This window comes from Pristis pectinata, chromosome 2, assembly GCF_009764475.1.
Source record: "Pristis pectinata isolate sPriPec2 chromosome 2, sPriPec2.1.pri, whole genome shotgun sequence".
Classification (NCBI taxonomy): domain Eukaryota; kingdom Metazoa; phylum Chordata; class Chondrichthyes; order Rhinopristiformes; family Pristidae; genus Pristis; species Pristis pectinata.
In genome coordinates this window covers 91,197,168-91,269,256 of record NC_067406.1, presented here as the reverse complement: position 1 = coordinate 91,269,256, position 72,089 = coordinate 91,197,168, and positions in this window count along the sequence as shown.

Sequence of the window (72,089 nt, the reverse complement as noted above, 5' to 3'; positions counted from 1 at the left end):
CATCAGAAAAAGTGACGTACTTGAGTGAGCTGTTCCTCAGGCAGGATCCACTATAATTATTCCATTTATTTCACCCAGGTCCACCAACACCTCTGTAAATTGAATGCTAAACTAGCAGAAATCCAGATTCACTCTTTTCACAAATCTCTGGCCGTATCATAAGCTAGAACTTGTTGAATTTGTTGAATTCTGTTGCCAACATTCAAAATTTTTGTTTGCTACCACATTGGGCCATGTGCTAAATCAAAGCTGTAAGTTGGAGAAAAGCTGTGCTCTGTTTATGATAGCAGATTGCTTTTCTGTTTTTTTTCTTTACACTAAATACTAATAATAAAGCTTTATTTGTGACATGCACCACAATTTGTTATATATATTTATTAAAGACATTTTATACTGTTATGGCGATGATTATTTGGATTTTTTCCACTTGGCTGCAAATAATTGTAGGCCAAAGCCCTAAAGCAGAGGGCATTCCTAGTTGGACATGAACTGGGAATCTTGCCAAAGTCTTGTCCTGGTGAGCTGCATTGTTTTAGTTGGTTAAACTACAGCAAGATCTTTGTGCATTTGACAAACTGCCAACGTCTGGCTAAGCTGTTTTGGTATAGATAAATGGGCTGTGTCTTTGTCATTGCAGAGTGTCAGGTCTATGCTAGACAAACAAAAACCTAAACTATGTGTCTACTTTTCTCAGAGCCTTGAATTTGAAATGTTTTAATATGTTAATAATTTCCACGTGTTGACACCCAGATGATTAGGAAAATGGGAAAGGGGTTGGAAAATTGAAGACTGATTTTCATCTGTTGATGCTGATGTATTTGAATCCACAGACAATATCGGGAGGAAACGAAAAACGACCAAAATCTTGGCCTTCATTTTCTATGAAGCATGATGAATTGACTACTAATTCATACAAAATATGAAATATATGCCAAGGAAAGCACATGTTAAGGGTTGATATAATGTTGTGCAATGTTAATATTTCTGTTAAGTGGTATAAAATCTATTCAACGTTTAACCGATATAGCTGCAGTAAATCAACAGAGTGAAGTAACATATGAAAATGAGAGGGAGAACATTAAGTTTGCACAGAAGTAAAACTTCAGAGTATCAGGAGATAATGGTATTCTCTTTTTGTTTTGTTGGAGATGCTTTCTGTTCTTAATCTTCTCTCATGTCCCATTTTTTGGTATAATTTCCCTAGTTTCCAGAATATATTTTAACTCAAATTATCTTTCGACCACCATCACACTGTCATCAACAGCACCAAATAAATTAAATGCTCTTACAATACTTGTTTTTCTTAAAATACGAGCAATTACCATGGAGATTAGTTTACCCTGGAAATTAGTTTACCACTTTGGCAAAAAATAGCAGAGTGGAGAATGCTAATATATTGTATTCTGCAGGTGATCATCATTACTGAGAAAGACATTATGTTATGTGACATACAGATTTGTTTCTTCTGCAAGGTTGTCACAAACCAGCAACAAAAGAAACACACTGAGCATGATTCAGTGTTAAAAACTATTTTATTAATCACTACTTATGATAATACGTAAAATAAAAGTAAAAAATGTTAGTATGTTAGAATTCAAGAATGTTAAACCTCGAACGTTAACCCCAAAACTAAACTCTTCGTGTGTGTGTGTGACAAAGTCCAAAACTCCCAGTTCCGGAATGGTTCTTAAAGTTCAGTTCCGCAAGCCATAAGGTGAAACATGAGCAAGGGCTTCTTCAACAACCACCGTTGTCTGAAGATAAGATGTAGATGTAGAAAAACATAGAGAGAGTACATACGAAATCCAAATGTTCCACGATGGAACCCAAACGACACTTCAGTGTTTACTCGGTAGTGACTTCCTCACCCCGAAAAGCATCCGAACCGTGGTCGTCCACATACAAATACCTGTTTCTTTCTACAGGTCAGCAACAAAGTGAACTCCACCGGATTACTTCCAACTTCCATACATGGATTTCAGTGGCAAACACAATTATTGTTTCTCATCCATCGATAGAGAAAAACAAGCAGGCTGGTGTCTCTCTCCCTTCTCTCTCTCTCTTCTTCTTCTTCTTCAACGTCATTACGTCCTTTATCTTCTATTGACGTAAGCACGCCCCACACACACATACACACACACTCTCTATCTTAAAGGGACTTTCACTGAGTCCGTAACAAGGTAATGAAGCTTAGCTTTGGAATCTAGCCCACCACATTCATAAAATCACTGATAGTACAGTTATTTACCAATTGCGTTCGAAGAACAGAGTACTCTGTTGAATTCTGAACTCACTTCACCCATTTTACACAATGGTAGCAATATCAAAAAGAGTAAAAAATATAACTAATATTCACAGCACTTCCAGTCATTTATCAACATCTCTGCTCCTTTCAAGTCTCTTACCTCCTCCCTTGGCCATTTTCGTGGCTCCAGTCTATTACTTTGATAATGAGCCATTACCAACCCAGATGTGTTGGAAGTTCCCTTGGTGGTGGTGTGGGAACCTCTGATGGTATCAAAGCCCAAAGAGCAACATCAACAAATTCACATCTTCAAACACAGATTCTTCACAGTCAATGCTTTGATAAAGCTGACACGAGGCAATCACAGAGATTAAAAGTTACCCATGGAATTTTCAGCATGAGCTTGTTATTGCAGAGATTCTGGCAAAGAAACAGTTTTTTTTTTCTCTTCTGGACTTCCAGAGAAAACAAGCATTTCAGAGTATGATGATATTTAAAGAGAAGCAGATTGGATTTCACAGCACAGAGATTTAACAATTACAGTATAACATGATCTTAATGTTTAGCTCATTACTATTTAATAACTGTTAAAATAATTTTGACTGGTCCTTGGTACAGAATCATTTTTTGATGACTGAACATGGGAAAACATTGTTTTAGTTGAAACAGTATTTAACACCAAAGACAAATATACTGTTCTTCCAACGCCTATATAATGACAGCAGGAAGTTAAACCTGTAACTATTGCATCAAGCCATATGCATGTTGTGAACCAAGATTCCTTGTACAAGAACCAGACATGATGTCATGATCCACTCTTGCTTTTAAGGCCAAGGTCTCATCGTTATGAATTACTTTCTAGGCTGATCATGGCATTGTGTTTGAAAGCTTCCCCTGAGTTAGACATTTAATACTTAAGAAAGGACATTTTTTGGACTTATTCCTCTTCTTGTAAGTTTTCTTTATGTAAATTATTTCTTTTTATCCTGTCAATTTATAGATTAAAGCTGCAAGACATTGCACCACTGTATACATTACATCTGTCTGTGTATGTCAATCATGTGGGACAAGTGTTCCAGATCATTTTGAATTCAGATATATCTTAAAAATTGTTTCAACTGCATTGTTTTCTGGTGACATACACAATGCAAATGTGACTGCCTAACACCCAAGTTGTGCCTTTGGACATGGATGTTACTCTATTCATTGTCATTTATCAGCATCTGGTGTTTATCATCTCACCATAGAAACAAAGGTCAATGATATGTGCTAAAGGATCAGAAGCATGAATAAATGGTTCCATCATAAACAGCAAAATGTTTGATCTTCAAATATTAGGAAGGCCACATTCTTTATCCCTTCCTTCCAGTAATGATGCTGCACAAATTATGTTAGGTGAGCAATTCCAGCATCAATGAAAATTTGACATTGTATATCACAGTTAGGATGGTGTATAAATTGGAGGACCACCGTCACTTTCTTTGACTGATGTTCAGTTAGATGGATTAAACTTGTTCTGTTTTCTGTGGACAGAACATCCTTGGACATTTTTCCATATTGTTGTGGAGAGGTCAGTATTGTGATTGTTCTGGATAAGCTTGGCTAGAGGTATCACTAATATTGCATCGTATCTCTTTAGCACTACAGCTGGGATGTTGTCATGCACCTTAGGTTTTCTTTTAATTAATTTTTTGGAGTGTGAATTTTGTTAGAAAAGTCAGCTTTTATTGTCTATTCCTAACTGCCCTTGAGAAAGTTATGGTTTTTGACTGCTATAGACAGTGGTGAATGTTCCTCCACTCTGCAAATGGTAGAACATTCCAGGACTTAGACCCCAGGAAAATAAAGGAATTGATAAATTTCTAAGTCAGGATGGTGTACAACTTGGAAGAGAATCTGCAGGAGGTAATGTTCCATGTGCTTGCTGCCCTTGATGCAGTAAAGGTTGCAGATTTGGGAGGTATCATTGGGGAGTACTGTCAGTACATTTTCTAGCTGATACAAACAGTGCACATGTGGTGGAGAGAATGAATGTTTAGGCTCGTCTTTGGGCTACCTGTCCTGGTACTGAACCTTTTGGGTGTTGTTGGAGCTGCATTCACCTATGCTTCTGGAAAGCCTCGTGGATGGTAGAAAGGCTTTAGGGTATCAGGAAGTGAGTCACTAACTGCAGAATACGCAGCCTCTGATTTGCTCTTGTAGCCACAGTATTGATGAGTTTCTGTTGATGTTGGGCCTCAGGATGTAAAAGGTGGTGATGTCAGTGATTGAACATTAAGGGTAGGGTGTTGGACACTCTTTCGTTGGAGATGGTCAATCCCTTGTACTTTTGTAGCACAGAAGTTACCTGCCCATACTTGAAAGTTGTCTAGGTCTTGCTGCATGGAGGTATGGGTTGCAAAATTGTTGTGAATGGAGTTGAACAATATTCAATGATCAGCGACGAAGCTGTTAAGGATGGATGGGTCTAGGTACTGTCCTGATAAAATCCAGCTGTGATGTCCTGGGCTAGGATGATTGATCTCTGATAAGTATAACTTTTGTGTGAGGCATGATTCCAAATATTAGAGTGCTTTTCTCTTGATATCCATTGACTTCAGATTTATCAGGACGTTTTGATGTCCTTCTCAGTCAGATGCTGCCTTGAGGTCAAGGGCAGTCATTTTCTCCTTGCCTCCAGAATACATCTCATTACCTACATTTGGATCAAGGCTGTGATGATGTCTAGAATTGAAAGGTCCAGGTGAAACCCAAACTGGGCATCACTGAGCAGTTTATTGGAGAGCAAGTACCACTTGCAGCAGCATTGAAGACATCTCACTGTACTTGGCTGATGATTGTGTGTAGTAATTAACCAGAATGGATTTTCCCACTTTGTGTGATCAGGTTGCACCTGGGCAACATTGGTAGATGTCAATGTTGTAACTGTAATGTAAATGCTTGGCAAGAGACTCAGCTGATTATGGAGTGCAAGTCTTCAGTAATACAGCCAAGATGGTGTCCTTTGTTGCATCCAATGCTCTCAGCTATATCTTGATTTCACTTAGAGTGAACCAAATTGGTTGAAGACTATCTTCTGTGATGGTGGGAATCTCAGAGGAAGGTGAAGTGGACCATCCACTTGATATTTCTGTAACTGTTTCGGCTTTGCCTTTGTGTGTAGGGTCCTACCATCATGAAGGATGCACCTCCTCCCATTGTCTGCCTAAATGTCCATCACCATTCATGATTAGATGTAGCAGGAGTGCAGAGGTTTAATCCGATCTATTGGCTCCGGGAACACTTGAGTCTCCCTATTCTGTGCTGTTTTTGATGTTTATCATACATGTAGCTCTGCATTGCATCTTTACCAGGGTGACACTTCATTTTTAGATTGACCTGGTATATCTAATTTACTATATGCAGTGCCCTCAGCCAACTTTTGATATCATGTGGAAGGAATCAAAATAGCTGAAGATCGGCTTCTGCAAAGAAAGCTGTCCTCAGGAGGAGGCCAAGATGTCACTTTTGACTGAAGACAGTTGCAAATGTTTCAAAAATGTCTTTGACATTCATGTGCTGGACTTCACCTCTGTTAAGCATATGAGGTTTATCGACCACCCTCCTTCTGTTAGCCATTTAATTGTCCATCACAATTTACAACAGGCTACAGCAAGGCTTCAGAGCTGTAATCTGATCTGTTGCTTAGTTCTGCATGTTGCTTCTACTGTTTAGCACCAATGTAGTCCTGTGTTGTAGGTGCTCCAGCTTAGCATGTCATTTTAAAATATGTCTGGTACTTATCCTCAAAGAAAAAGAGTTGACAGAGGAATTATGTGGCATTCGGGGGCTAATTGAGCCATTTAAACATTTTATATATACTTGATGATTATTTAGTTAGAAAATTGGTCTATGTAAGTCCAAATAAAAGGAGTATTCTATCTCTGAACGCAGGAACAGTTTTTATTTCAAAAAATATGCAAACAGTCCCTAATAACTGCCAGGTGAATAAATAAGGGAAAAAATGTCCCATGCAGTCCATGCAAGGGGCCCAAGCAGATTGAACCTCCCAAAAGACATACAGTATGAAAATAGTAGAGTCGGCTGAATTTGTTACTAATCCTTTTTGATAGCTTTGTCACCTAAGCAAGGTTGAATGCAAACCCAGGAGATGGAAAATCTCATAAATTCACTGAAGATTAAGGAGCTGTAATGTTGTCTGGAATATCTGAAAAGGCACTGGAAGAATGAAAGAGACAAGTCTTCTGTTGTTTCATTCTTGTTTAACCCAATGCTATCAAGATATTTCCATCTGCAAGGTAAGGCAGGCACAACAGTTGGCAAAGATTGAAGCAACAGTACATATAATGAGTCTTGAAGTACAATATTATGGCACCCTAGACTAAAGCAGGAAAGGAGCTGGCATAATGTCACTTACTGAAAGAAGGAAATACTACTGTAACTGGCACACTGGGATTTTTTAATACTTCTTATCTGATTGGATTAATGCACAAGAGGATTTCTTATGCACATTTATAGATTCTTATCAGTGAGATGAATTAATATAAAATAACTTTCAGGAGGTATCACTGAAAGAAGCAGTGGAACATTTTTCTAGGAATATAACAGAGCTACGAAATGTAAGGGCATTTATAACATTCACAAAAAATAATGGGGAAAAATATGCCAATATTGTAAATGAACATCGGAGAAAGCAAGATTGCTAAAAGGATAAATTAATACTTCCTGTGTAGAACTGGCTTGCCTTTTATTTTTCCAGATATTGACTGACCTGCAACATGTTCTATGTTTATCCTGCAGAGAAGCTCGAGCTCAAGAGGAACAGTGTAATCAACCATCAACTTCTTTCATTTGTTTGGGAGCTAAGATTGAAATAGTATTATCTATAAATACTATCTACCCACCCCACCCCCCACCGTAGCAGTTAGCATGATGCTATTACAGCACCAGTGAGCCAGTGATCAGGGTTCAATTCCCATCGCTGTCTGTAAGGAGTTTGTACGTTCTCCCCGTGACTGTGTGGGTTTCCTCCGGGTGCTCAGGTTTCCTCCAACATTCCATAGACTTACGGGTAGGTTAACATGGGCTTAAATGGGCAGCCCAGACTTGTTGGGCCAGAAGGGCCTCTTACCGTGCTGTATAAATAAAGTTTTAAAGTTTTTTAAAGTTTTTATAAACTTGAGCCAAACCAATCAGAAGCCAAATCATAAAGTTTTTTACTCAAAGTGTGGCAGTAAAATTGAATTAAGTCAGAAAATGCTGGAAATACTCAGGAGGTCATACAGCATCTGTGGAGAGAAAAACAGAAGTACATTTCAGATCAATCATCAGAACACCTGTTAAGAAGTTAAAAAAAAGTTGCAGAGCCTTTCCATGTGAGTAACCGCATTGGGTGGAGTCTACACACGAGCAACTCTTTTGTGAAGATTTTGGTGGAATCTGGTGTGGAGCACAATGTGTTTGATTTACATTCTTCAGTCAATTAATTTAATAACCAGGAAATCGGGGGATATGAAGTGGTGCTTTTGTCCAAATGTCCAATCTGCCTTCCCACTGAGTGAGGCTCAGTGCCAGGAGTATTAAAGCATAAAATCTATGACAGGGTTTGTAGAAGGAACAGACCTGATCGGTGCAGGTCTTTTCTTTGCTTCATGCTTTTTTCTATTTCTGAACCATAGGAATTTTATGGTACCTTCACAAATACCTCACGAGAATAATATCTCATCAATCCAACAAAAGGACTTAGAATAAAGACACAAAATGTTACAATCTATCATCCTGGAAATTGTCAATTTAAGTTGAACAAAAACACACATAAAATTGGAAAATCAATGATTTTAGTGTTTCCATTGCAAAAGCTGTAGGAAAGAAACAATCATTACTCCACAGTAGAGTGATAAGTTTTCAACACAGACAAGTTGTGTAATTTTGATGTATTCTGATCATTCTGAATGAATATAATAATGACAAATGCCTGAAGTGATCTGAGGTTTATCTTACTGTGGATGTATTGCAACATATTTTGAGTCATAGCATAGGTATGTGCTGCACAATTATCTATATTAGATTACAATTTTGTGTTTGAATTGGTCATAGTCCCTTAATTTATATACAAATGGAAACAAGTGGAGATGTTTTGGAGAACATTCATATTACCAGGGAGGAGGTATTTGCAGCCTTACAGTGCATTAAGGTGGATAAATCCCCTGGGCCTGACCATGCACATCCTTGAAATTTGTGGCAGGCTAGAGAAGAAATTGCAGAGGCCGTTGCGGAGATATTTGCTTCATCGTTAACCACTAGTGAAGTTCCCGAAGACTGGAAGGTGGCTAATGTTGTTCCGATATTTAAGAAGGGTAGCAAGGACAAGCCAGGGTACTACAGGCCGGTCAGCCTGACATCAGTGGTGGGGAAGTTACTGGAGGGAATTCTGAGGGTTAGGAGGAGTCAGTATGGCTTTGTGCGTGGGAAGTCATGTTTGACAAATCTTTTAGTGTTCTTTGAAGTGGTAACCAGAAGGGTAGATGAGGGTAGGTCGGTGGATTTTCTCTATATAGACTTTAGAAAAGCCTTCGACAAGGTCCCACATGGCAGGCTGGTCTGGAAGGTTAGGCCCAATGGAATCCAGGGAGAGCTAGTTAGGTGGATTCAAAATTTGCTCGGAGGTAGGAAGCAGAGGGTAGTGGTTGAAGGTTGTTTCTCAGAATGGAGGCTGGTGACTAATGGTATGCCGCAGGGGTTGGTGTTGGTACCCTTGTTATTCGTTACTTATATAAATGATTTGGATGCGAATGCACAAGGCTTGATCAGTAAGTTAGGAGGTGTTGTTGATAGCGAAGAAGGTTACTGTAAATTACAGAGGGATCTTGATCGGTTGTGGAAGTGGGCTGAGGAGTGACAAATGGATTTCAATACAGATAGGTGTGAGGTGATGGATTTTGGAAAGTCAAACCAGCATAGGATTTATACCATGAATGGTAGGGCACTAGGGAGTGCAATGGAACAGAGGGATCTAGGAGTACAAGTGCACATTTCATTGAAAGCGGCATCACAGGTAGACAGGATGGTGAAAAGAGCATTTAGCACGCTGGCCTTCATCAGTCAGGACATTGAGTATAGGTGTTGAGACATTACGTTGCAGTTGTATAAGTCATTGTTGAGGCCACATTTGGAGTACTGTGTACAGTTTTGGTCACCCTGTTATAGGAAAGACGTGGTTAAACTGGAAAGAGTACAGAAAAGATTTACGAGGATGTTGCCAGGACTGGAGGGCCTGAATTATAGGGAGAGGTTGGCCAGGCTAGGTCTTTATTCCTTGAAATGTAGAAGAATGAGAGGCAACCTTATAGAAATGTTTAAGATTACATGAGGCATAGAAAAGGTGGATGTTAAGAGTGTTTTTCCCCAGGGTAGGGAAGTCTAAAACTAGGGGGCATAGATTCAGGGTGAGAGGGGAAAGATTTAAAAAGGACCTGAAGGGCAACTTTTTCACGCAGAGGGTGGCGAGTATATGGCACAAGCTTCCAGAGGAAGTGGTTGAGGCGGGTACAATAGTATCATTTAGGAAGCACTTGGATAGGGCTTAGAGGGATATGGGCCAAAGGCAGGGAATTGGGACTAGATGGGTGGACACGGTGGTCGGCATGGACTCATTGGGCTAAAGGACCTGTATCTGTGCTGTGTTGCTCTATGACTCTGTGACTCTATCCATTTGCTAGTGGTATGTATTTTGCTCTCTTGAAGCTCTGTAGATAAAGTCCACTAATAATTCTCACTCTCTTCAGTACAGTAGAAATTTGAAACCCAAGCACAGCTCATATCAATTCATTAATGGGGACAAATATGAATGTGGGTTGCCAAGGCTGGAAACTTCTTAATTTTTTACCCTTCTTCCCTCCAAATGAGGTTATGGATAGGAACTCAAAAGATTCGTGATATGGACAATCTTTCCAATTAATCTGCACCAATTGGCTCGACAATTTTTTGAGTTCCTGGTGGCCCTTCCACAGGACACAGTGGTCTATGAGAGGAGACAAAGCCACAGGTAGCAGGAACTAAGGCCACCTATGTTGTCAGAAGGCTTTCTCACTGCTCCCAAATGTTTCTGATGTTTGGAATCATATGGAAGTTGAGAAAAAGATAATAAATTTTAAAATGAGAAAAATTAGTTTAAAAAGATGAAAAGTTTAACAAATGATAAATTTATTTAAAAGCATATAAAATGCACATAAATTCATTCAGGTATACAGTGAAATAAAGACAAACATACATTGAAATAACAACTAATAAATAAAAAATCCTTATCTAAGCTTACCTTTTAAATGAAGATCAGCAGCTCCATTCATATGAATTGGGCCACAATATCCAACCCTCTGGCTCAGGACCGCAGGGAACACTGGTGGACCCAATGGCAAGTTCAAGGGGAGAGCCAGACTTCAGATATGTTGTACCTAGGTGGACCTTGCCACAACACCTGTCCTTTGTGGAAACATTTCTGCAGAAGACCATCTTTGACCACAAGTCCAACAGAATGTGCTGGAGAACCTACAGGAGAAGGAGACAGTGAGGCCTATGGAATGGTTCCCCAAGCAAACTGTCAAAGTAATATCACCAGAACTTTTTTTTACCAAAATAAACTTTATTCGTCATAAAAAAACAAACTATATACAACAATAAAACAGTGCAAACCTTTACATTCGTGTACAGATCCATCATTAGTGTTACCCTTTTATATAAAAAAACACAGCACCGATGCCACTAGTGTGGCTCCCTGAGGGACTACCCCAATCCCGTATTTACAATACTTAAGGGGCTTCCTCGCCTGACCCCACCTCCCCTTCTCCAGTGGCAGAAGAACCCTAAACTGTAGTCCTTCCCCACCGAGCCCTTGCATTGGCTGCACCCAGCTTCAGTGCGTCCCTCAGCACGTACTCCTGCAGCCTGGAATGTGCCAGTCGGCAGCATTCCCCTACGGACATCTCGCAGTGCTGGGAGACCAACAAGTTTCGGGCAGGCCAAAGGGCGTCTTTCACCGAGTTGATGACCTTCCAGCAGGAGTTGATGTCCGTCTCTGTGTGTGTCCCCGGGAACAGCCCATAGATCAGAGAATCCTCTGTTACACAGCCGCAGGGGACGAAGCATGACAAGGACCCTTGCATCTTTCGCCACACCATCCTCGCAAACCCACAGCCCGCAAAGAGGTGGGCAATCGTCTCGTCCCCAGCGCAGTCCTCCCGGGGGCAGCGCACACTTGGACTGATGTTTCAACCATGCAGGAAGGATTTGAATGGGAGGGCCCTTCTCACCACCAGACAAGCGAAGTCTTGGTGCTTGTTGGTGAGTTCTGGCAATGAGGCATTCTGCCAGATGGTCTGGACAGTCTGCTCAGGGAACCACCCCACAGTATCCATCGAGTCCTTCTCCTGCAGTGTCTGCAGGATGTTCCATGCTGACCACTGCCTAATTGACTAGTGGTCAAAGGCGTTGGTCTGGAAGAACTTTTCCATGGACAGGTAGTGCGGCAACATCCAGTGGACTGGGGCATTGTGCGGCAATGGGGCCAGGCCCATCCTTTGCAACACTGGGGACAGGTAGAACCTCGGCATGTAGTGACACTTGGAGCCTACGTACTTTGGTTCCACGCACAGCCTGATGCAGCCACAGATGAAGGTGGTCACCAGGATGAGGGCGACATTGGGGACACTTTTGCCCCCATTGTCCAGGGACTTGGGCATGGCAACCTGTCGGCCCCTCTCCATCTTGGATCCCCATATGAACTGGAAGACGGCACGGGTGATTTTCAAGCCAGAGGAGCGAGGAACAGGCCACACCTGCACCAAGTATAGCAGCCCTGAGAGCACCTCACACCTGATGACCAAGTTCTTCCCAGTTATTGAGAGGGAGCACTGTTCCCACTGTCCCAGTCACTGCTTCACCTTCCCAATCTTCTCCCGCCAATTTTTGTTGCATGCCCCAGCTCCTCCGAACCAGATCCCTAGCACCTTCAGGTAGTCAGGCCTGACGGTAAAGTGGATGTTGGATCAGTCGGGCCAGTTGCCGAAGAGCATGGCCTTGCTCTTCGTGTGGTTAATTCTGGCCCCTGATGCCAACTCAAACTGGTCGCAGATGCTGATCAATCTGCGAACTGACCTTGGGTCCGAGCAGAAGATGGTGATGTCATCCATGTACAGGGAGGTTTTCACGTGGGTGCCCTCACTGCCTGGCAATGTCACCCCTCTGATGCTCTCATTCTTCCTGATGGATTCATTAAAGGGTTCTATGCAGCACATGAACAAGACAGGAGAGAGAGGGCAGCCCTGCCTGACTCCAGACTTAATGGGGAAGCTGTCTGTTTCCCACCTATTGATTTGGACTGCGCTACAGATGTCTGTGTAGAGCAGTTGGATCCAATTCCTGATTCCCTCCCCAAAGTCCATTTTGGAGAGAACGTCCAACATGTACGTGTGTGATATCTTGTTGAAGGCCTTCTCCTGGTCCAAGCTGACCAGGCAGGTGTCCACCCCTCTGTCCTGCATGTAGGTGATGGTGTCCCTGAGCAGCATGAGGCTGTCAAAGGTCTTCCTGCCAGGTATAGCACAGGTTTGGTCCGGGTGGATCACCTGTCCCAGAGCAGACTTGACCCTGTTGGCGATGGCCTTGGACAGGATCTTATAATCCATATTCAATGGTGAGATGGGTCTCCAATTTCTGATGTCCACCATCTCCCCCTTCTGCTTGTAGATGAGAGTAATGGTACCCTTCCTCATGGATTCTGACATGCTGCCAGACAGGAGCATGGCATTGCACACTTCCAGCAGGTCTGGGCCCATCGAGCCCCACTGAGCCGAGTACAACTCTGCCAGTAAGCCGTTGTGTCTGGGAGTTTTATTCGAATCAAAGGAATGGACAGAAGCAGTCAGCTCTTCCAGGGTCAGTGTTTGGTCCAGACTCTCCCACTTGCTGTCATCTAAGACCTCCGTGATAGAGGACAGGAAGTTCTGGGTGGCGGTACTGTCTGTGGCCTTTTTGTCGTACAGACTGGCATAGAAGGATCTGCAGATCCTTAATATGTCCGTCTGCGAGGATGTTACTGAGCCGTCCTCTTCCTTAAGGCTGTGGATCAAAGAGCTCCCACTGTGCACCCTTTGGAAGAAGAAACGTGAGCACGTCTCATCCTGCTCCACTGAGTGAACCCTGGATTGGAAGATAATCTTGGTGGATTCGGAGGCGTGGAGCTGGTCTTGCTGGCTCTTTGCCTCTCGGAATTCCTTCCTCACATCCACCCCCCTCGACTGCAGAAGGAGAAGTTGCTGCAGGTCTGTCTGGAGTTGGCACAGTTCCGTCTGACTCTGTCTTGCTTTCTGGACCCCTCTGTGGATGAAGAACCTCTTGATGTTCTCCTTTGTCGCTTCCCACCAGTGCACAGGGGAGTCAAAGAGGGGTTTCACAGTTCTCCAACCTGCATAATTCCTCTTTAGTTCCTCAATGCTCTCTGGGGTCAGCAGCTTAATATTCAACTTCCATGTCCCCCTGCCTGCCCTCTGGTCCTCCTATAGGTGACAGGAGGCCCTAAGGAACTTACAGAAAAGCACCAAGACTTCTTTTGACTGGTGTACCTCCCTCTGCAACTGGGTCTTCAACTTCCTCACTGGTAGACCTCAATCAGTGAGGATTTGTAACAACATCTCCTCCTCGCTGACCGTCAACACAGGTGCACCTCGAGGATGCATGCTTAGCCTCCTGCTCTACTCCCTATGCACACATGACTGTGTGGCTAAGCACAGCTCAATGCCATATACAAATTCACTGATGACACCACTGTTGTTGGACGAATCACAGGTGGCGATGAATCAGTTTACTGGAGTGAGATGGGACACCTGGTTAAGTGGTGCCGCAACAACAACCTCTTGCTCAATGTTACTAAAACTATAGAATTATTGTTGACTTCAGGAAGGGGAAGGAAGGCGAACATGCCCCAGTCTACATTGGTGGATTGGTGATGGAGAGGGTCAGTAGCTTTAAATTCCTTGGCGTTAACATATCGGATGTCTTGCCCTGGGCCCAGCACATAGGAAGGCGCACCAGCGCCTTTACTTTCTTAGGAGGTTAAGGAGATTCGGTTTGTCACTGAACACCCTAACAAACTTCTACAGACGTCCTATTGAAGGTGACTGGTGGCATCATGGTCTGGAATGGCAATTCCAACCTGCAGGAATGTAAGAAGCTGCAGAGAGTAGTGGACTCAGCCCAATACATCATGGGCACATCCCTTCCCACCATCAAGGAGGCAGCATCTATCATCAAAGATTCCCACCATCTGCACCATGCCATGATCTCGCAGCTACCACTAGGCAGGAGGTACAGAAGCCTGAAGTCCCACATCACCAGGTACAAGAACAGCTACTTCCCTTCAACCATTTGGTTCTTGAACCAACCTGCACAACCCTAATCACTCCTTCAGTATAGCAGCACTATGACCACGTTGACCACTTTACACTATAATGGACTATAATATAATTGTGTTCTTTCTCATAAAAGTTTGTATAATTAATGTTGTTAATTTATGTTTTTCTTGTGAATGTTGTATATCTGATGCTATGTGACTGTGATGCTGTGCATATGTGTCCTTGTGCATATGACAATAAACTCGACTTTGACTTGAGAAGAGCATCTCTGTCAGATCCTTCACGCACAGCTGGAGTCTCAGTCCCACCATATGCTGCCCTGAGGTCACTGTGATGTGGATGAGGCACTCATCTATGTCCTTGTGGACTGTGTGTTTGCCAAGAAGGTTTGGAAAGGGGTACAGTGGTCTTAGACAAGGTTCATCCTGGGTAGCTGTAGATGTATGCAAGCAAATGCTGCCAACTGTCACATTCCAAGATGCCGAAGTACATGCTCAGGGATGCACTGAGGCTTTGTGGGGAAAGACAAAAGTCTAGGTCTCTGCTGCCACTGATCACAGGGGCTGAAACTGGTGTAACAGTCTCTCTAATGCTTCACTGATGCAATGTTTAAGGAGGTAAAGTAGTGATGTGGGGTCATTGTAAGGGAATGTATTGAATTATTGGTGCAATAAATGTTGATAATGGCATGCCCTGACGGGATTAACTGTATATATTATGAATAAAGTACACTTTTGGAAACAGAACATGTTCACCTGACCTCTAACACAGTTTCTGACTTTTGAACTGCTCTCAGCGCATTCAGTAGCAACCTTACCTGCTCAGGAAATGCCGATAGTCACATAGCAGCCTCAGAAATTTCATTATAAACTTAGAGAAATCCATGTAGTTATCAACAGGACAATGGTTCAGTGCAAAGTTGTTCTTTCTCAGTTTCAATTCAGCGCGTCAAGTTGATGGTGTCTTCTTGGACTCATCCAATGCCTCAGCAAGTCCAATGAGAAGACTTCAGCTAAATATTCCAATTTGAGACTTGGGCTGAAAACACAGAAATGGTCTTTTCCAAAGGAGGAATTTCATGTGATTTATTTCATGAATAACAATAATGATTTTGTGCAGAACCAGTTTACTTTTAATGAGAATGTTGTAAATGATAGTCCAAAACTCTGGAACTTGATCCCAGCATAAATGTTGGATATTCCCATTGGGAAACTCAGCCACTGACCCTACCAAAATATCTGGGGTCAAGAGAGCCTCTTTAATTTTAATAATGTTCCCATGCCACAGCAAATTCATCTCTTCTCCCAGGCAAACTTCCACTCCAAGGTTGATGGATTAAGGATTATTGAAAATGTATCTTGGCTAATTATACACTTGTGGTTTGTTATTGTTTTATGAACATGAGGTTGAAACAAATCATCTGTATGAATTTGCACATAAGTTTGGGCACAGTATGTGTGTAATTGGTGCATTGTTCCCCCATGTTCATATGTGTGCCAATGTGTGCATGGTTGCATGTGTGCATATATATATACCCACACTGATTGACCCAGGTGTACGTGGTGCATTTATGAAACTTCAAAAATAACATCAGCTCATTAATTTTATTCATTATTTGTTTAATAACAGCAGTCAACTTATGAACTATGATTCTGCAACAATTACTCTAAGCTCTTGCCAATATTTAGTTGTGGGTTAAAATGAATCACAGTCATCTAGTATAACTAATCACAAAGCATGCTCATTTTGATTATGAATCATTTTTTCAAAATATATCTACTGATTTTTGAGCATGTGGGTATCCATTTCAAAGTCGGTCCTTAATTGTACTTGAGAAGATAATGGTTAGCTGCCTTTTTGAATCACTGAAGTCCTGGTGAGGCCACTCCCACGATGCTGTTGGGTAGGGAGTTACAGGATTTAGACCCAGTGATGATATAAGGATGGTGATATATTTCCAAGTCAGACAGGTATGCGACTTAGAGAGGAACTCGCAGGCGATAGAGTTCCAATGTGCCAGCATATTTGTTATTTCTCTGGGATTTCCTTTCCACTGGTTTTATGGTACATCAGAAGAACTTTGCAGATTGTCTACTCCATAAGAGAATAAACTGCAAGATGTAAGAATGCTGCCCAGCTTTTCAATGTGGGACATTTGTCTTATTAACCCTTTCCTTCCAAATTGGAGTACAGGAATCATTCAGGAAAGCAGCAATTGACAACTCCTGATTCAAGAAGCCAATTGGACCCATTTTCTGCATCTATTTCTCAAAATATGTGTTGAACAAATGTTAATCCCCAGCATGCTCTAGTGACTATTAACCTCACCAGTTTCTCCCAAGTTCTCAATATTTGCTGACAGGAACTTCATCCAACTTTGGACCCTGTAGAAAAATCGTGACCGTCACACAAAATTTCTCATCTGTAATCAGATTATTGACCTCATATCAGCATATTACATTTGTACAGTATTGTCATTGACATGTTCTTAATAAAAGAAAATGGCTCAGGTGTGAAGTGATTCACTATTCTCACATTTTTCTTCACGCCCAACATTGGAGAACCGTCTGCTAACATTGCTATGTGAATATGGCACTTTTCCTAAGGTCTCCAGCCTTGCAGTTTTGCTGAATTAGTGCCAATTTGTCTGGCATTCACAGCAGTTTTTCTGCTTAGCTCCACTGGGAATTGCATTGAGACTATCGAAATGCAGTTCACTTAGTATCCATCACAGCTGTCATTCCTTCAATCTGGGTTTCACCTGACTATAAGCAGGAAATGAAGTCACTGTAGTGATTGACACTTGAACTTAAACATTCATTCCATTCATGCCATCATATGAGGAAGTTGAAATGGTTTTTGTGGGTCAAGAGTAAGAATGCTAAGGATCTTGTGAGTAAACAGGTGCTCAGTTTCTATTCTATGCATCAGAGCTTGACTCAGACTCTGATGTTGCAAATGGAGCAATTATCAAATAATGTGATGGGTTCCTCCAGGTTTCAGCTACTTGGTTGTTTGCCAAATATTGGGGCAACCGTATTTGATCTGTGCGTTTAGCTCATGTTATTGCACAGACATCATATGAAGCCGCAAGTGATAAAACCATGGTTATTCCAATGGACTGCTGCAGATATTACTAGCATAACTTGTGTCACTGTTTAATGTTTATAGAACGATACAGCCCACAATGTCTGCGCTGAACACAATGTCAAATTAAACTAAATCTCTTCTGCCTGTCCATGACCCATATCTCTCCATTCCCTGCAATATTCACATTTCTCTCTAAAAGACCTATAAATGCCACTATCATATTCGCTTCCACCACGACCCCTGGCAACCCGTTCCAGGCAACTACCACACTCTGTGTAAAAAACTTAGCCTGCACGTCTTCTTTAAATTTTCCCCCTCTCACCTTAAATGTATGTTTAAACATTCTCCTTCTCAGTCCTGTCTCCTACATACTAATTGTTGCAGGACACATCATTTGGAAAGTTTAAATTGTACATTAAAAGTAACGTCTCTTGGTTCATTTTATCACACTGCTGTTCTACTTTGAATTAATTTAAAAAATCTCTGCTAATTTATGTTAGGCTTAAAAGCTAATTATCATGCCTTGGTATGTTGGATCTCCTGGGCTCAGCATCAAAAAGGAAATGCTTTATCCATTTTCACAATCTGTAACACCAAATCAAAGAGTTAGGCAATTCCTCACTTCTGTATCTATTTTAAAGGAATGCCTTACTTTTTCAGGATGTTTCCAAACCTTCTGGAAAACTCATTTCATAAAGTGCTTTAAAACTATGTGTTAGCCTTGAGTTTTCTTTTAGAAGAGACGTTAATCCAGGATTAGACAATTATTTTGGTCCAATAGAAATTCTTGGCTTAGCCCAATAAAGGACAGCACCCTGGAAAGCCTGGTATCCTACATACATATGGTACAAGGTTTCAAATGTACTAGGCCAAGACTTTCCTTTGCAGTATCAGAACACTGCAGATGTTGTGAAAGAAGTGAGTTGGGAGAATGATGTCCATGGTGGGTGGAGGGGGTCATGGTAAAGAAAGCTAGAGGGAGGAGGATGGGTTTCAGGGAGGATGCACCATCTGCCTTTGATTAAGATCTGCAGAAGATACAAGGGTACATATCAGTTATATTGCTTTGGGCAGCCTTGACATGTATCACCTTGTGGTATTCAATATTTGTTGTATGGAGTACATAAACTTATGTGTTATGGCCTCTTATATATATTTCCCAGTTTTCACTTCTTCTGACTTTAGCATAAATTTAAATAGGGGGAGATATAAAATAGCTTGCTTATCTGATATTGTCTATTTGATGATCATTCAAAATCAAATCTACTCCTATTGATTGAATAGTGCTGGGAGCTTGTGGATTTCACGTACACTCCCAGGAAATATTTAACAATATTTTCAGAGAATACACTTAAAAAAATATCAAGTATTCATAGCCCAGAAATTTTATTTTCTATAAGCCTATTGTCATTTTTTAAAAAATGTGACCATTCCAAATCAAGCCAAACAAGTGTCTCTGAACACTGGAATTTTGGCCCAGTTTCAGGATATGATGTAATCAATATTTCTTTGCAACTTTAGGTATCATTGTGTGCTTTGTAATATTCATCTGTGCAATTTTACAGTTAGTACTTCAGCATACTTACTATGCAATTTTTCTTTTGGTAATTTTAAATGTTGTAAAGGGATGTTCTTCTTGAGGAATTAAAGGTGTTCATCATTGTCAGTGCACTGCTCTTAGCTTTGAAAATGAACCTCCAGCTTTGCTATCCTTTCCATACCATTTACATTCTAGTTGCAGACAACATGCAGAAATGAATGAGAAATGAGGAGAAAATGATGCACTTTGGACAATACTAATCCATAACTATATAACATGGTTTGGCAGTTGAAAACAAAGAATACTTTGAGTCAAGCAAACCTCTTCTTTGGCAGCCTTTTTTTAGATCTCTCCATCAAAAATAAATCACATACAATTTCTATCAGACAAAGAAACTGAGGAAGTATAAACGGGACTGGGCCAATCAGCCCTTTGAGCGTGCTCTGCCATTCAATACGATCATGACTAACCATCTGTTTCAACATCATATTTACCATACTCATTGATGCTTGTTGTATCTATTGCCCTCTGTGGTAGTAATTTCTGTAGATTTATCTCTATCTGAGTGAAGAAATTTCTCCTCATCTCATTCCTAGCTGTCTTACCCTGTATTCTGAAGACTAATTTGTTCTATTTTGTTTTATTGCATTACCCTTATTCTAGATACACCCATCAGGGAAAAAATCTTTCTCACATCCAGTCTAGCTAATCTTGTCAGAATTATCAGAATTTGGTAAATTTCAGTTAGATCCCTTCTTATTCCTTTAAATTCCAGGGAATGCAAACCCAGTCAACTTAACATCTCCTCAGATGGCAGTCCCGTTATCACAAGGATCAGTCTGATGAATCTTTGCTGCACTCCCTCTGTAGTAAATATAACTTTTCCTAGATAAGGACGTCTAAACTACACACAATAGGCCCTGTATAACTCTAGTAAAACATCTTTGCTCCTGAACTCAAACCATCTTGTGATGAAGGCCAATATATTATTTGTCTTCTTCCTGTTGTACTTGTGATAAAATCTTGAAATAAACACAAGTTCTGTGCAAGTACCTAATGAGAGTCATAGATTGGAAACATTTACTCTGTTTCTCTCTCCATAGATGTTGCCTGATCTGCTGAATAATCCCATCATTTTCTGCTTTTATTTCAGAACTCCAAAATCTGCAGTTCTTTGCTTTTTGTTTACTAAGAACCTATCGAACCTACCGCCTACATTGTTGTAAATAAATCAAAAATTACTCATATATCAAAGGTGAACAAATAAATAAAAATTTCTGCCTTACAGTGTTCGGTGACTGTATCATTTCATTTACTGCAGTGTGTGTTTAACCATAGAACCATAGAACCATACAGCACAAAACAGGCCCTTCGGCCCACCATGTTGTGCCATCCATCAGACCACCCTCACACTACCTAACCCCTTCCTCCCGCATATCCCTCTATCTCACATTCCTCCATATGCCTATCCAACAAGCTCTTGAACCTGTTCAATGTATCTGCCTCCACCACCACCCCAGGCAGTGCATTCCATGCACCAACCACTCTCTGGGTGAAAAACCTCCCTCTGACATCTCCCCTGAACCTTCCACCCATAACCTTAAAGCCATGACCTCTCGTCTTGAGCATTGGTGCCCTGGGAAGGAGGCGCTGACTGTCTACTCTATCTATTCCTCTCAATATTTTATATACCTCTATCATGTCTCCTCTCATCCTCCTCCTTTCCAGTGAATAAAGCCCTAGCACCTTAAGCCTCTCCTCATATTCAATACTCTCCAATCCAGGCAGCATCCTGGTAAATCTCCTCTGCACCCTCTCCAATGTCTCCACATCCTTCCTATAATGAGGCGACCAGAACTAAACACAGTACTCTAAGTGTGGCCTAACTAGAGTTTTGTAAAGCTGCATCATAACCTCGCGGCTCTTAAACTCAATCCCGCGACTTATGAAAGCCAACATCCCATTAGCCTTCTTAACTGCTCTTTCCACCTGTGAGGCAACTTTCAATGAACTGTGAATATGAACCCCCAGATCCCTCTGCTCCTCCACACTGCCAAGTACCTTGCCATTCACCCAGTACTCTGCCCTGGAGTTTGTCCTTCCAAAGTGTACCACCTCACACTTCTCCGGATTGAACTCCATCTGCCACTTGTCAGCCCAGCTCTGCATCCTATCAATATCCCTCTGTAAGCTCCGACAGCCCTCCATACTATCCACAACACCGCCGATCTTAGTGTCATCCACAAACTTACTAACCCAGCCCTCCACCCCCTCATTTAAGTCATCTATAAATATCACAAAAAGTAGAGGTCCCAGAACCGATCCCTGCGGGACACCACTAGTCACTGCCTTCCAATCCGAGGGCACTCCTTCCACCACAACCCTCTGCTTTCTACATGCAAGCCAATTCCTAATCCACACAGCCAAGCTTCCTTGGATCCCTTGGCCTCTGACCTTCTGAAGAAGCCTACCATGAGGAACCTTATCAAACGCCTTACTAAAATCCATGTAAACCACATCCACCGCACTGCCCTCATCAACATTCTTGGTCACCTCCTCAAAGAACTCTATCAGGCTTGTGAGGCAAGATCTTCCCTTCACAAAGCCATGCTGGCTGTCCCTAATCAGTCCATGATTCTCTAGGTGTTCATAAATCCTATCCCTTAGAATCCTTTCTAACAGCTTACCCACCACAGATGTGAGACTCACCGGTCTATAATTCCTTGGCCTATCCCTATTGCCTTTTTTGAACAAGGGGACAACATTCGCAACCCTCCAATCCTCTGGCACCACCCCAGTAGACAACGAGGACTCAAAGATCCTTACCAGCGGTTCAGCAATCTCCTCCCTAGCCTCTCGAAGCAGCCTGGGGAAAATCCCGTCAGGCCCCGGAAATTTATCTGTCTTAATATTATTTAACAACTTCAACACATCCTCCCTCTTGATATCAACAACCTCAAGAACATTACCCGTACCAGCATTCCCTTCCGCATCATCAAGACCCCTCTCCCTGGTGAATGCCGAAGAGAAGTGCTCATTGAGAACTTCTCCCACTTCCGCCGCCTCCAGGCAAATTCTCCCACCTTTGTCCTTAATCGGACCTACCTTCACCCTAGCCATCCTCCTACCCTTCACGTACTTGAAAAAGGCCTTGGGATTTTCCTTAACCCTACTAGCCAACGCCTTTTCATGTCCCCTTCTAGCTCTCCTTAGCCCTTTCTTAAGTTCCTTCCTCGCTACCCTATATTCCTCATGGGCCCTGTCTGAACCTTGCTGCTTATACCTCACGTATGCTACCTTCTTCTCCTTAACAAGTCATTCCACCTCTCTCGTCACCCACGGTTCCTTCACCCTGCCATTCCTTCTCTGCCTCACCGGGACATATTTATCCCTAACATCCTGCATAAGATCCCTGAACATCGACCACATCTCCATGGTACATTTTCCTTCAAAAAGGACATCCCAATTTACACTCCCAAGTTCTCTCCTTATAGCCTCGTAGTTAGCCCTTCCTCAATTGAAAAACCTCTTGTCCTCTCTGCACCTGTTCCTGTCCATGACAATTTTAAAGGTTATGGAGTAATGGTCACTGTCCCCCAAATGCTCACCCACCAATAGATCCTTCACCTGTCCCGGTTCATTTCCTAAAACTAGATCTAACGTGGCATTCCCTCTAGTTGGCCTGTCAACATACTGCGTCAGGAATCCCTCCTGGACACACTTAACAAATTCCGTCCCACCTAAACCTTTGGCACTAAGCAGGTTCCAGTCTATATTTGGGAAGTTGAAGTCTCCCATTATAACAACCCTGCTATTTCTGCTTCTCTCCAAACACTGCCTGCCAATCTGCTCCTCTATATCTCTACTGCTACCGGGGGGCCTATAGAATACTCCTAGTAGAGTAACTGCTCCTTTCTTGTTCCTTAATTCCACCCATACGGACTCTAGAGATGATCCTTCTACAACATCCATCTTTTCCACAGCCGTAACAGTGTCCCTGACCAGTATTGCCACCCCTCCCCCTCTTCTCCCCCCTTCCCTATCCCTCTTAAAACACCGAAAACCAGGAATATTCAATATCCACTCCTCTCCTGACGTCAGCCACGTCTCAGTAATAGCCACGATATCATAGTCCCCCATACTTATCCAAGCCCTCAGTTCATCCCCCTTATTCCTGACTCTTCTTGCATTTAAGTAAACACACTTCAGTCCATCTACCTTACTACTTTTATAGCCTGTATTCTGCTTCTCCTTCCCCAAAGCATCTCTACCTGTTTGATCTAACTTTTCCCCATTCCTTTCTTCCTCTGACCTACTCCTTCGGTTCCCTTCCGTTTAGCAGAGAACATGGGCTTCGTACTTGTATAGTTTGATAAAAATGCAAAGATTCAAAAGATTTTAAAGAAACATCACCAATCTAATTCATGTGTGAAAGTTTATAAGCTTTTCATTTTGAGTTTAGCTTCGCTTACTTATTACAACACAGACAGAGGCCATTCAGCCTACCAGGTCCATGCCAGCCCCAGCAGAGGAATCCCATTAGTCCCATTTATTGTCTCCTTATTTACCTGTACCCCAGCAACTTATTTGCATTAACTTTCCTTTAATTATTCTTCCAATTACCCAGAGATAATTTAAAGCAGCACCTCTCTGGAATGTGCTAGTTAACCAGAGTACCCAGTGGAAACAGGGAGAATGTGCAAACTCCACACAGAAAACACCCGGGGTTGCTGGAGCTGTGAGGCAGCAGCACCACTATGCCATCCTTTAGATTTTATAATTTCTTTATATTGTTTAACAGCCTACAATTCCTATAATTTATTATTTGAAACAAGAGGTAAACATTTGTTGACGTGTTGCCTATAAAAGTATAAGTGCCAAGTATCTCCACGATCCACGTTCCAGCTGGAGTGTACGTGTGTCCAAGCTTGTTAAGAATCACACTGGGTTCTAGCTTTCCACCTTGTAAGACAATCCACTTGTTATTTTTCCTGTGCTTAGTCATACAGTTCACAGCTGGTGCAGCTCAGTAGAATGTGAAAGAGGTCACTTTGCAGAACAGAAATGCATCCGCAGCATTGTGTGCAACTCCCTTGCCTTCTCTGGTGTCAACTTTGTTCATGGGAAAGAGTCATTTAGGAACAGGAGCCCAGAGAGGCATGAAAGGTACATTAGTTTTCATTAGTTACATGAACGTGATTAATTGCTTCAAACTCTTTATCGGCTGTTAGCCATGAATGGTATTCAGGAAAGGGTCAGGACTGAGGTGGATAGAAAGGGGCAGGAAGATTTTGCAAGCCACCATAACACCATTCCAAAGAAGTGAATTGTGGGAAGTCAGCATTTGGTGTTGAGTTTCCATTGAGGGGATCCTTTCCAGACCAGATGAGTTCTTTGATGAATGAATAGTGACATAGTGTCACAGGGCCAGCTGCAAAAATTGGGAATGAAGTAATGAAGGGAAGAACGTTTTTCAAGTGAAAATGTGTGATTTGAGGACCGCTTTGTAAGTGTTTGATTGCCCAACCGACTGTTGTTGCAGACTTTATGGTGGAACAAGCCAATATCTCCCATTGTGATGACAGGAAGCTTTCAGAAGCTATCCACTGTAAATTGCAGCTTAATGTAATTCTATTGTCCATGATGGATTGCAGAGATGGTTCAGGGTGATTTGGCAATGTGACAGCAGTCATCATCCTGCATTGTTTGGTGTACTTATGGATAATCTCATGGAGACAAATACATTTTTACTCGAAGCCTCCTTAATTTCTTTTACTAGCTAAAACTAAGCCCTGGAGGTAAAGCTATGGATTAGAGAGGGAACCACTGGCAGCCTCCAGAATATTGCCGCAGGCCCAGTAATTAACTGCCTTATTGATGTCATCTTTGTTTAAAAAGAGATCCCAACTATGTTATTCTGTGGAGGAATGGGCAATAGTCATGCCATTAAGTGTGAAATGGAAATGGCATGACTCTGACTTAATAGCGATTAGATCATCAGGTATTGATATAGTGTGAAAGCTGGCCACTATTACAAAGTCCAAGTCCACATTTGGCAAAGTCTTGTTGTACTAGCTAAAAGACTGCTTCTCTGATTGTAGGAGGAATGTGAAGTGAGTTTGCAAGAGAACATGAGTGCCTTACAATATGTGCCTTGACAGAACATCCAGAGATGTCTTTACCGCTATCTACCACCAGACCATCTTTCTCTGTCATCTACCATCTACCATCTTTCTCTTCCTCCTCCTACTCCTCCTCCTGCCCCCCCCCCCCGTCTTGCTCATCTTAATCTCCTCCTGCTCCTCCTCTTCGTCTTCCTGTTCCTACTCCTTCTCCTCCCCCTCCAGACATGGTGTTGCCATCAGCATTTTCCCCCGATGATCACCCACTTCCTGCACATTCGGGGTGTGACAGGCTTTGTGGCTCATGAGAAGCTCCAAGATCATATTTAGAACCTAAAGCACCACATTGGCAGATTTTTCACTGCTCAAACCTTTGGAAACCCACAGCTCTGACAAATCCATGTGCCTGGGATACCTGCTGCTCTCTACTCAAAGAACAGAAGACCCCCAATGCTGAAGATGCTAACTTGATCTTGGATGAAAATCTCAATCTTGATTCAGAGATTAATTAATAGCTGTGAACTACCTATTTTCATAATGCAAATTGTAATATATATTACTTAACAACATGTACCAAAATAGCTGCCTTCTATTACTATTTTATACTTTAGTACCACTAGCTATGATATTATAGGATATCAGTAAGGTAACATCAGCTAAATTCATTGTCTGACTCCCTCTTTGATGATTCAGTGACAATGGATTAATTGATTTAGGAATGAATATATCAGTTTCTCAAAAGATAACAGTTGGTGTAAATATTGCTTTACTTAAGGCAAATCAGAGAGCCAAACGTGGACTTAACTGCATGCCCCACATGGTTCCTTGATAAGAGTTACGACAGAGTAGTTAAGAATTGGTGTAGCACGTTTGAATTAGTACAATGATTATTGATCCCTGTCTTGTTAGCAGAGGTAATCATCTGATGAAAGCATTGTCCATTAAAATGTTGCAAGTAGATTATCATTTTACATAACAAGCTATAACGTAATAAAAAAACTTGTGAACATAATTCCTGTGATTTCTTTTCATATTAAGTTTCTGAATAGACATTTCCAACATTAAACTCTCGTGTAAGTATGCCACACTGTAATTACAGCCTTTTGCCAGTGGTCGGACTCTAGTTCTTCAATTTGGTGTCTCCTAACTCCTCCATTTATACTGCAGGAAAATGGTTAGGGTCCAATCAATCCTTTCTCAACTGCCACTTATGTACAAAAGATAATATAAGAACACAGAACCATAAAAAGGGGGAGAATTAATGCCTTTAAAATGGAAAAATGAATGATTACTGGAGCCCAGTTTTTGGATCTAGAGCCTGTGTTTTCCTTGTGTCCCTTTCAATCCACAATTGCCTCCAAAAAAACTTCAAATAGATTAACTCTGTGGTTATCCCAAACATGACTCAAGTTACATATCTACTTTATTCCAAGCAATTGTAATGTGATTGTAGAATCTTAATGGGAATCTTGTTTGAACCGGCTTGATGCCTGTTTTATTTGCCAGCAATGGAGGGCAATGCCAGATTGTTTGAAAACAGAGAGAGAGAGAGAGAGAGAGAGAGGGAGAGAGAGAAGGAGAGAGAGAAGGAGAGAGAGAAGCCAGGAGAAGTGAAAGCACTTGACACACTCAGGATTTTTCAAGACAGAGATCACACGTTTTAAGTGGAACAGAAGGCCTGTGCAGCTGGTGGTGTTGCCAATGTCCCCAGTGATCACTGAACATTGCTACAAAAAGCACTCTATAATCATTAGCAGGAAGATGAGATGACACTGGCCAATATCTCCCTCAGGAGAAACTGGAACAATACCTGCATCAAGATCTGTTGCCCTGGGGGAGCAGTTTCCAATTGGAAGGAAATGCCTATCTCCCTCAAGACCCTCCTCCCCCCTGGAATCCAAGTAAAGCAAGATTGCGGGAAAGGAAGAATGAATCTCCATTCGCTTTTTCAGATAGAAACAAATATGGATTGCCATTTTTGATATTTCCCCTACCATTTGTTTCATCTGGCTGTTAAAGATAATGTTCAAAACCACAAATGTTTATTCTACTTGTTTTAACTTTTAGATTTATTTCTTATTTTAGAAGTAAGTTAACATTCAACTACAGTGCAAGTAAATCATCATAAAATATTTGAGTAAGGTATACTTAAAATTCCTGATAGTCCCAGCAGTTGATGATAAAAAATATTACAGGAGCTGTTCAGATACAATAGCTTCTAAATTTTGGGGCACTTCATTTAACACATTATTTTTTGAATTCCTATTGATTCAAAGGAGACACACCCATTAATATACCAAGTAAAATAAAAATTGATAGCCCCATGTGAATAGTGCACTAATCCACCTGGATAGCTGGAATAGCTTGATACTGTCTGGTTGAGATTAATACATACTCTCTGAATATTTTATTATTTTTCTTGAAATGTCATTTAATGATTATTAATTAGTTATCCGTAATAATGACATAATTATTCAGGGACATAGGGCAAACTTCTCTGGAACAGTGTAAGTGGGAATATGAATTGATTTATTCTTCATAAATATTGAAAAGGTGAATAAAACACTAAAGAAGTGATAAAATAAAATTCCCTGCACTACTGATAATAGAACAACCATGTTCACTTCTGCTTTTCAGATACTTTCACTTCCTTCCCAACAAGTTCCAGCAATTAATTTTCCTACTGTTGTTCACTGAAAGATTTTAGTTCTTTAGATACATAGGTCAGAAGCTATGATTCATCAGACCATTGTCCCTCATAATGATACACTGGAAACTGAAGAGCTTTCCTGGAATATAATGCTTGGATAGCACTGGCATTGTGCACACTGATGCAAAGAAGGCAAGTAGGAGCATTCCCAACATCCTGTCCCATTTTCTGGATCCAATACCCACAAGATATTAAGCACAGGACTACCTGGAAAGCATAATGGTGGGGGCCGCACTGAGCAATTTTACAGCCACTTAAAAATAACCGGTTGAACTATTGTCCAATATGTTCAGCCATTTTACCTTCCATTTGCTACAAGTCATCCATGGATGTGAGCAACACACTGCATGGAAGGGGACGACAGGAGGGAATTGCAGGAAAGTACACCCTAATATTGAGAAAGCTCATGCTTTAATTCATAACAAAACTGTTTCCTACCACATTTTCCGGACAATTAGTTATTTTTGCATATTTGAGATTTTTTTGCAGAGTCAGTGTTTTAGTCACCTTTGTTGAAGTTGCCAGGTTGCTGGTTTCCTGCACTCACTTAACCAATAAAAAAAATCTGAAACACCTGTTTATTATTAAATTAATGAGATTTTCCCCTCAATGTGGTACAGTTTCACTGTCTGCGATTGTCTCCCAAATTCAATTTTCTCTTCTGTTATGGAAAAGTAATTTTCACTCCAATGCAATTTACTCCTTCCTGCAAATGTAAATCATGATGATATTGTTTTTATAATTTGGCTTCGGAACAAGTATCTGTTATTGTCCCTGATTTAAGGTGTCTTGACATTCAGAGAACCTTGAACATGGAAAAGCATTGTTCTGAGTCAACTGAAGCATCTCAGTTTGTCAATGATATTTATTCTGGGTTCCATGAACAACCTCCAATCACTTTCAGAACCACTATCCCAAGAATGCTTAATGTATCATGGCTGGTTCCACTTTGTATATTTTATTTTCATTCACCACCTCCACCACCACCACCACTGCCACCATAATGGTTAATGCTCTTGGCTTGGGAAGTTCCCACATATGAAGTTCAGCCTCAGCCTCATGCTTTAATAGTACAAATTGTGTTGAGCTTCAAACTGCTCGTCACTGCTTTATAAATGAGCCACCCCAAATCCCTGAGCAACTCCATTTCCCCACCAAACTACGCCACTCTGAACATATCACCACCCCCCCACCTGCCCACCCTCCCCACTGCCATTACATCCCTAACCCCCTTGCAGGTTTAATCACTGAACAAATATTTTTCTTTGCTTTGCAAATCTCCAAGGTACTATTGCTTCGCGTGCAAAACTGACTGAGAAATATAATTTTGTTTTTTTTTCCTCAATGCAAATCTAATTAAAGCAATTCATCATTTTCTTCTTTCTCAGAAACAAATGAGTGGTGTGACAAATGAGCTAGTGACCTATCTGATCGATGGAAAGATAAAGATGTGGAGTCTGTTATTCCAGCGACGAAACCCTCAGCCATCTATCATGCAGCTCTGCCACCCAATAGATGACACAATATAACAATTGGCTGGGAGGATTCTACAGTTTGTCTTGACAGAGAGGGATAACTCCAATTAGCAGCTTAAAAAATACAGATTCACACTTAAAGAACATTACTGTTGTGCATTTAGCTTCTCTGACTGAATCAGTTTAGAAAGAGTCAGTTCATCACTCAGCACCTGTCTGCTGATTGTTTAAAATATTTTGTCATTTCACACAGGCAGTAGTTCTGACATTGGTAGAACTAAGATGCTCTTTGTAGGTGCTTTTTACCTTCACAGCCTGGTATGTGAACTGGCAGGATGGGTTACCCACCCAATACAGAATTTGGACTATTATCATTTCCATTAATATCAAGCAATCTTCCTGTCACCCAGCTTGCAAAACAGAAGTAGGACATTAAGGCCTAGATGCTCATCTGTGCAAAACCAGAAAAAACTATGTTGTGCAATGTAGCCAATTCTGCACACATTAATGGGAGAGTTAACATTATTAATGAATTTCATATGCCAATTTTCGTGTATCCTAGCGCTCTTTCACTAGTGTTCAGTTCTTTCATATGTTGTCGATAGTAATTTGTCTCCAGTGAGGTTTTCAACTGTATTGGTCTGAATCATGACTGGTGCTGCTCATTCACTGAATTAGCAGCTTTTAATAATGCTGAAGGCACAGATTGTAGATTTTTTAAGGGGTCGGGCTCATTACTCCCACAGTCATAGGCAGAATGTTGCACAGCTCTCTGCGAGAAAAAAAACTGGGATTGGGATCCCAGTCACCACACCTCCACACGCTAAGGTGGTTTCAGCAAGTTCCTTCTCAAAGCTAAGTAGCCAGAAATGCCGGAAGAAATTCTGCAACAAGAGATACACTCCATGTCTATCAGATCAGAAATAAGTGAAAAAAAAACAGAACACACAGTCACATCTTGAAACAACACTCTTTCAGTTACTGGGGAGTAGTGGCAAAGAGTGAGTACATGCTGTAATGATATAAGGATGGGATTTTGGGGGTAGCAGTGTGAGTATTGGTATTGGTATTGGTTTATTATTGTCACTCGTACTGAGGTACAGTGAAAAACTTTTCTTGCATACCATTCATACAGATCAATTCATTACACAATGCATTGAGGTAGTACAGGGTAAAAACAATAACAGAATACAGAGTAAAGTGTCACAGCTACAGGGAAGTGCATTGCAGATAGACAATAAGGCGCAAGGTCATAACAAGGTAGATTGTGAGGTCAAGAGTCCATCTCATCGTATAAGGGAACTGTTCAATAGTCTTATCACAGTGGGATAGAAGCTGTCCTTGAGCCTGGTGGTACGTGCCCTCAGGCTCCTGTATCTTCTGCCTGATGGGAGAAGAGAGAAGAGAGAATGACCCAGGTGGGTGGGGTCTTTGATTATGCTGGCTGCTTCACCAAGGCAGCGAGAGGTAAAGACAGGAGTCCAAGGAGGGGAGGCTGGTTTCCATGACGTGTTGGGCTTTGTCCACAACTTTCTGCAGTTTCTTGTGGTCTCAGGCAGAGCAGTTGCCATACTAAGCCGTGATGCGTCCAGATAGGATGCTTTCTATGGTGCATCAATAAAAGTTGGCGAGTGTCAAAGGGGACATGCCAAATTTCTTTAGGCTCCTGAGGAAGTAGAGGCACTGGTGAGCTTTCTTGGCTGTGGTGTCTATGTAGTTGGACCAGGACAGGCTATTGGTGATGTTCACTCCTGGGAACTTGAAGCTCTCAACCCTCAACCCTCAACCCTCAACCCTCAAACCAGCACCATTGATGTAGACAGGTGCATGTACACCGCCCCCTTTCCTGAAGTCATTGACCAATAAGTGGCAGAGTCCTCCCAGAGGGTAGAAGAACCTGTACAGTCTTCTGAAGAACAATGTATGCAGGAGGTCATCTCTTGTGCAAAAGGCTGTGTCCGTAATGGCAACAGTGCCTTTAAGACTTGCTTGCAATTTTAGGAGACTTACCTTGCACCCAAATGCCCCTTCCAGTTAAAAATGTAATCAAATTAACCAAAAGTTTCAGGTTGTCCATTTTTCCAAGTGAGTCTTTCTGACTTATGCAATGTATGTGCTGGTGGAGATGACCTGTAAGAATCCCAAGGCAAAGGATCTGAGAGAGTGGATGACCCTGACTCCAATGACCCCACCAACCTTGGAAGTGAACCTGATTTCATTTGTGCTGTAAGCAATGGGGTACCTCATGAACAAAAGACCTTTACTTCTCTTGCAGAGACTTGACTGTCACCAGGGCAGGAATGGATACTGAATATTCCTGAATTTCAGTGTTTTAAAAGGGATGGGGGGGTGGGGAGAAGAGGAGGAGGGGTGGCGTTACTGGTCAGGAATACTATTACAGCTGCAGAAAGGGTGGATAATGTAGAAGGATCTTCTCTAGAGTCAGTATGGGTGGAAGTTAGGAACAAGAAAGGAGCAGTTACTCTACTGGGACTTTTCTATAGGCCCCCTGGTAGCAGCAAGGATACTGAGGAGCAGATTGGGAGGCAGATTATGGAAAGGTGCAAGAATAACAGGGTTGTTATCATGGGAGACTTCAACTTCCCAAATATTGATTGGCACCTGCTTAGTACCAAAGGCTTAGACAGGGCAGAGTTTGTTAAGTGTGTCCAGGACAGATTTCTGTCACAGTATGTTGACAGGCCGACTAGAGGGAATGCCATATTAGATCTAGTATTAGGTAATGAACCGGGTCAGGTGACAGATCTATCAGTGGGTGAGCATTTGGGGGACAGTGCCATTGCTCCATAACCTTTAGCATTGTCATGAACAAGGATAGAAGCAAAAAGGACAGGAAGATATTTAATTGGGGAAGCGCAAATTATGAGGCTATTAAGGCTAGAACTTGCGAGTGTAAATTGGGATGACATTTTTGAAGGGAAATGTACTATGGAGATGTGGTCGTTGTTCAGGGATCTCTTGCAGGATGCTAGGGATAAATTTGTCCCAGTGAGGCAGAGAAGAAATGGCAGGGTGAAGGAATCATGGGTGACAAGAGAGGTGGAACGACTAGTTAGGAAGAAGAAGGCAGCATACATAAGGTGTAGGCAGCAAGGATCAGATAGGACTAATAAGGAATATAGGGTAGCAAGGAAGGAACTTAAGAAGGGGCTGCGGAAAGCAAGAAGGGGACATGAAAAGGCCTTGGTGAATAGGGTTAAGGAAAATCCCAAGGCCTTTTTCACATATGTGAAGAGCAGAAGGATGATGAGAGCAAAGGTAGGACCGATTAAAGACAAATGTGGGAAGATGTGCCTGGAAGCTGTGGAAGTGGGTGATGTCCTCAATAAATACATCTCTTCAGTATTTACCAAGGAGAGGGGCTTTGATGACGCTGAGGACAGTGTTGGTAAGGTTAATGTTCTAGAACATGTTGATATCAAGAGAGAGTATGTGTTGGAGCTGTTAGAAAATCTTAGGACAGATAAGTCTCCAGGGCCTGATGGAATATTCCCCAGGCTGCTCCGCGAGGTGAGGGAGAAGGTTTCTGAACTGTTGGCTAGGATCTTTGAGTCCTCGTTCTAAGGAATGGTACCGGAGGATTGGAGGGTGGCAAATGTTGTCCCCTTATTCAAAAAAGGTAGTAGGGATAGTCCAGGGAATTATAGACCAGTGAGCCTTACGTTAGTGGTGGGCAAGCCGTTGGAAAGGATTCTTAGAGATAGGATCTATGAGCATTTAGAGAATCATGGTCTGATTAGGGACAGCCAGCATAGCTTTGTGAAGGGCAGATCATGTCTCACAAGCCTGATAGGGTTCTTTGAGGAGGTGATCAGGCAGATTGATGAGGATAGTGCAGTAGATGTGGTCTACATGGATTTTAGAAAGGCGTTTGACAAGGTTCCACGTGGTAGGTTTCTTCAGAAGGTCAGAGGGCATGGGATCCAGGGAAGCTTGGCCATGTGGATTCAGGATTGGCTTGCCTGTAGAGAGCAAAGGGTTGTGGTGGAGGGAGTGCATTCATATTGAAGGGCTGTGACTAGCAGTTTCCCACAAGGATCAGTTCTGGGACCTCTGCTTTTCGTGATTTTTATTAATGACTTGGATGAAGGGGGTAGAAGGGTGGGTTGGCAAGTTTGTAAATGACACAAAGATTGGTGGCGTTGTGGATAGTGTCGAGGATTAGTGTGGAGGATTGTCGAAGATTGCAGAGGGACATTGATAGGATGCAGAACTGGGCTGAGAAGTGGCAGACGGAGTTCAATCTGGAGAAGTGTGAGGTGGTACACTTTGGAAGGACAAACTCCAAGGCAGAGTACAAAGTTAATGGCAGAATTCTGGGTAGTGTGGAGGAGCAGAGGCATCTGGGGGTTCACATCCTCAGATCCCTGAAAGTTGCCTCACAGGTGGATAGGGTAGTTAAGAAAGCTTATGGGATGTTAGCATTCATAAGTCGTGGGATCAAGTTTAGGAGCCGTGAGGTAGTGATGCAGCTCTACAAAACTCTGGTTAGACCACACTTGGAGTACTGTGTCCAATTCCGGTCACCTCATTATAAGAAGGATGTGGAAGTATTGGAAAGGGTGCAGAGAAGATTTACCAGGATGCTGCCTGGTTTGGAGAGTATGGATTATGAGGAGAGACTAAGGGAGCTAGGGCTTTACTCTTTGGAGAGAAGAAGGATGAGGGGAGACATGATAGAGGTGTACAAAATATTAAGAGGAATAGATAGACAGCCAGCGCCTCTTTCCCAGGGCACCAATGCTCAATACAAGAGGGCATGGCTTTAAAGTAATGGGTGGGAAGTTCAAGGGAGATATCAGAGGAAGGTTTTTTACCCAGGGAGTGGTTGGGGCAGGGAATGCACTGCCTAGGGTGGTGGTGGAGGCAGGTACATTGGTCAAATTCAAGATATTGCTAGATAAGCATATGGAGGAATTTAAAATAGAGGGATATGTGGGAGGAAGGTGTTAGATAGTCTCAGGAGAGGTTTAAAGGTCGGCACAACATTGTGGGCCAAAGGGCCGGTATTGTGCTGTACTGTTCTATGATTCTATGACACTGTGTGGCCCCACCTAATGTCTCGAGCCTCATGTACTACTGAATTTCTAGCACTGGGCTCATAAATGAAATGTTCACCAGTCCATAACGTTGTGACTGCGTAATGTATTCTTGCATTTGCTGGCCACATTCTAAGTCTACTAACTTTGAATGTTCCAGTTGTCTGTCTGTCTGTCTATCTCTCTTGATCTCTCTCTCATTCTTCCTCCTTCTCTATCTCTCCCCCTCTCCCTCTCCCTCTCTCTCTTCCTTCCCCCCTCTCTGTCTGTCCCCCCTCTCTATTTCTTCCACCCCCTCTCTCCTTAAGCAGATGGATGTCAGATCTGCATGAAATAGTCTTCCTTATTTAAATGTTTTACCACAACTTTTACGAGAATATGTCCACGTTCTTGCTCATTTCCTTCCCAAGAGAGGAAATGGTTACTCTACATCTGCCTTACCAAATAACATTTACATTTTAATTACAATGATCAAATCCTTTAAAGGAACACCAAACAAGTTTTAAAATGAAAGTATCATGAACTAAATTAGGGATTAATTAGATGGAACTTTACACTTCCTTTTTCATTTACTCTCCTCTCTCCTTAACTGATGCAATTTAAGAATTGATACAGGAAGAGAGAGAGAGAGAGAGAGAGAGAGAGAGAGAGAGAGAAATAGCTAAAGGAAAACTGAGAAGAAAAAATTAGAATATAAAACATAAAAGGAGGAGCTGATTTGCTGATCTTTTATGTGAATGCCACTTTCTTGTGTTCACCCTATGTCCCTTGATTCCATTTATATCTAAAAACCCATTGATTTCTGCCTTGAATATACTCAGTGATTGTGCCTGCAAAGTTCCAAAGAGTCACTTACTCTCTGGGTGAAGAAATGCTTCCTCATCTCTGCCCTGAATGGCATTTAAAATTTCGATGTTCTCCAACAATAATTTATATACTGAAAAAGACTCTTTGTTTTCAATCATTCCCCTTCTAGACCAGGGAAGTCAACAAGTATAAGTTACCGAGTAAAGTTTTGGCCCTAATGTTCTGCAGTGTGATTATCATGGAAACCTTTAGTGGCAATTCTTGCCTGTGCTCCTTTATAGGATGTGGGTGGACTACCGAGTGAGTCCACTAAGTCATGCCACTCAGCCTTTGAACAGTAAAGCACAGCTTCTTCCCAGGGGCCCTATTCCTCCCCAGGCTCTCACTCAGTCAAAGGCTTCCCACCACTTGGCAGTCTAGGTGGGATGTTAACACAAAAGTTACTTTAATTGCTGAGTTCAAGAGTGTAAAGTCTGGAAAATTCCAAGATTCACAGCAACACAGCATGGGAGCTGTGCGAATGGTACACATGCTGGTCAAAATATTGGAGGACTGATGATTGCCCCGCACTTCTGCCAACACACTCACTTTTCTACCTGGAAAATGGAGAAATACCAGGTTGGATGATCCAACCCATATTCCCCTCATTGACCTCTCCACTCCATATAAAATCACAAACTTTAAGGCATATCTTCAAGTGTTTTGTAATTAAGCTGATTTCATTTCAGCTTTAACAAAGTCATCTTACCAAAGAGACAGAATACTGAATAATTGAATACTGATTAATACTGAATACTGAATAATTCTCCAAAATGAGGCCCACCTAATTTTTGTTTCATTTAAATAAATGCAAAGTTTTAAGGTGCAAGCACTCTAATGCCTTGGTGTAGCCCAAGAAAGCCCAACGAAAATGAATAAAGCTAAACCAGCTTCTGAAATGCCAATGTCATTAAATACGACTTTCATCTACAAAGAGGGAATAACCATTAGGCCAAACTTTGCTGGTAGATGCTTCCAGTTCCATAACAAAATGTTGCCATTACCCAGGAAAGTGCAAGTATGTCCTGGACTTTGGCAAATGTGTTTCCTGACATGAAAGTTTGTTCAGGAACCTTTAACAGTGATCTGTCAGCACGGCACACCATTGGACTCTACAGACCACAGCCTGGAGTGGGATCTATGAACTCAATCTGCCCAACTGTGAGGAAGAATGGTAAGATTAAGGTCAATTACATTTTTTGAATTTTGTGTGTTTGCAGTAACATTTCTAATTAGTTATATGTTTTTAAATGTGATTTTTCATTTAATTTTAAAAAAGATTGCTCTTAGAGCAGGATAAAATGTTGGCTCAAAATTATGGGCCAAAGGGCCTGTACTGTGCTGTAGTGTTCTATGTTCTATGTTCTAATTTTTAAAAATTTTCACTCATTTACTTCATTTTTAATAACTTTTGAATACTTATTAATGTTGGAGGATATACAGGAGCATTCCAAATGCTTGACAATCTTGACAGATAGGAAGTGGCTTTGTTGTCTGTCGGAAGTTTATTCAGTAGTTTCCTATGCAGGGCTTTTTTTGCCCTTCATACATGAACTGATTCCGTTGCACCAGCCCATGGAGTTACAAAAGATATTGCCAACCAGGTCCAAGTTATTTTTGTCCAGTAATTTCAGCTCTATGATCTGAATCAGGTCAGTGCAGGTTGTAGGCCTCGCTCAGCAGAATCCATGCCATGGTTTTGTTTTTCTAAAATCAGGAGAGAATTGGGTTTTAATAATTCTTTCACGTATCAAATGAGTCCACAAATTGCTCCTCATGCACGATAATGGATTTACTTCTGCAGTGTTCTTATGCTGAAGTAGTTTTATGCATGGTACAATTCCACTAGCAATGGAAGTGCTGAAGAATTCCTGCAATCATCACATCACAGAAAATTTATGACACAGAAGGAGGCCATTCAACCCATAGTGTTCATGCTGATCAGAAACATCCTACCCAGCCTAATTCCGCTTTTCAGCATGTGGTCAACAGCCCAGCAGTTCATGGCTCTACAGGAACACACAGGCAAGTTTTAAATAAGATGATGGGTTCTGCCACTGCTTCCCTTTCATGCCATGAGTGCCAGACTCTCTAATACTCTTATCCTTCCGCTAATCCTTTCACCAATTACTTTGAAACTAAATCTAATGTTTTATCCTTGGATCTTTTCCATCCACCTAATTGACCAAAAAATAGCAAGACATTAAAACTGTTTTCTGCAATGCAGCACACCCTCTGTGTTGTACTGAATGCCAAGCTATATCATGTATTGTCAGCACGAAGGGAAGCTTAGGCACACAAGCTTCGAGCTAAGTCAAGCTGGCACCCTCAGAGAACTGATCCAAAATGGAGAGCATTAGTGACTTGATTGTGAATTTTCCATGAGATAATAATGTCACTGTCTAATTATCACAGGAACATCTGGCCTTCATTAGTTAAATACATTTTGCACTTGACACTCTAAATGCTGTTGATGCCTGTGTGGTTAGACTATGGACAGTGCTGCACTGCAGAAGAAAGCTCCCTATAGAGATAGCTTTACCAATGCCTGCTGCTGTTGGGTATCAGTTTAAAAGGGAATTCCTGGTGTCCAACAGCTTTGATGTCATCAAGCTGGCAAATAACCAATTACAGTGAAAGATTCTCACAAACAGTATACCAGTAGTAAAATGCATATTTTAATTAATTCTGTAAACATTATCAGGACTGCTAAATAAAGACCGGATCATGCACAAATAATTAATGATGAAGACTCAAATATAAGAAATTAACTTTTTTTACTTTAAAATCTCTTATTTTTTTGAGATATATGTGAATTATAATGTACAGGCAAAAAAATGATTTTAGGGGCAGGAAGTATACTAAGTGTTAATTATGGTTAAGTATGCTATGAAAAGCTTGGTTAGTTACTTTATATAACAAAATGCAATCTTTTAAGGACATTTTAGAAATAACTAGTTCCTGGGTAGCTTAAATTCACAATTCAAATAATTTTCTCTCTGATTGTTGTGGAGAAGGCCAGAAACAACACGACTTGTAGGTACTCACTGAACTACTAGCAACAATGTGAGTAGAAAAGTCAAAGTTATTGCCTGCTTTGCACTGTTATACAAATGAAGGCATATAGTTTGCTGTAATTACACCCACAACATCTAAGCCAAAAATTGAAAACCTATTCAATAAAGACAATTTTTGAAAAAAAATCCTGCCAGATAAATTCACTTTTTAAAACAAGAAAATGTTTTGATTAGAAATCAGTTTTGTTCAGATTTTCTCAGACTCTATGGTTCTTAATTTTGTCACCTGGTAAACGAAGCCCAAGAAATCTAAGGTGTACTGAAGAAGCAGTATAATCATTCCCAGACTCTGTCATTCGGGATACCTCATTTTTTTTTACAGACACAGCCAAAGATATGTTATCCTGTCCTTAAGAGAACTGTTTGTAATCAGAGGAGACTTTAGCTCACAAGTATGTGATAACCTCTGCCCCAGCACTTCCAAAGCTTCCATCATCATTTGCCGTTTTAAAGTGTGCCTTGAAAGTATCATTTAAGTCAATTATTAAAGATCTTTAATTGAAATAAATGAGCTGTATAACTATTAATGTGCCCAAAACATAAGAGCTGTTAATAATTTTGCAGCAATACATCATGATATTTGCATTTAACCTAACAGATGGACATTGTTTAAACAACATGAACTTCTGAGCACATTAAAGGAAATCTTCCCCATAGTGTATTGAAATGTGAATAAAATTCATTTACTTAAAATTACCTTCCCATTATGTAAGGAAGCAATTCATTATCATAATTATTATTTCTTAATTTTTTAAGGAGAAAAAGCCAGTGAATCAAGACTTGCAAAAAATTAAATTCAACATAAAAAGTTTTCCAGCTAGAGTGAGCCACCTTTTTAAGCAAAAGACAAAATGCCTTTTATTCAGAGAAAGCCAAATTTCAAGTCTGGTAAGCATATTGGCTAATACAAATTCAGCTGGAAATTTCCTCCAACATAGCCCCAATATAACAAAACAACAGTATGAAAAGAATTCAAATTATAATGAACTTTTAACTAATTATTTAGTGCGTTAATGGGTCACATAACAAAATATCATGTTACAATCTCCGGTAAAAGCTACTGCAATGTATTGTCTCTTCAGTAGAACTAGCCCACTTTATTTCAGAGCTATTCTGGACCTCAGTCTTATTAATATTCTTGCCTCATCTGGCATTTTAACAAAAGAAAATCTCCTTTTCGGAAACTCGGTTTCAATGACAATATAATACCAACATCACTCTGGATCATTCTTCCTCTTCACACTCCTCTGGCCACAGCCTTCCATCAAGTTTCATCCTTTGACATCTTATCACTATCCCTTCTGACCTTTCTTCTCTCTGACCCAAAGCTTCAACGATTACCAAATGTAATCTGGATTGTTTCTTGTACAAGCACTGGCAGTGACAGTGCTTTTCCTCAGACCTGGAGGATTTTCACTGCATTACCTTAGAGCTTGTAGCCTCCATATTTTGTCCTGGAATTTCTTTTTTTCTTCTGTAGAGTGATTTTAATTAATTCCTGGAGCAGATGCACAATCAGAACAGTCTTGTGTGGGGACTCCTAATTATTCTATGCTTTTGTCCCCAATTAGAACTGTTTCTTCCCGCAAGAAATGAGAAACAGCTGGATAATGATAAACACGGAGATGGTGGAGGAACTCAGCGGGCCAGGCAGTATCTGTGGAGAAAAGCAGGCAGTCAATGTTTCGGGTCAGGACTCTTCTTCAGTGAGTTCCTCAAGCATCATCTTGCTTTTCATCTGGATTCCAGCATCTGCAGTCCTTTGTTTCTCTAGGATAATGATAAAATCTTCTTCCTGGAATCCTATATTGGGGTAGGTAAGAAGAAGAGAGATGCTCCACACTGAGAGTTTTCTGCAGAAAAATGTGCTTTAATGCAGATTTAATATTGGGGAAATGGAAGTTGAAGACTGGCATTCAGAGTTGAGGGTCTGAGAGTGCCAAGGTATGTATCACTTTTATTTATATCAGTTCTTTAGAGTTTAATGACCTTTCACCTACAGATATGCAAAGGTAGGCTGACAAACAGATTCTCAAAGCTGCAGGCCTCTCACTTACTTGTGGGATCACATACACAGTTGTGAATTTATTGGGAATTAACAGTGCTTTGCCCACAAATTGCCCATCATTGGAGGAAAATCATGCACCTGTGATTTTCTGAAAATAAAAACCTGATATTTGCAAGGCCCTCTTGGTGGCAGGGTGTGGAGATTGGGCAGAGTGTATGGGGGAGGCGGGGGGGGGGGGGTGGGGGGAGGTGGAGGGGGGAGGGTTAGTCACTAGAGGGTATGTTCATGTTGCCTGATACAATGTCCAGTATCGTGCTTTTCCTCTCCATTCAGCCTTCTGTCCATACTGTCACCAGTAGAGCATTACCTTGCATTAGTGTCAGAGAGCACGGAAACAGGTCCTTTGACCCATCAAGTCCATGCCCACTGTTAAACACCTACTTACTCCTGCTTCATGCCATAATAAGGAGAGGATGCCTTTCTCCTTTGTTTTGTTCTTCTGTGATGTTAATTAATGCTGTCTCATCAACCTGGGAGGATAAAGATTGATTGGATCAAGGATCATTATGGCAGCCATCAGTGACTCTTTGTAGTAGGGCAGCAGATGGCACAATTTAAAGGAGACACTGTGGGCAACATTAGGTTTTTTCCTTCCAAGCTGGAGCAGTTTACTTTTCATTGCACTGCTGGCTGTAAACAGCAGATTACCGAAAGCTTGCATTATCAAGGCAGCTGAAGTCAAATCGAGCTCATAATCTGATCTAACAGGCCAACCTGAATGGTGAGGCTTTTCATCAAAATGTTCACCTTAATTTGATATATATATTGTTGGAAAATCAGACTTCTTCCTGTCTCATGTAAACTTTGTAATAAAAAAATCAATTATTAAAATATTAGAAGACAATAAAGAGAAAATGTGCATTAGTGTAACTTAATTATATTAGTGAGTGGCTGCACGATGGACCAATAGAAGTATTATAGATCTAATTGTTGGCCCCTTGTAGTCCAATTTCAATATGCTATTGATTTGCTATTCATGTGGTCTGATAACATTTATTAGTTTTTTTGCACAGTTTGGTAATATAAGCAAACATTTAATCAACCAAGTGTTCACGATATTATAGCATGTTTCACCATTACCAAGACTGCCTTATTTCTTTATTCTATGTTTATCTAATCACTTGAATTTAAATTTCCACATTGCCATGACAGATGTTAACTCATGCCTCTGGATTATTGTTCCAAAATCCCAGCTACTTGTCAAGTACCCTATCCACTATGCTAACATTTGCTTGCATGAAGAGTTATAACATGTTAAGATATCAGCATGCTGTTCTATGGGAGGTGCCATAGTGCTGACACTGGATGTGAACCAACAGAAGAAGTTGAATATCTGAGGTCTGAACCCACCAATAACCATTTAAGTGGTAATATTGGTTTTGCAACTGGGTGAAATGAGTAATGCATTTAAACATAGAAACAAAAGGGGAAAATTACTTAAAAACAATATTTAGTAGGCACCTTGAGATGAAATAGTACTGCTATCAGACATCATGAACTTCAAGTACAGATTATCTAGATATAGTTCCCTGAAGTCCTGTTGATGCCGGTAGTGTGGGGTTACACACTCACAACAATACTCTTGTGGCAGAATAGGATTTCTAATCCAAGGATTGAACAGCTCCTCTGAAACATGGAATCAAATGATCAAAGGAAGGTTTCAAATCAGGCAAGCAAATACATAAAACTAGCATACTAGTGTTGAGAATCCCAGTTTGCCACCTTTTGCACAGCACAATACATAATTCAATATTTTTTTTCTGATTTTCTTAGAGTAACATCATTATAGTTACGATATATAAAAACATACAATTACACATTGATATGTAATAACTTTAATTTCTATGAGTGAAACTGACTGAACAGACATTGGAAAATAAATCTATGAATGAGCAATTATAAGCCTCATAAAAGTTACAATACACCAGTGCTGAAGTATCTTATTTTCAATACAAATATACCGTTTCTTTTTCAGCCAACCAATGTTGAAAATATTTCACTGAAAATGATGTTGTAATGTTTCTGGTCATTCATTAGTGTCCTCTTTATTACACTTACACCAATGCATTTATATTAAAAATATTAAAAATACATGCAATGTTATAAAGATTGATAAATGGACAGTAGTAATCCAATTATGGACAATTCTAGTTGATTATAAATCATAAACTAGTGCTCTCCTAATGTAAAGCAAGATGGTTTGTCGGTTATGAGGCAGAAATTCAGTCACAAGATTCTGATCTCTGCTCATGTATTGCTGATGGATAGTCTGGAATCAGGAGTCTGATTTATGATAGCTGCTGTAGTTCTAGTGCAAACCGAATTCAAAGAAAGGTCATCTCCAGCTGTAATACACTGAGTTTATTGAAATAATGCATCACAAGAGTGATGCAAAGCAAAATTAGTACACATTACTGGTACTGAATAATTCAGACATCAAAACTACATTTGTAATTCAGACGACCTATTTGACAGGAAAATAAGTTTACTTTAATTAAGTGCTTTATTTTGCTCCAACACTTACAGTGACTGTGCCACAATAAGGTGCATGTATTTCAATCATCTGATAATTCTGTTCTTTTCCTCCCTGAAGTCTGCTTCCCTTTTCTCAGTTATTTATATGTTATCATAGACTTAATGTTTAGTCTCTTTTGCATTTGCCTGTGGATTGCAATCCTTTCTGGAACAGTCATCATTACAGGCAAGGAGGTTAAATCTCCAGTGGCAAGCACATGGACAGGTCATCTTTCCCCTTGATTCAGGCTGAAATCTGTGTGCTCATCATCAAAGTGTGGCACTGTGGCTCAGCTGGAAGAGCTACTGCTTCCCAGCACCATAGACCTAGGTTCAATCCTGACCTCTGGTCCTGTCTGTGTGGAACTTGCAAGTTCTCACTGTGGTCACATGGTTTTCCTCCCACATCCCAAAGACATGAGGGTTGATAGGTTAATTGGCCACTGTAAGTTGTCTTCAGTGTGTAGCTAAGTAGTGGAATATGGGGGAGTTGATGAGAAAGTGGGGAGAATTTAAAAAATTGGATTAATGCAGGACTAGTACAAATGGTGTAGACTCTGTAGGTCGAAGGGTCAGTTTCTATGCTTTAACTCTCTATGACTGCAAGTATAACTTGCTTCATTCCCAGATCAAATGGCAATTTTCCAGGTCAATGTAAAATGAATCATTAGGGCGGCATGGTAGTGTAGCGGTTAGCACGACGCTATTACAGCGCCAGTGATCGGGGTTCGATTCCCGCCACTGCCTGTAAGGAGTTTGTACGTTCTCCCATGTCTGCGTGAGTATCCTCCGGGTGCTCTGGTTTCCTCCCACATTGCAAAGATGTACGGGTAGGTTAATTTGGGTTTAAAATGGGCGGTGTGGACTCGTTGGGCCGGAAGGGCCTGTTACCACGCTGTAAATAAAAATTTTTTAAAAATTTAAAATTTAAAAAAAAATTTAAATTTAAATTTAACTTAAAAATTAAAAAAAAACTAAAGTTCAACATGGAAATGTTATTTGAGAGCACAACCTGCAATATGTGGAGGTTCCTTCTCTGCTCAGACAACAAGATCATGCATAATATGAGAGAAGTGACTTGAACTGGAAAAGGGCTTAGAAATGACGGGCCACCAATTCCATTGGAGGAATTCGTGCCAGGCTCCGAACATATAAAAACCAAGTTAATTTATTGCGTTAGTTATCATTGATCTGGTACCATCATGTTTAAATGGAAACAAGAAATGTCAGAAATACTCAGTAGATCAGGGAGTATTCTGTGGGAAGAGAGACAAAGTTAATGTTTCTGTCCATTGTTACTGCCTAAACTGTGGTGTTTACCTGGCACTTTCTGCTGTAATTTCAGATTTCTAGTATCTGCAGTTTTTGCTTTTTGGTTGTCATCACACTTCTTTTCTTACTCTACCTATGTAGACATCTAGATTAATTCACAAGGAGCAGCATCCTCTGTGAAACTCTGGTGCATTTATATTTTTGGCTCTTCCTACACAGTGTTTCAGGCTTCGAGGGTAAATGTCAAATGATTGGATGCATGCTACATAGAATTTTCTTTTTGTTGAAGAGTTATGGAAAGTGAACAGCTGATCTTCCAGTATGACTGGAAGTGAAATTCTGAGGGAGACCGGAGGGTGAAACTAGACCTCAGAGGTGCAATGGAATTCTGTGTGTGAATAGGACTAATAGGAATCTCCATAACTTACAGCTGAATAATAACAAAATGAAGCAGCTTCGCTGTTTAAAGGATTCTTTCTCAACAGATGTGAACTGCCTGGCTTCCAAAATCTCAGATGCGATGGACAAGCTGAGTATGCTGAGAAATGGATCAAGCAAACAGGAATTACACTTAATCCCCCATCATCCACAGAGTTTTCTTTTAATTAGACTTTGTAATAAAGCTTTCAGCAAGAAATCAGTTCAGCAGTTAATTAAAATGCCTGGAGTGAGGTTCAAGTTTGAACTCAATTTCTGATCTATATTCCCTATTTTTATTTGATATGCAAAACCAAGGAAAGACAGACAGTAGGTGGATGGGAACACATTCATCCACCATGCAGGCTTCCCTTCAAGTCAACACCATTCTAATTTGGCAATATATTGCTATTCCTTCATTATTATTGAGTCTAAGTCCTGGAAATCCCTAGCTAACAGCATTGTGAGATACTTTCAGCGGAAGGATTGTAGCAGTTCAATAATGCACCTCATTCTCAAGAGCTATTGGAGGTGGTCAATAAATACTAGTCTCACTGGTGACACACATGACCTATGAAATTAAACAAAAAGACCTCATGAGACTTGCTGCAGTGATTCCTCATTCTGGCATTCATGAACATTGAAAGAATATGTTGAGGACTTGATGAAAGCAATCTCTGTACTTTGTGAAGGGCAGCAAAGGTTAAGGTCTGTCACTAAAGCAGTACACTTTTCAGGGACAGAATGATTCTGATATATCACCCAGGCTTTACATTCACAGTTTATAATATAAGTTTTGGTATCTGTTTTGGAGCACACTCCAGCTCCCAGCTTAAACTGTCTAGGATAATTGCCCTGCTCGCAATGCATATTCATCAATCACTTGCTTACAAGCTACACTTAAGAATATTTTCCCCATGATTTTCCTTATATTTATCATGCATTCTTCACAAGCACTTAATAATATTTGCTTATTTGTCCTATGTTTTAAGTTAGCAAATAAAGTAAACATGAAACAAAGGACTCTTTTGAGTGTTATGAAAATAAATAAATGACTGGCAAGCACAATAGAGCATAAACAGCCAATCAACTGTGTCAATTGTCATAACTCATAGTCGTGTTTGTTGCTTAATCCTTTCAAAACTATCTCATCTGAGCTGTTACTTTTGGAATTACATGACAGATAGGCGAGGATAGGAAATATGTCCTGCTAAATACAGTTCAGTTGTTCAGAAAAACAATTGTAGGGCCAGCAAGATAAAAACAATGATCAAATGGCAGTGACATTTCAAACATATGGATAGAATAGTCATAAAATGGTTTGCTAATCCCCTGACATTTTGTTTATTAAATCTGAGCTCATGAAAAATGCTTAACTGATCCAACTTTTATGCCCTGGCTTAACCATGGCCATCACATAATATTTACATCGAATGTGGGGCGGAGGACAGCTGTCGGTGAGAAGAATTATTTTGTTTATGTAGCAGTGTAGCAATTAAGCAGTGCGAGCAGGGTTTATAAAATATAGTGTGGGCGGACAATAGTAACCACAGCTGTCACTTTCTTGACGAAGAATCTATGCAGTGCAGCATTTTTGAGTGTCCAACCAATGTTGCCAAGATTCTTTGGCTATACTACTTTAAAAGATTCTGCATTGTTGCCTGTTATAATTCTTTTGGGTTTATTATTATTATTAAAGCTTCCTTTTGCAGCAAATATTTATATTATAGAAATATGATTAAAACTGCATGACTCTGAACTGCTAAGTACAATATTCACATTCCAACATGTAAAGAGAAATGGATGTTGGATTTCACTTAGTCACTGTATGGAGGTTCAGAGAAACCTTATTCCTTTCCAAAGATCAGTTCCTGCAAAGATCCATCGGTATGATGATGGATTATTTGAAACAATGCTGGTATGTGTATTGAAAATGCCAAGTTAGTCCCATGTTTGTCACAGACAGCCACCATTCTCAAATGGCTGTGGACATCAATGGAATGGAAGTTTAGAAATGGTATGCAACATACAGCCATCACCAGATGGTGCTTCTGGCTCCATTGAGCAAAGACAAGTTTCTGCTCATGTATTTTCTCTAAGGGGCAGCAACAAATGAATTCAACAGAAAATACCATCAAGAGAGTTGTACATATGGGTGGTTGTATTAATAGTCCACATTTTAACATTGTCACCCAACGTCACTATGACTACCTAACCTCTGCTCAAAGTCTTTAAAACATTCAGATTTCCTGGGCTAGTTCTTTTGTAGCATTGTATGTGGATGATCCCTTTCAAGGTCAAAGAGAACACTCTGTCAGTGAAAATGAAAGTGATAAGCATAATCATTGAGGGTGTTCACATCATCTGCCTTTCACCTAAATGGAAATGTGCTTTCTTTACACAACAGTGATGTCTCCAATGTTGCAAGACCCCCTCATTTCCTCATTAGTATAATTCAAAAATAGCATGTTCCAATGTTTTGCCCTGTTCTTTGTTGGATCTCTCACCATTAATGAGTAAAACCATTGCGATAAATTATAAGCACAGACTGTGATCATTATAGAATGGAATCATAGCTTTGTGATTCACAGGTAATAGTAATATAATATTTTTAGACACCAAATGCACCAGTTCAGCTCAATAATGCCCCAGAAGTTCAGTGTCTAACTCAAATAAGAATCCAATAAAACAATAATTGTGCATTGTAATGGAAAATATTCAGAAATTGATAACCACTGTTTGATTGACAACAGTCCTAAGCTAATTCAATTAGACAGGCCATTTCTGAAGATTGTGTCATAATTAATTATCACTGTGAATACCTTTACAGACACTATAACTCAATACCTGATATAATTAGGATTTATTGTCCTGCGTAGTTAAGATACAAGTTGTTACATCTAAAACTCAGATATCAGTAACATGCATTGGATATGTTTATTAACCTTTGTTGTCATAGTTTAATTTGGCAAACTGAATTATGAATAACAGAGAGTAATCCCTTTCCCAGGATCCTGTGCAAGTTATTTTTCATAACATATGTTTAACTGAGTCCACATCTCATTTACAGAAAGAACGCCATGTCCAAACACACAAAACATATGGTTACAACTTTGATTTTGATAGCATCCTTCAAACGTAGAATCATAAAATAGAAATTTATGAATAGAAATTGATGCACAGAAAGGAGGCCACTTGGTCCATCCTGCCCACATCAACCAAAAAATATGAGGTTGATCTCATTCCCCAGCTTTCAATTTATATGAGCTTGTGATGAACAGAATGTCTTTTCAAGTGTTCATCAAAATACCTTCTGAATGTGATGAGGTTTTCAGCCTCAGGCAATGAGTTCCTCTGCTCTTTGGGTGAAAAAACAACTTTCCTCATATACCCTCCAATCCTTTCAAGAGTTTAACTTAAATCTCTACTCCAGGTTATTATCCTCTCTGCCAAAGGAAGTAGATCCTTCCTGTTCACTCTGTCTAGGCATCCTATAATTTTATGCAGCAGTTAACTCTCCACTCAATATCCTTTGTTCCAAGTGGAATGACTTAAGCTTTGATCAATTTCTCCTCATTATTAAAATTCTCTAGCCACAACAGCATTTCATAATTTTCCTCTGCATCCTCTCTAGTCCACTATCTTGTGGCCTTAACTGTACCCCAGTATGCTAGCTATCGCATAACTAATGTTTTACACACCTTTAGAATGACCTCCCTGCTCTTTTATTGTAAATACCAGTAAAGAAAAGCCTTCTTAACCACCTTATCTACATGTTACTTTCAGGAATCTGTGAACATCATTACCAAGATCCCTCTATTCCTCAGTATCCTGGCATTTATCCTGCATTCATTTTTCCTAGTCTTCTGTCCTCTCAGGCAATAGCTCAGCCAGCTTTGGGTTGAATTACATTTACCACCTCAGTGGTCATCTAGTAAGCCCATTGGTATCTCCCTGCAGCCTTATACTTTATCTGTTACTATCACCAAACTGCCAATTTTGGTATTATCTGCCACTTCTTAGTCACAGTCCATATATTTAAGTTAAAATTTTTGACATATACCACAGGCAGCAAGGGATTTAGAACAGAGTTTGGCAGATCCTACTACATATAGCCTTTCAGTAAGCTCCTGGCTTCTTTGCTTTCTTCCACTAAGCCTATTTTAAAATAACTAGCCGCTTTGGATCCCATGAATTTTCACATCCCTGGTCAATCTGTGATGATTGATTTTGTCAGATGACTTGCTAAAATACATCTAGACTGCATCAGATGAATTATCTTCATTGACCCTCCTTGTAACTTCCAAGTGAGCATTGTGCATCAGAAGAATTTTGTGTCCATGAAAATATCTGAACACAGATTGAACAGATAAAAGTTTACATAGGAACATATAAATGTACTGAACTGCATAAAATGAAACATTACAATCCCCTGAAAAATATTAAGTTTGTTCTTCTCCCTCTTTGACCTTAAAGAAAGTGGAGGCATATGGACAAGAAATTAGATCATATAGTGCCACCTTTATAAGCAATTTGTGATTTAATTTCCCCGCCATCGTTCTACATGATTCTTGACCTGGCACTTCAGCCAAGCAATGAACTAGCAAACATTGGCCATCTTATACTTTAGACATACAACAGGTTGTCTTTTGCTGTGTGATGCTCAATTGTTTGGGCATTAGCAGTTGAAATAGAGTTCCATTCTTTTACTTCTGAAAAATCATCATCCACTCAGAGTGAAACATTTTCATGGTTCTTCATTCACTACAGCTGCAAGATTTAAATGGCTACTCAACCACGATGGTCACTTCTGTTCTCTGCTGCAGAGCACTCTGGGGGCTATCGGGTGACTCAGGAGGTTATTACAAGTTGGCACAGTAACTTTAGGTGTGGTGCACTGTCATTTATCCACATTCTTAACTCTTGTCAAGAATGAAACTTGCAACAAACTTGAACAAAGCTGACGATGGTAGCTGACCAACATTTACATAACGATCTCCTTCATTTTCTGAGACAGTCCCTCAGGACTGAGTAGGACTCACTTCCACTCCAATTCTGTGGGTTCTGAGCTAGCTGAGGAAGCTAATATGGGACCCACAGACTCTGCCACAAGTGGGGCAGGAGGCAATTGATGGGGCGGGCAGGTGGATAGCTTGGAAGGTGGTGTACTCCCTACCCATTTGTGCTGAGCTTCTATGTGCTCCCAATGAAGGAAACCTAGGTAGGGTCTCAATGCTGAGGAAAGAGCATTGACATAGGTTCACTTATCTACCACGTGGATTTGGAGGATTTTGTGGACATGGTCGCTGAGCATATTCAAGGCAGGGATCAGTGCATTTTTAGATATTAAGAGAAGTGAGGGATATGGGGTGAGTGCAGGAAGGTGGTGTGGAGGTAAAAGATGAGGCATGATTTTATTGAATGCTCACTCCTGGATACATGTTTTGTGTTCTCATCATATGTCTTATTACTGTAAGAACTTCAAAGAACTGAAGGGATACCACAAATGCTGTCTCCACAAAATCCTCCAAATCCAGATAAAGAGACCAGGCTGTACACAATATTCCAGAAGCATTCTCACCAGGGCCCCAAGTATTTGGAGCATGATGTCTCTACTCATCCACTTGCAATAAATGACAGCCTATCTGTTGTGTTCCTATTTGCTTGCTGTACCTGCATATTAATAGCCATGGAGCCATAGAAAGATACAGCACAGAAACAGGCCCTTCAGCCCACTTACTCCGTTCTGACCATCAAGCACTCATCTATAGTGATCCTACCCTAACCCGCTTTATACTCCCCACATTTCCATCAACTCCACCCAGATTCTGCCACTCATCTACATACTATGGTCAATAGAAACTAGCCAATTAACCCACTGACCCACAAGTTTGGGATGTGAGAGGAAACAGGAGCACCCACAGGGAGGAAAGGGCATTGACATAGATTCACATTGATCTCTGTCTTGAATATACTCAGTGACTATGTCCACAAAATTGTCCAAATCTACACTGAGTATATTCAAGACAGATCAATGGATATTTAGATATTAAGGGAAATGAGGGATATAGGGTTAATGTAGGAAAGTGGCATAGAGGCAAATGATCAGGCATGATCTTATTGCATGGGCCACTCATGCTAACTCCACACAGACAGCACCTGAGGTCAGGATTGAACCTGGGTCGCTGGAACTGTGAGGCAGCAGCTCTACTAGCTGCGCCACTTTGCCCCCGATCCTTTTGAACACCAACATTTTTCAAATTCTCACCATTTAAAACTACGCAACTTTTCTATTTTCTCTACTAAAGTAGAAGACCTTACATTTTTCCATGTCACATTCCACCTAGCATGTCTTTGCCCATTCACTTCACCTCTCTGTAGCCTCTGCGCTTACTCCTCATGGACCAGCTTTGTATCATCAGCAAATCATTGATACAGATTATGAACAGCTGGGGATCCCCAATAACCACCATCTCCCAAGATGAAAATTGCTAATTTATCCCAACTCTCTGTTTACTGTACATTAACCAATCTAGACTCCACACAAAATTATTATGCCCCCCCCCCCCCCCCACCCAATACTCTTTTCTTCAGAAGACCAAGGCTGTGTCGGTGCACTGATAATAATGGTGAATTTCATCACCAATGTCTGTGTTTATTGCGAGTTGGCGACTGAGATATGGGAAACTATCCACGTTTTCCAGCATTTCATAATAGACCTTTATTGTCAAAGGGCAGTGTCATATGGCATGGGCAGGTTGGTAGTGGAACTTTGTTTTGTAAATGGAAAGTGTAAGGCCCTTTCTCTTACTTCAGTTTGCATTTGGTTGGTAAAAGAACTTCTATCTGCACAATTGCCAATCTTAGTCTTGGTCAAAGCTGTAACTCTCTCAGTTAAATCCCAACAGATTCAGCAGCTGTACTGTCATGTTATTTACCCACTTATAGAGGAGACAATGAGTCCAGAGGAATCACTCATCTAAGGGAAATACAAGAGATGAGACTTTGTGCTAATCCTTGACGTTGGCAAATCAAGCATCATGGCAAAAACATAGGACTATACCAAACAAGTGCCAAAACATTGGTGTTTTGTGCAAGGAATGAAGACAGTGAAGACTGTAAGTTGTTGAATACACTCAGCTACCTTTGTAGTCAGCTTTCAAATGGAAAGTGCAAATTGATTGTGTCTGCATCATTACGTGTAAATGGCTTGAAGACATAAACTACAAAGAAATATTTCACCTCCCAGTTAAAGAACTGACTGTATAAAATGAGCCATTTGACCTTTAACAGAAAAGAAAATAACAAGATGCATGCTCAGCATAAAGTGAGCAATCACACAGCTTTACCCAACAAACGGCTTTGATCTTTTTTTATTAGTTATGATTACATAGCCTTCAGAATACCTTCGTTTCTAGATTTCCATTTCAGTATTGTCTGCATGTGACCTTCCAGAGAAAAGATTCATTTATAGGTCATGTCCAAGGCCTGTAGTATGTGCTTCCCTCCAGTGGTCTGAGGGTCTGCTGGGGCATATTAGGTTCCAGCCCTGACTGATGAAGATTGTTGACGGATGAGAGAGGGAGCTGTGATGTATTGAGCAGCTGGGGTTCTCCTAAGCTCATTTGATGACTTCAGTTAAAACCTGAAAAATGGCATAATAGTCACTTACATCACTTTTCCAAGATATCTGCCCATTATGGAATAAAGTTTTGATAGAAGATTACTCTGAATGTAGGTCCTCAAGACCTATTAAAGGTACTATTCTGTGAATAATTGGTAATGTGGTGGGACTGTTTGACTGTTGTATCTGTGGTTGATTTTACAGACTCACTATTAAGCATGATGTAGACAGAAGCTGCTTTCTTCATTGCTAGAGGCGAGACACTGGACAAGTTCAGAACTATAGATGGTCTTAAAGAAGATATACCTACAGTGTTTGTAAGAATGAATCATATGGACTTGTTCCATAAGTGTGTGGAAATTTGGGAGGTCCCAGATAAAGGGAAATTCCAAACTTCCACCCAGATCATTACTGGTGTCATTCTGACAGTGATCTGACATTGAATTCCTCCTGGAATCCAGTGAAGGAACATTGAACTTCTCTCAGTTTCCCAGCAGCTGCCCTGGAAAATTTGCCCACTGAACCTGTGCCAGATTAGACCAGGCACAGGTTCAACAACTCCATTCTTTGCAAGCAACAGAAAGGGCTGGGAAGGGCAGGTAATCAACATGTTCTTAATTTAATTAACTTAACCTAAATATATTTAATTGATTTTCAACATTTTCTTGTGTTTTAAGTGTTTTTAATATGTTAATAGATTTGAAAAAAAGGTATATTTAATTTAATTTAAAGTATATTTAATAACAATTCTTTATTTTATTCAAATATTAGTGATACATTCACAAAGATTCAAGCTGTTTGACAGTTTTGATAGCTGGTTCAGGCTGGGTGTGTTAATGAGCACTCAGAGCCTTTCATTGGTATTTACAACTGGAAGGCCCTGTGAAGCTCAGAACTTTTTCTGATAGGCTCAGAGCTGACTTCATAATGTAAGTTCTCTTTGGGGGGTCCATTTCTAAGGAAGAGCAAGTTTAGCAAGCAGTGAACAGCTCTGTGGAAACTCTGGACATATATGCATAACAACTATTGCATTATATGAGAATCTAATATCGGCTAAATATTACCTTAAATATTATCTTGAAAACTATAAATGTTTGGCATTAGTTGTTGCTGGCTGACACGATACATTCTCTAGATAGTAAAACTTCACAAAGCTTAGAGAGGTAATATACTTTCAGACTTTCAGAATTCAGACATCAGTCTGTAAACAGAAACCCCTCCGTCCTTATTCTGTAAAGTTCATATAAGATTAGCAACCATCAAAATGTAAAACCCTGCTGTGGAAACCCCCATTTGTTGCTTGAGTATACAGATGCCTCCATGTTCTTTCATTTTCTTACTTTGATGGTAAAGTGTTTGGTTTCTGACAGGATATTGTTTATTAAAGCTGAAAATGAAACCGTATGTATTTTAAACGATGCAATTTGCCATCATCTGTATCTTAAGTAAAATGCATGGGTCAGATTTAATTAGAGGCCAAGCATAACCACCCCACCCCCTGAACAATCAGTGGAAATGAAAACTGCTATGTGGTTGCTAACAGTCCAATAACCAAAGCAGTAGCTGTTTTTTTTTGCTTTGCAGATGTTGGTGATTTGCTATCCTAGCCACTTGTATTAAACCTACTCAGTTACAAAATGGTATAATTATTTCCTGTCCTAAGCAGTAATAGTCATTACATTTTGTGCAGCTAGAGTTTGAAGTTGTTTATACTACCCTTTACTGGCAATCTATTTTTTTAATACCTGCACCTGCTGACTTTTCATTTTATAACAATTCTCTTTACTACCATGCTAATTGCATCAAGAACAGCAGCTGCAGGGCAGGCCATGGTCTCAAGTTTGAACCACCTCTAAGTGTCGCATAAAGGGCCTTATCATCTGGGCTGCAGGAATTCCACTATGGGGGTAATTTTAATCTTGCGCAATAGTGAGAGTAATGGCGAGTTGACAGCTGATTTACAGCTCTCCTGAATTTTATTCCCACAGAAGTTATTTCTACCCCTTGATATACCATTGCTTGAGATGAAAGACAAAATAATATTTCCCTTAACCTAATCAGCTCTTGTAACAATATTAGCTCCATGAACACAACAATCGTCCTCCCTGCATCTAACTGGCAACCGCAAAGTAATGGCTGCAGGATGGAAAAGTACAAACACAACTTCAGCACACCAGCTAAATATGGTATGGTAGCAATTTCAAATCACAGCTACATGTGCCACAGGACCAGTTATTGCACTTAACATTTCAATCTTGCTTAATGAAAATGGTCACAGATAAATAGGAGTGAACTCTGACTTTTCAACCTAAGAATGATTTGAGAGAAATCTCAGCTTTTAAAACTAATTTAACAGACATTGCAACATGTCTACTTCATTCAGCTTCCTTACATTGGTGTGCTTCCTCGGTTCCAACACCACTCCTACCCTACCCCCACTCCACCCTAAGATAAATCAACTGTAATTGAATTGAAAGTACTGCCCGCTTCCCATCAGTGATCAGCAAAGAGTGAATAATTACTTAGGTGTTATGGATAACCATTTCAACCTCCAAGGAAAAGGTCATATCTGATTATTGCATCAGACACTCTTGCATTTTAGATTTACTCACTTCTGTTAACTCTATCTGGGGCCAAATGATTTCACTTACTGGCATATACTGTACTTCCATTTCCAGGCTATTCTTTAATGAAAATATTTCAGGTTACAGAACTGCTCATTTATTCATATAACTAATTTAATTATTTGATTTTATAAATGAAAAATCAAAACTTATTAATGTTCATTTTACAGAAAATAATATATGCAACACTTTTTAATGCTTATTTAAAATATCCAGCATCTGCAGTGTTTTGCTTCCATGATATATTATAAATATATTGTGCTGGAAATTTTAAATAAGCATTAAACAGTATTGCATATATTGTTTTCTGTAAAATGAACATTAATACATTTTGATTTTTCATTTATAAAACTTACTTCTCTAAGCTGATTGTTTTTTGACTTACATTTTTTGGATATGAAGCAAAATCTTATTACCTGTGTTGTTTCATGCTTTAGTATTTGTATTTTATGGCAGTTACTGATCTAGTGTCCAGAAGTGGGGTGGACAAACCTTTCTAGAAGCATGAACAATGTTGCTTTAGATGGATGTTTCTAAATACTGAAAGGAAACCTTTGACATCTCAGTTACATTGTCAGAATAATCTGCTGGGGGAAAAGCCTGCCCCATCGTTATTGTCCTTTTTTTTTCCTGTTGCTGAATTCTGTACCAGTTTAGAGATCTATATCTATTTCCATTTCTGACAGACCATTCTCACTCACCCCCAGGCCTCAGCTTTTTGCATCTTTTAACCTCTCAGAAGTCCTTAAATTCTTCCTATTGTTTCATATTAATATGCTTCGGCCAATTAGTCGTCACCTGTTTACAATTTATGATCTTGGTAGGGCACTCTGCTTCCTCTCTTGTGTGTGTTTGTGTGTTTGTTTGTGTTTCTGTGTGTTACCGCTAGCTCCTTCTCTTCCCCTTGCCCCTTGTTCTGATTTACATAGATGCGTTAGAATGTTCTTTTAAATTTTTTTTTAGAAGATCCACCCAAAATGCTGGCCTATCAGTTCCTTCCACAATCGATAACAATCCACTGAAAAATTCCAGTATTTTCTTTTTTTTTTGCATTCTAGTTAGGTTTACCTCAACATGATGCTGTAAAAATTAAATAAGACTGAACTTAAACTAGATGCTTCCTGCTGTTGGCCAGCCCATCAGAATGAATCCTTCTATACTTATTATGAATCATAATGAACACCATCTCAAATCTATAATAAAAAACTAATTCAACCAACCCATCCAACAATAGGTCTTGAACACTGAACATTTTCCTTAACCACACTATTTTAGGATGGAGCTTCCCCTTTAAATATCCTTACATGTAAGCACTTTGTCTTATTACTTTCTTTATCAGACGATTATAGTTGGCAGTAATTAAGTGGATCACGGTGCAGTCAAATTGAATCTAATCACTTGTGGCAGAGTGATGAAATATACATCTGTAATTCTCCCTCTCAAGTAGGCCTGGTCAGAGACGCTGATGACATCTTCAGTGAGTGTGATCATGATTCATTGTGTCTTCATATCCTTCTCAACTCTCTGCAGATGTTGGCATAGTTGACTACACCATCCCACTTCAAATTCTTTCCTCTACTAACTTGTTCGCTTAGTTCTATGTTTACCTGTTTGACCTCCTGGTCTATCCATTCCAAGGAATCACTTTCGTTCTAGCTCATGTAACATTGCATCTGGCCTCCTCTAATGATTTATCTGTGTCCATTCCTAGAGTCATACAATCATAGTCATAGAACAATACAGCAGAGATTCAGGCCTTTCAGCCCAACAAGTCCATGCCAACCATGGTGCCCAAACATTTAATCCCAATTTCCTGTGTTCGGCCCAAATCCCTCTAAAGCCCTGCCCCTGCATGCACCAATCCAAGTGCTTTTTAAATGATACCATTGTGCCTGCCTCAACCTCTGGCAGCTTGTTCCATACACTCACCACCCTCTGTGTGAAAATGTTGCCCCTCAAGTCCCTTTTAAATCTTTCCCCTCTCACTCTATGCCCCCTAGTTTTGGACTCCCCTACCCTGGGGAAAAGACTGCTATCATCCACCTTATCTATGCCCCTCATGATTTTATGAACCTCTGTAAGGTCACCCCTCATTCTCTTATGCTCCAAGGAATAAAGACCTAGCCTGGCCAATCTCTCCCTATAACTCAGGCCCTCTAGTCCTGGCAACATCCTCATAAATCTTTTCTGCACCCTTTCCAGTTTAACCACGTCTTTCCTATAACAGGGTGACCAAAACTGTACACAGCACTCCAAGTGTGGCCTCATCAACAACTTATACAACAGGGACATAATGTCCCAACTCCTATACTCCATGCCCTGACTGATGAAGACCAGCATGCTAAATGACTTTCTCACCACCCTGTCTACTTGTGATGCCACTTTCAACAAACTACGCATTTGTACGCCTAGGTCCCTCTGTTCTATTACACTCTCTGTGTCCTACCATTCATAATGTAAGTCCTACACTGGTTTGACTTCCCAAAATGCATCACCTCACACATATCTGGGTGAGGTAGTGCATTCAAATCCACTTGCCACTCCTCAGCCCACTTCCCTAACTGATCAAGGTCCCTCCTGTAATCTATGATAACCTTATTCACTATCAACAACACCTTCTAATTTCATGTCATCCGCAAACTTACTGATCAAGCCTTGTGCATTCGCATCCAAAGCATTTATATAAATAACAAATAACAAGGGTCTCAACATTGACCCCTGCGGCATACCACTAGTCACTGGCCTTAATTCCGTGAAACAACCTTCAACCACCACCTTCTGCTTCCTAGCCCCGAGCCAATTTTGAATCCACCTAACTAGCTCTCCTTGGATTCCATGGGACTGAACCTTCCAAACCATCCTGCCATGTGGGACCTTGTCAAATGACTTGCTAAAGTCCATATAGACAACATCCACTGCCCTACCCTCATCTACCCTTTTGGTTACCTCTTCAAAGGACTCTAGAAGATTTGTCAAACATGATTTCCCATGCACAAAGCCATGCTGACTCCTCCTGATCAGACTTTGCCTATCCAAATGCTGGCAGGTTCTGTTCCTCAGAATTCCCTCCAGTAAATTCCCCACCAATGATGTCGGGCTGATTGGCCTGTAGTTCCTTGGCTTGTCCTTGCTACCCTTCTTAAACAATGGAACAACATTAGCCACCTTCCAGTCTTCGGGAACTTCACCAGTGGCTAACAATGAAAAAAATATCACCACAAGGGCCTTCACAATTTCTCCTCTAGCCTCCCAAAGTCTGAGGATGCACTCGGTTGTCCTGTGGGATTTATCCACCTTAATGCACTGTAAGGTTGCAAAAACCTCTTCCCTGGTAATATGAATTTTCTCCAAAACGTCTCCACTTGTTTCCCTTATCTCTTGAGCAACCATGATTTTCTCCTTGGTAAACACCGAGAAGAGCTAATCGCTAAAAATCCCACACATCTCTTGAAGCCAAGACATAGTTGGCCCTGCTGATCTCTAAGGGGACCTACTCTCCCCATAGCCATCTTTTTACTCTTAAGTTAAAGAGTCGTGCCATCTCTTGCCAATTTACTTGCTTCCACTTGGTGACTTCACCCATAGTGGTTCTGCATAGTTGCTCCTTGCTCCATCCTCCCCTGTAACATCAGAGTGCTGATGTTTTGTCCAACTTAGTTTTGTCCAACTTTGTTTCAACTTAGTTTTGTCCAAGCTGAAAACACTGAGTTAAATAAAGCCTGGTGTTTCCTGATGTTTCTGAATCCTTGCCTTTGATTCATCTGCCTCTGGTTGAACCTGATTTCTTAAGACATCAACATCCTATTCAAGCTTGATCTTGAACTCATGATCCAATAACCATTTGATTACAAAGGCTGCTGAGTTTCACCTCCATAATATAAAGCCCGTTCAACCTCATCCTTATCTATCTGTCGCTGAAACATTTATCCATGCCTTTGTTATTCCAACCTTATTTTTTCCTCATTAGTGCCTGCCAATATTCTGCTACACGCACCTTAATTTGTTCAGGCATCACCTTTGTCCCTTGCTGTAGAAAAAAATAGAAACATCGTAACTTATGACAGAGGCGGAAGCCATTTGGTCCATTGTGTGATGCTAACCCCACTTCCCAGTCAGGGTCCAGAGCACTGCTCTTCGAATCTGCATTACATTGGTTTCTGCTTCTCGCAATATCTTGGATTTACTTTCTTTCATATCCAGCCCAGCCCTTTCCCTATAACATCCTCCAGCCCTATAACTATCACTCTAAGTTTTCCATTTCCTTGACTCTTTTTTGTGGATCCACTCTTGATTTGTATCTATTCCTTTAACCATCTATCCTCTCCAACCTGGGATTTCTTTCCTAAACCCTTTGCCTTCTCCCCTACTCTTTCTTGTAAGACCCTCTTCAAAACAAACCTTTTCATTAAACTTTTAGTTTCATAACGTAGGTTTTGAACTCAGTGTCCATTTTGTTTTGAGTATAATCGCTTGAAGTGTTTAGCAACATTTTTCCTATATTAGACGCCTGACTTAAGAGCAACTTGTTGCTGTTAACCTTAAAAAAATGCACAGCTAGTATTTCAAAAAGGTATCATCTATTGTAGTGTCTTTGCCTTGTATTTCGTTTTTATATTGCTTGGCTAAATATAACACTCTTAGTGTAATGGCTCCTTACATTCTAATAGGTCTATTATTGGAATTATATTTGTATAACGGTGCAACACTATCGTGGATGGATGACTTGAGAGGCGGATATGTTCTCACAATTTTGGCAGGTCCTGCTTTCCTCTGTTTAAAATAAAAGCACAGCATAAATATCCATCCTTCATTGTAATTCAAGATCTATGAACAAAATTAGGAGAACGGATGGTTCTAAATGTGCAATTCCTAAGACTATAATTTCACTAGATGTGATCTAAACATATGAGGACCTAATAATAGTGCTTTAATATTTCTGAAATGACTACTTATATTAAAAGATGTTTGGAGCCAAAATAATCCTGATCCCATTGCAACATTATAACAATGCCGCTGCAGGAATTCTGGGCTTATGCAATTATCTTAAAGTGATGAATTGCTAAATCTTGTGGAGTAACAGCTCCACTTTGTAAGCAGTAGAAAATATGCTGTTGAGCAGCTATTGGAGATCAGTGCTGGCTGGATCAGATCAACTATTTTTGACCAACTAAACAAACAGTCCCAGGTTAAAGTGCTGTAATATTTGCCTCAGACAGAGTATAATTTACTGGGTCAGCCGAAGAAAGAACTGATGGAGATTGCAGCACATGAATTCATTCCTGCCAGTTCAGTCTCCTGTTTGAGCAGATAGTGTTAAAGAAATAGCTACCTCATCTGCCCGAGGAAAACTGCAGGGTATCAGTTCTAATTTCAGCCACCATCAGATAATGTCCACTGATAATACAAATGCAATGGAAATTCAGAGTCTGCTAATCGAGTTTTCAAAGATGGTGTTCTTCCAAGTCAGATAACAATCTGGCTTGAAAATATTTCAAATTTTGTTCTTTAATGCTGTGTCAATAACATAAGATATCTTTATTAGTCACATGTACATCGAAACACACAGTGAAATACATCTTTGCGTAGGGTGTTCTGGGGGCAGCCCGCAAGTGTCACCACGCTTCCGGCGCCAACATAGCATGCCCACAACTTCCTAACCCATACGTCTTTGGAATGTGGGAGGAAACTGGAGCACCCGGAGGACACCCACGCAGACACAGGGAGAACGTATAAACTCCTTACAGACAGTGGCCGGAATTGAACCTGGGTTGCTGGCACTGTAAGGCGTTATGCTAACCGCTACACTACCGTGCCTGCCCATAACTCTATAACCTTCAACCTAACAGTAAAAATTGTTGAAGTGAAAACAAGCTGCTGGAGGAACTCAACAGGTCAGGCAGTATCTGTGGAGGCAAAGGGATCATCGACATTTCGGGTCACGATTCTGCATCAGAACTGAGAGTGTAAAGGGGACATAGCCAGTATGAAGAGGTTATGGGGAGGGTTGAAGCAGGGCTGACAAGTGATAGGTGGATCCAGGTGAGGAAGGGTTGATGGGCAGATGGAGCCAAGTGGAGGAGGGATGGATGGAGATAGCAGCAGAGGCTGGGAGCTGGTAGTGGAGACAACAAAGGGCTCTGGGTTATGGAATCTGATATAAAGAGGAAGATGTTGAGGGGAACCAGTTAATGAAGGCTTGCTGGGCATAAGGGAAACAGTGGAGGGAGGGGAGGGGATGGCAGACCGAGTGGGAGGGGTGTGTGGGTGATAGGCACATGGTGCCAGGTGGGGGAGGGGAAAGAAACTGGGAAACAGGGGGCTGGGGGGTGTAGGTGGAGTGTTAAGAAGGGTGTGTGTGAGAGGATGTGGGTATATCGGGAGAGAGGAAGGAACAGAGGCGTTGCAGGTTACCTGAAATTGGAGACTTCAAAGTTCATGCTTTTGGATTGTAGGCTACCCAGACAGGATATGAAGTGCTGTTCCTCTCATTTGCATTGGGCCTCACCCTGGCAGTGGAGAAGGCCGAGGACATAATGTGGGAATGGGGAGCAGAATTGAAGTGGCTTGCAACTGGGAGCTCAAGGTGACCAAAGCAGAGAGAGCACAAGTGTTTGACAAAATGGTTGCCCTGTCAGCATTGGTCTCACCAATGTTGAGGAGGCCACGTCAAGGGTACTGAATTCAGTGGACCAGCTGGGAGGAGATGCAGATGAATCTCTGTCTCAGCTGGAAGGGCTGTTTAGGTCCCTGGATGGCAGTGAGGGAAGAGGTATAGCAACAGGTGCAGGGTAAAGAGCCTGGGGATGCGGAGGGATAGATGGGGAGGGATGAATGAACCAGGGAGTCACAGAGAGAAAAGACCCTGTGGAAAACAGGAAGGCGTGGGGAGGGGAAGATGTGACTGGTGGTGGGATCACGTAGCAGCTGGAGGAAATGATGAAGAATGATGTGCTGGATGCAGAGGCTGATGGGGTGAAAAGTAAGGACTAAGGGCACTCTACCTCTCTTCTGCCTGGGGGGGAGGAGGTGGGGTGATGGCAGAAATGCGGGAACTGGAGAAGATGCGGGTTAGGGTTCCACTGAATACAGTAGAGGGAAAGCCACATTTCCTGAAAAAGGAGAACATTTTAGATGTCCTGGAATGAAACGTTGAGACCTTTCCTAGGAGTTCCTAGGAGTGAACATCACCAATAACCTGTCCTGGTCCAACCACGCAGATGCCACGGCCAGGAAAGCATACCAGTGCTTCTACTTCCTCAGGAGGCTAATGAAATTCAGCATGTCCCCTTTGACCCTCACCAATTTTTATAGATGTGCCATAGAAAGCATCGTATCCGGATGCATCACTGCTTGGTATGGCAACTGTTCTGCCCGAGACCGCAGGAAACTGCAGAGAGATGTGGACACAGTTCAGCACATCACGGAACCCAACCTGCTGAGTTCCTCCAGCACCGTCGTGTTTTTCATTTAGATTCCAGCATCTGCAGTCCTTTGTTTCTCTAGTGTTACTGCTAGTATTACTGCTCCACTGCAAAGTCTCTTCAAGGTGCCCACTTTGAAGAAGTTTTCTTCCTCTCTTCGACGGGAGCTTCATGAGTCCCACTCTCACTGCTCCCCCTCTGTGATAACATTGAATTCTCCCACTTTAAGTAATCCCCACACCCCTTCCTTCACCCCCCAACAACAATGACTTCTTTTCTCCCCTTACCTAGCCTCTCTTTTTCTCTACCACCCCTTTTATTTCTTACCTTTGACCCATTCACTGGTGGATCTGCTCTCCCCCCCACTCCCCCACACCTGCCTATCACTATTTCTCACCTGCACCTACCTATCACCACCCTCTGCCCACCCTGCCTCCCCTCTTTTGTCCACGTATCACTACTCTGCTTTTCCCTCCCTTATATTGGGCTTCCCCTTTTCCTATCTTCAGTCCTGAAGAAGGGTTCTGACCCGAAACGTCAACCGCCTGCTTTTCTCCACAGATGCTGCCCGGCCTGCTGAGTTCCTCCAGCATCGTCATGTTTTTCATCCCCTCCATGGACTCTGTCTACACTTCTTGCTGCCTCAGTCAAGCAACCAACATATCAGAGTCCCCACTTTTAAACATTTAAACACTATTAAACATGAATTTTAAAAAATCTTTCCTTCAAAAGCAACACATAAAACTAATTAGAAGCATATTAAGACATAATTATTTAAAAATATTGAAGTAATTAAAAAGAGTCACTCTCCACTTTGCTTTTCCAACCTTTACCCAACAATCCCCATTGAAGTCAACAGGGCTCTAAACTTGCAATTTCAGATCAGGTCCAAGAGGCAATTCCCTAGAGTAATGCTGAGGAATCCCAGCAAGAATGGGTTCCAGCACCGGCCTTCTGAATGTGTGGGTAAGTCTTGGACTTGTGTTCAGCAACGTATGTATGGATGTCAAGAAATTACTGGAATTTCAACAGCAATAGCCAGCAAAATCTGGCCCAATATTTAAACCTCAGAGTATCTGGAAGGAGGTCCAGTAAAATTAGCACAACTTCCAGAGCACAGTGGTAAAGTGTGAATATTATTGTAAACCACAGAACACATTAGGATAGTCACAGTGGTTAGAAGCGTAGGCTAGGCAATTCTATATGGCTGATCCTATTTGGCTGGTGTTTCTTTGCCCGGAGTGCGGCAGAAACCCCTTTCATGTGTTTACTCTTCACCAATGGCAAAGTAATGCCAGCAGAGAAGAAACAGTTTGGTCTTAAAATTGCACAGCACTCCATTGAAATAGAAAAACATTTAAATTAATAAAAATTAAAATGTTTCACAAAGTACATTTTAAATACTATGTCAGAAAACTAAATGAGGAGAAGGCATAAAAGTTCTAGGCATAAAATCTCACACAATAACTCTGGTGACAAGATGGTAGAAGGGATAAAATTTAAACTGGGATCCAAACCATGTTATGTTGAGTTTCCATGGGCTCTGAAATGGGTGGAGCTCCAGCTGCTATATAAAAGGCAAACAGATAGCCCATCTGGAAGGACATCATCAACAAGGTGAAGGGGGAAAGGGAAAAGATCAGAAATTGACTACCCATCTCGCAGCTTCATATCGAATACAAGATACTGTCTCGGCTCAGGCAATTCAAATCAAGACTACCTTGGAGCTGGTGATTCACCCAGATCTGACCTGCACTTCACCCGATAGAAAGATACCTGACATCCTTGCACTACTCACAGATACAATTGTGTTTTGGGCAAGGACAAGGTTGGGGGAGGGTATTGGTGGACACTTGCTTTTCAATGTAAACCAGGAGAAGGCCCTTGGCACTCTTTGCTGTGTCTGAAGCTTGCTGGTCAACCAGTGCAAGTTACTGCCTGTAGCCAAATATTGCAGACTGGCACATTCCAAGGTCCACGACCATTTGCAAGGGTCTTTGATGACATACCAACTCTCCTCAAATTCCTAATGAAGTAGAGCCACTGGCATAACTTCTTCATGACTGCATCAATGTGACGGGCCCAAGATAGATTCTCTGAGATGTTGATGCCCAGTAACTTGAAGCTGCTCACCCTTTCCACTGCTGACCCCTCACATAGGGCTGGTGTGTGTTCTCCCAACTTCCCCTTCCTGAAGTCCACAATCAATTCCTTGGTCTTGCTGACGTTGAGTGCAAGGTTGTTGTTGCGACACCACTCAACCAGCTGACCTATCTCACCGCCATCCTCATTGCCATCTGAGATTCTGCCAATAACAGTGATGTCATCAGCAAATTTATAGATGGCGTTTGAGCTGTGCCTAGCCACACAGTCATGAGTGTAGAGAGAGTAGAGCAGTGGGCTAAACACACATCCTTGAGGTACGTCTGTGTTGATTGTCAGCGAGGAGGAGATGTTACTACCGATCTGCACTGGATTCCCAAATGCAACCTGTTTGAATTATTTAATTGGCCAACACCCCTAGGTTCATTACAATTTTATTATCTGTGCTGACAATTCCTTAAGACACCCTTACTTTAAGATACCTTTGCTTGAAGATTCCTTAGAACACTTTACACCTTTAGTAACTGCTAAATGAAATTTTCCAGAGTATTGTACACAACGTGGTTGAGATGAAAATTGCAGGCTATTATCTTCTGATGTACTGATTAGTTTACAGTGATTATTTAGCTACCGATCAAATTGTTCAGTAATTTTTTTTTCACTGTAGTTTCAAATCTTTGGTTAGGCTGCCTGGGCTTGAAAATTAGGGGTGTTTACTTGCTGCAACTTTGACCATGGATGCCCGAGGTACCAACCTCACACTAAACAGTTGTGATGGCCACTCAGCTGTAATGAGCGAGGAAAGCTTTACCTCCTCCAGAGCTTCCCACCAAAATACAGTCTGTGGGGATGCTCCCTAACTTATAACATTGTCTCACGGGTGTCTTAAGGAATTGTCAGCACAGATAATAAAATTGTAATGAACCCAGGGGTGTTAGTCAATTAAATAATTGATACATGATCCATTTGGGAATCTAGCCTGCATAAAAGCTTTGGCCATCTTGTCCGTCCTCTCTCCCAAGAAGTCATCTGCTTTCAAAATGGTTTCATTACTGAAGGAGCCACAAGTGATAACTAGCAAGAATGTGAAGTGATTTGGTGGGATGGAGGAAGCGGTCAAATGTCTTCAGGAGCAGCCTAAGCACAGTCTCTGCAGATTGGGACCTGCTGCACCTTTAGTTGGTGCTTGTTTCTCCTGTACCCTTCCAAATAAGGGATGTCTCCCCAAGCTTGGGGATATTGGTTCTGGAGATTACCAGTAAGCTTGGTCCCAATTTAAGGGGTGTCATCGATGCCCTAAGAAATTTAGAGACAAATAATTTAAGTAATAAAAATGTTTTTGCATTAATTGTGCAGCATGTTTTCAGCGGTAAGTATTTTAATAAAGGCTAAAGAAAAAAATATATTTTAAACCTTTTTTCTAAAGTTCATTGATTTGGAATAATAGAAATTCCCAGATCAGTACAGAACATTGTAATCATTTAGAACTTCCTGCTTTTAATTCATATTTACTGTCAGTAAAATTACAAAATAGTGAGAAATATGGACCGGACCTCTTATATTACCGAATTACAAAAACTACAGAATGTATCGTTAATCATAAAGGCTGGTATTTTTTGTCAAGACCTGAGAGAATGAAGAGTAATTCACCAAATACAGATTGAAACAAAGGCAAATTTTTTCCAACAACATTTGTTTTAAATAAGACTACTTACAATGAAAGAGCTTTTTTGATTATATTCATTTGTCATTGTGTACCACAAGAAGAATGCTCTTTGGTCAACATGGCCATGCAAGCAATATTCTCCTAATCTGCAACGCTGTTATGATTCATCAGATCTTCTGCAGTTTGTTTTTATCCCAAAGAATAAAGCATGATTTATATCCTCATCCATTCAATGAGATTGCGGTGATGAAATAGCCCTAAAATATAATTGCACAGTGTCCTGTTGTATGTCAAAATACCATCCCATATGTAAGAGATTTCAGCTTTACGATAAAACTAAACCATAACAGCTCTGAATCCAGTGAGACCTGCAGTGAAAATAATTTGACCTTCTTACTGATCTAGATAATAACCACATGGACATATTGCAAGAAGTCTTTGAAAAAATCAAGTCAAACACCATTGCCCTCCTGGCTCTCATTATATGGAACAAACCCACTCACTGTTACCACCGAAGCAAGTCTGCATAAAGGCAACAACTTCAACAATGGTGCAGAGTGCCACAAAATGTATGTGGATTAAGCTCCCCTGACAGTGTGAAGCTCAACTGTCTCCCTAAGCTTGCTTCCTTGTCACAAGGTAATTTAAAAAAAGGTAAAGAAAATATTAAATATTAAATCACTTATGTTCTTTGCAGATATAAATATTCTATCTTTATTTCATACTCTAAGTAACTCATTTGATTGTAACATGCAACCATTCAAAACACCTATTCAGCTTAAAATTGCTTACGCAAATGCACAATTCATATTAATTCACTCATACATATCATTGCAATTTTAATGAAATGTTCGATGATAACTCTAGCTTTGTGATGGTTTTAGTGCAGGTAAATAGCTCATGGCACCTCATAGTAGGATGATGAAATAAATGAATGTCAGGTCACAGAACAAGACCTTCAAGGAGTGAACAAGAGTTGGCTCAACAAGGCATGTTTTCAAGATAAAGAAAGAGGAGGAAGTGAAAAGTTAAAAAAAATTTACAGAGAGAATTTCAGTGTGTGGATCTGAATCAGAATCAGAATCAGAGTCAGGTTTATTATCACTGACATACATCATGAAATGTGTTGTTTTGCGGCAGCAGTACAGTGCAAGACATAAAAATTACTATAAGTTACCAATAACTAAATAATGATGCGAAGGAGGAATAACGAGGTCGTGTTCATGGACCATTCAAAAATCCGATGGCAGAGCTGTTCCTAAAATGTGAGTGTGGGTTTTCAGGCTCCTGTACCTCCTCCCCCGATGGTAGTAACGAGAAGAGGGCATGTCCTGGATGGTGAGGGTTCTTCGTGATGGATGCCGCCTTGTTCAGGCATCGGCTCTTGACGATGTCCTTGATGGTGGGGAGGGTTGTGCCTGTGATGGAGCTGGCTGAGTCTACAACACGCTGCAGCCTCTTGCGATCCTGTGCATTGGAGCCTCCATACCAGGTGGTGATGCAACCAGTCAGAATGCTCTCCACTGTACATCTAAAGAAATTTGCAAGAGTCCTTGGTGAATATCAAATCTCCTCATACTCCAAATGAAGTAGAGCCCCTGGTGTGCCTTCTTCATGATTGCATCAGTGTGTTGGGCCCAGGATAGATCCTCTAAGATGTTGACGCCCAGTAACTTGAAGCTGCTCACCCTTTCCGCCGCTGACCCCTCAATGAAGACTGGTGTGTGTTCTCCCCTTTTTGAAGTCCACAATCAATTCCTCGGTCTTGCTGACATTGAGTGCGAGGTTGATGTTGCGACACCACTCATCTAGCCAATCTACCTCACTCCTGTATGCCTCCTTGATGCCATCTGAGATTCTGCTAACTACAGTGGTGTCATCAGCAAATTTATAGATGGCGTTTGAGCTGTGCCTAGCCACACTGTCATGAGTGTGGAGAGACGAGAGCAGTGGGTTAAGCACACACCTTTGAGGTGCACCTGTGTTGATTGTCAGTGATAAGGAGATGTTATTACGGATCTGCACTGACTGTGGTCTTCTGATAAGGAAGTCAAGGATTCAGTTGCAGAGGGAGGTACAGAGGCCCAGGTTTTGAAGCTTGTTGATTAGTACTGAGGGGATGATGGTGTTGAATGCCAAGCTGTAATCGATAAACAGCAGCCTGACGTATGTATTGTCTAGGTGCTCCAAAGCCAAGTGAAGGGCCAGTGAGATTGCATCCGCTGTTGACCTGTTGTGGTGGTAGGCAAATTGCAGTGGGTCCAGGTCCTTGCTCAGGCAGAAGTTAATTTTAGCCATGACCAACCTCTCAAAGCACTTCATCACAGTAGATGTGAGTGCTACTGGGGCAATAGTTGTTGAGGCAGCTCACCCTCCTCTTCTTGGGCACTGGTATAGTTGATGCCCTTTTGAAGCAGGTGGCAAGTGTGAGGTTAAAGATGTCCTTGAACACTCCAGCCAGTTGGCTGGCAAGCATGGGGGCCTGACGCCTTGCGAGGGTTCACCCTCTTGAAGGATGTTCTGATGTCAACCTCCGAGACAGAGGTCATAGGGTCACCAGATTCTGTGGGGATTCACACAAGTGTAGTGTTATTCTCCCTTTCAAAACGTGCATAAAAGGTGTTGAGCTCATCAGGGAGTGAAGCATCACTGCCATTTATGCTGTTTCGCCTTATAGGAAGTAACAGCATGCAAACCCTATCACAGCTGTCGTGCATCCAATTGTATCTCCAGCTTCACTTGGAATTGCCTTTTCACTCTCATGATGGCCTTCCGTAGGTTGTACCTGGACTTCTTGTAGGGTTCTGGATCGCTGATCTTGAATGCCACAGATCTAGCGCTCAGCAGATTGCAAATCTCCTATTTCATCCAGGGCTTCTGGTTTGGGAAGACTCAGTATATTTTTGAAGGCACACACTCATCCATGGATGTCCTGATGAAGTCTGTGACGGCTGTGGCATATTCATTTGGATCCAAAGATGAATCCCTGAATATGGTCCAGTCCACCAATTCAAAACAGTCCAGTAAACGCTCCCCCGCCTCACTTGACCATACCTTCGCAGTCCTCACTACTGGTACAGCGGTCCTCAGTCTCTGCCTATGTGCCAGAGTAGAAGTACAGCCAGGTGATCGGACTTGCCAAAGTGCAGGCGGGAGATGGCACCGTAAGTGTTCTTGATGGTGATGTAACAGTGATCGAGTGTGTTGGCTCCTCTGGTTCCGCAGGTGACATGTTGGTGGTAGTTTGTCAGAGACTTCTTCAAGCTGGCCTGGTTGAAGTCTCCTGTGATGATTGGGAATGTATGGCCTCCAATGTTGGGGCAAAGTCATGGGGAATTCCAAATGTGCTGTGTCCAGAGGAATGGAGAGTTTGGACAAAGGCCTAAAGAGTAGAATGATTTTGGAAAAAGGCAGAGGTGAGACCATGGATGAATCTAACATGAAGCCGAAATTCTTAAACCATAGAAAGCATCCTATCTGGATGCATCACGGCTTAGTATGGCAACTGCTTTGCACAGAAGGTCAGAGGCCAAGGGATCCAAGGAAGCTTGGCTGTGTGGATTAGGAATTGGCTTGCATGTAGAAAGCAGAGGGTTGTGGTGGAAGGAGTGCCCTCGGATTGGAAGGCAGTGACTAGTGGTGTCCCGCAGGGATCGGTTCTGGGACCTCTACTTTTTGTGATATTTATAGATGACTTAGATGAGGGGGTGGAGGGCTGGGTTAGTAAGTTGGTGGACGACACTAAGATCGGCAGTGTTGTGGATAGTATGGAGGGCTGTCGGAGCTTACAGAGGGATATTGATAGTATGCAGAGCTGGGCTGACAAGTGGCAGATGGAGTTCAATCCGGAGAAGTGTGAGGTGGTACACTTTGGAAGGACAAACTCCAGGGCAGAGTACAGGGTAAACGGCAAGGTACTTGGCAGTGTGGAGGAGCAGAGGGATCCGGGGGTTCATATTCACAGTTCGTTGAAAGTTGCCTCACAGGTGGAAAGAGCAGTTAAGAAGGCCAATGGGATGTTGGCTTTCATAAATCGCGGGATTGAGTTTAAGAGCCGCGAGGTTATGATGCAGCTTTACAAAACTCTAGTTAGGCCACATTTAGAGTACTGTGTTCAGTTCTGGTCGCCTCAGTATAGGAAGGATGTGGAGGCATTGGAGAGGGTGCAGAGGAGATTTACCAGCATGCTGCCTGGATTGGAGGCTTAAGGTACTAGGGCTTTATTCACTGGAAAGGAGGAGGATGAGAGGAGACATGATAGAGGTATATAAAATATTGAGAGGAATAGATAGAGTAGACAGTCAGCGCCTCCTTCCCAGGGCACCAATGCTCAAGACGAGAGGTCATGGCTTTAAGGTTATGGGTGGGAGGTTCAGGGGAGATGTCAGAGGGAGGTTTTTCACCCAGAGAGTGGTTGGTGCATGGAATGCACTGCCTGGGGTGGTGGTGGAGGCAGATACATTGAACAGGTTCAAAAGCTTGTTGGATAGGCATATGGAGGAATGTGAGATAGAGGGATATGCGGGAGGAAGGGGTTAGGTAGTGTGAGGGTGGTCTGATGGATGGCACGACATGGTGGGCCGAAGGGCCTGTTTTGTGCTGTATGGTTCTAAGACCACAAGAAATTGCAGAGACTTGTGGGCACAGCTCAGCACATCACAGAAACCAGACTCCCCTCCATGGACTCTGTCTACACTTCTCACTGCCATAGTAAAGGTCCCACCCTGGAGATTCTCTCCTCCCCTCTCCCATCAGGCAGAAGATATAAAAGCCTGAAAGCACGTACCAACAGGCTCAAGGACAGTTATGACTTTTGAATAGTTCCCTTGTACAATAAGATTGAATCTTGACCTCACAATCTACCTCATCATGGCCTTGTACCTTAGTGTTTGCCTGCACTGCACTTTCTCTGTAACTGTAACACATTATTCTGCATTCTGTAACTGCTTTTCCCTTGTACTACCTCATGTACTGATGTGATGAAATGATCTGTATGGATGGCAGGCAAAACAAAGTTTTTCACTGTACCTCAGTATATGCGACAATAATAAACCAATTTACCAATTGATTTACCAATTTAAATTTGAGGTTTTGCTTGACTGGTGCCAATTAACTAAGTGAGAGGGTTGATAAGTTGATGAAACTTGGTGTATGATGAAAGCACCAGAGTTCTGCATGCACGAAGAGTGCAGGAGAGCTTTGTAATGATTAAGTCTGGATATGACATCAGAAGAGGTGAGAGGTTTATTGGCATACGGGCTGATATAGGGGCAAAGGCATTCAAATGTTACCCAGTGAAAGCAGGCAGTTTTTGTGATGGAGATAATGTAGTGTTGGATGATTAGCTTTGGATGAAACAGGAATCTAAAGCTCAAGAGCTAGGTTCATTAGTGGCATTAATTCATGACAAAAGCACAAAGCTATAGCAGAGTGTCAGATGATGGCCATGGTCTTCCCAGTGTTCAGTTGTTGGACATTGCCTGTCATTGAAAACTGGATGATAAATATTCAATCTAACTACAGAAAGGCAGTGAAAGAATCGAGTGAACAATTCAAGAACTGGATGTCATAGATGTAAGATTAAATATAACATGAAAACAAGAATGGCAAAAACCACTGTTGTCAGGGGAAACAATGACAAGATTTAATTTCTTTTGATTATAGTAATTATTAGGATCATGATCCAAACCGTAGTCACAGGTCAAACAGTCTTGTTGGGTTATTCCATGTTGTTATCTGTTCACCAGTATATCTGCATTATTAACTAGTAGAGACTAAGTGTTTCATGCTTATGCTGGATGATTCTGACAT